We start from the raw sequence: 72,089 nt of genomic DNA, 5'->3' as shown, positions 1-72,089 counted from the left end.
CATGTAGTAGAATATGACAAGAGGATTTTGCTAATATAGAAACCATGTTTTTTTCAGAAAAGATCTCAAGTCTTCAATGTTTTTTCCATGAAGACTAAATTCTAGGAAATGTGCTTTGCCATTGACCTGAGCAGAAGAGATGCTATACAATTATTTCTGGAAGTGTACTGGAAGTGTACCATGAGTTTGTATGCCAGTCTGGATCACACAAACATCACTTTTGCAGTGAATGCAACCACAATTCTTTTTGGAGCTACCATCTTCAGGCAGATTGAGAGCCATGTGGGAACTGGAGAAGGTGGTTCATAAATACTGGTTGGCTGACTATAATCCTCAAAAAGCTATGGTTCTTTGGATGGCTTTGTGCAATGATCACATGAATGAGGAGTCCTCATAGACTCATGGCTCCTGCTCGAAGAGCAGGTGGCAGCCGTGGCTAGGAGGGCCTTTGCACACCTTTGGGTTGTGTGCTAGCTGTGCCCATTCTTAGACCGAGAGGCTTTGCTCACAGTCGCTCATGCCCTCATGACCTCCCGTCTGGACTACTGTAATGTGCTTTACATGGGGCTGCCCTTGAAGAGCATTTGGAAGCTTTAACTGGTGCAGAATGCAGCTGCACGGTTAGTAAATGGTGTCAGCTCAACACATGTAACACCGCTGCTACGTGAGCTGCATTGGTTGCTGGTGTGCTTCCAGGTGCAATTCAAGGTGCTGGTTGTCACCTTTAAAGCCCTTCATGGCTTGGGACCAGGTTACCTAAGGGACCGCCTTCTCCCAGTTGTTTCTGCCCATCCAAATCGATCTAGTAGGTTGGGTATGCTGCGGATCCCGTCAGCCAGGGAGTGTTGGCTGGCGGGAACTAGAAGGCGTGCCTTCTCTTCCGTAGTGCCTGCCCTCTGGAACATCCTCCCTCCAGAAATTAGGAGGTCCCTGACCCTGTTGGCCTTTCGTAAGGCTTTGTGCCCGGGCCTGGGGCCTCAAGCGTGTGGATGGTCCCGTCTCTTGGCTGTATTAATATCCATACATTGCTCACTTGGCAGCCACGTATATTTATTTTGTATTTATTTTATATTTTAACTGTTTTAATTGTAATTGTTTTAATTGTTTCATAGTTTTATTGTTGTAAGCCGCCCAGAGTCTCTTGCTGAGATGGGCGGCTATAGAAATCAAATAAATAAATAAACAAACAAACAAACAAATAAAACAAAGACTCTGGATATTATAATACCATTCTTATCAACTGGCTCCCTTAGTCAGAATTGGACTAAGCTTTTCCCTAATTTTATAACCTTGCTCCCTCCTTGATATCACCATAGTAATCTGATGATCTGTGCCCAGACCTTCTAGATATAGGACATTTCTGAATGTTGTTGTTGTTAGTACTTCTCAAAATCCAGCAAATCATGCATTTCAGGTGAATAGCTTTTTTTCCCCTTGGCTTGGCACATTGATACGCCTTCACACTTGGCCGGGCCTGAGGTGCATTTGTGCAAAGCCAGATTGTTTTAGTTAACATAATAAGTGAACCTGCTGTTCTACCTGCATGTCTGGGAGAATTGCCAGGAGACTTCCCAACATTTCAATCAGAGGGATAGGGTTATAAAGCTGTCAGTTTCCTTGTAGGCTAATTTGCCTCTCCTTTGGACCTACTGTAACATTCAGTTCATTTACCGGAAAACCAACCCAGGTTCTGGAGATATTTTAGGCTAGGATCAGTCTGAAGACAATCCCCCTGACTTCTTTGGAACTTCCCTTTCTATTTGGATGAGTGTAACTGTGGAACTAAACATTGATTTAAATAGGGATTTGCAATTTCATCATGATTGTGCCTAGTACTGATGCCATTCTTATATGGTGTTTTTCCTCAATCCTGTGGAACCCTGATGTCACAAGGAGTATGATTTTAATCAAATCACCTAAAAAAATCTTATGGCATGTATTCAATAATTGCACAAACAGGAGAGATCTCATAATGTTTTTTCTTCTTATTCTGATCCAATGCATTTCCATGTTAGATTGTGAATATCCTTGTCCCCACTGGAGATTCACCTCCTTCAAGGAAGAAGCTCTTTCTCTCTAGAAGACACTAGATTTACAAACAGATCTGGAGAAGCAAGCAACTGAAGCAGCAGGCTTTCACACAAAGGCAGGCTGTTCTCTTGCCACCAAATTTGCTGCCCCATTGCCAGGCAAATATCTGGACATCCTCCTCCCACAAAATACAGTTTGGTCCACACATCATGCTTAATTATGGTTTTTGAAGGAAGCACATCTTACTGGGATCACACAGCATAATCAGTGATGGATTACAAATTATAATGACTGGATTCATAATACATGCTGAATTACAAACATAGCCTTGTTTGATGGGTGAACCCTGCCTCTGTTTCGCCAAGTTGGTGTCCACCAGATGTGGGGCCTATTATTTGCATCTTCCCCCAGACAAACAGTTGCAGTGTAGCTGCAGCTATAGTAAGTAAATCTTTTCATAAATGAATCAATCAACTGTATCAGATCAACTGTTCAGAAAAGTGTTGATCCAAGTAGTAATTACAAATCAGTTAAATTATCTATTTTCCTTGTGAAACACACCCAGAGTGTGCCATTGCCTCACACTCAGTTTCCACCTTCTACAATAAATTCTGATGAAAAATCTACTATAGAACATGCAATTGGATTGTAACTCCCTCACACCTCCACTCTTTTCATAAAGCTGCTACAAACATTAGGAAGCCTCCTTCATACAGAAATACAGAACTCCCATGCCTTTTGTTACTTTTAAATTTTTGAGTTTAAAATTCAGTGTCCTTTACTTAGCTGTTTTCTTCATTCTGGTACATTATGTCTTTGCTATGTGCTTTCTCTTAAGAACTGGTCATTATTTTTAAAAAGGAAATAGTTCAGTGCATTGTTCAGCAATCTTCTAGATTTCACTGAACAGATGACTTGAGTGATAGAAATTGAGGGAGTGCAGTGTATGAAAGCTGGCTCATAGAAAGGTAAGCACAGCTATCAAACACACTTTATAAAAGTGCTTCTCTGGCTGGAATGATGTCTGAAATGTTTTAAGCCTACAGGTTAACATCCCAGGAACGTGTTGATGTGTCTGAGAGGTGAGACCACAGACCTAGAAGCTAAAGAAAGACAGGTTGTGTTGGAACTGGAGATGAAACTACGGATGTTAAGAGGTTTGCCTGTCATAGAAGAAATATCTTCACAAAAAGTCAGATGCTGGACAGAGATAGGTTCCATGGGCAAACTCTTTGAAATCTGCTGAGTTAACAAAAGAGTTGGTGGTAGTAAGAGACAGAGGGAAGAATAGTATGGTTTGTAACTCAAGTGGAAAATATTCACCATAAATAGCTGTCCCCTTGTCTTGTAGTAAGACTTTATGAAGGCTTGACAAATTCACCTGTCCAGGGCCTCAGGCCTAGTTGATTTATGTGACTAGACACCAGAGGAAAACTGCTGAGCCCGAAAATGCAATAGTTACCAAAGCAGTCCAGAACATGGGCCATCTCTGAGGTTTGGACTGGTGGCTGGAAAGTTTCTACAAATAATTCTAACGATCTCTTAATGCAAAAAACTTATCCTCCAGCTTACTTACACAATACAGGTCTGGTGGATTAATGTTGTTCAGGACAGGAATGAGCAACACATTGGTGGCCAAAGGTCAAACTTAGTATTGTATTTTTCTGAGAGTGCAAGGGCTACAATTGGTGAGAGAGTGATGCAAAATGGGCAAGTCCACATCATGCACAAGGATAGGGCCAGACTTCCTTTAGCTTGGGGGAAAATGTGAGGACTTTCTCTCTTTTTAATGGCTTAAGCATATCTTAGGGTTTATACCGTGGTGTGCTGGAAATGTATAATAAGTGGCTCTGCCAGCTCCATTGCCACTGCTGCGCTGCTAGTCACCAAACAGCTGATTGGCATGCTAGGTGTAGTGGCTCAGCTTGGCTCTCAACTGGCTTGCAAAATTCCAGAGAATTTAACAACTGGCTCCTATGAGCTGGTACAGGTATACCACTGGGCTTATACCATAATAGTTATGCATTTTCTTGTCTAAATGCTGGGGAAATTGCCACTGCTCTTCAGCAGTTGTGGTTGGAAGAAGCTTTGGGGGCCACCAGGTTGCCCATCCCTGACTTAGGGTATTATTGTTCTCAACCATTATTTTTTAATCATTTATCTTTATTACAGAGATGATTGAATGGGCCCTGAATTAATAATAATACTGTGATGCTGAGGACATACCTTTCCTCCTTTTCTTTCTCTCTCATTTATTCTGCAATGGGCCACCAGGACCCCACTGCAAATGAAAAGTTATGTCCCATGTTCTAAAAATCTGACAAAGAACTGTGAATAGACAAAGTGGAAAGGACGAGTGTGCATAAAGGATCTCTTTTTCTCCTCCTTGCTTGGCCTTCCTAACACTCTCATGAACTTCCTGAAGGGAAGATAACAAGAGAGTTTCACAGCAAAGCCCTCACATTTCTAAGGGAACACAAAGATGAGACATCTATCCCTCCATCCATTACTCATTCTTAATAAGGTAACGCCTGTCTGGAGTTAGAGTCATTGGACTGGACCACATGCTGACTTCCCAGGTTGAACTGAATGACTTGAATTGTACTTTAGAATTTCCTCCTGGCTGTTGTTTGATGAGGAAGACCAGGATGTTTTATTTCTAATGCAGTCCTTGTTACCTGTAAGCGAAATGGCCAATGATATGAACAAAGGGACTGACTTGTGCCCAAACAGAACAATTCCTTTGCTGGTATATGAGATCAATACAGTGATAGATTATCAGCTTTAGTTAAGATCATCTGGTCTTGTAGATCTGATCAATCTGAAAAACTTGTGATGAGTTTTGTTTTTAAAAAAAGCAAACCAAAACTATTCTGAAACAAAATGCCAATAAAGCAGAATATAAGGTTTCATTAATATATTAAAATCTCCATTGCTAACATTTTTATTCTCCTTTAATTCATGTTTCTATGTAATTAATGTTTTAACTGGATCAGAATATAGGCTGCCCTCTTCAAATATCCAAATAAAAGCCCCAACGGAGGGAAGAAAGTTTTTTTTTTAAAGTATATTGCTGTAGGAGTGAAGGGGACTGGGGTTGTAAAGGGTTAATCTTAATCACTTTGCAGTCTTAGCCAAGCACACTTATGTTCTAGCAGCTCCTATTATCATCAACCCCCCATCATTATACCATCTCCTGAGCTGGGAGATACTGGAAACTCAATTTGCCAGTCTCTTTGAAGGCAATGGACATTCTGTCCTCCAATGAAAATTAGTGCCCCTGTTTTATCCCATCATAAAATCCCATCCTGCCACTCTCCATCTTTACAATAATAAGGTTTGTTGGTTTTACAAAAGGGACGATAGGGAAGGACCCTCAAACTCAGTGTTTCCAAATTTTCTCCGAAAGTCCTTGAGCTCAGAAACTAATTATGAAGTGATTGAAGAAAATTTGCTCCTCCCTGGACAGGATTTCCTATTTTCAGTTCTGAAGCCCATACAGACAGACCTTGAGTACAAAGCCTTGGACTCTGATGAATTTTCAGTATAAAATATTTCATAATTTTTTCGTGTATGTTTTATAGATAGCACCATTGACAGAAGCTATGACTTGAACTTGAGCTATTAAATAAGCAATAGTAACTATTCAAATACTGGATAGTAGACAGATAGAATGGGATTTCACCAAGTTCTTTTGGTGTTCTATCCCAAAAGATATGGAGGGTCCTATAACCAGTGAAAGGAGATCTCACTATTTCATGGTACCCTGATGTCCAATTTAGTCCTTTCTCGTTTTTTGCTGGTGGCCTAACTGTAGCTGAGTGACTTTGCACAGTCAGTCACCCGTCATCTTATTTATCAGAATCACTCAACAGCATTAAAAAGCTGAAGGCATTTGGCTGGCTGTCACAAAAACTATTTTGGCTATGTTGCTTTTATTATGGCCAGCCTTTGTTATCCTGTTTGCTGCAAGTCCCATGGTGGATTGTTTACAGGGCCAGTTTTGAGGAGAATTTACTTTACAAGTGAAAGATGTCTGCTGCAGACAGACTCTGTAATTAAACCAGATTTGTTTCTTGCTCAGTTCCATTACAGATTACATTAGTTGGTTCTGGAAAAAGAAACAATTGCAGTGTAAATATCACAAACTTTTCAAAAGTGACTTCAGTTTTTGCAGCAACCATGACAAAAGGAGGTTTCAAGGTACTGCAAGGAATACATTCCCTAGACCTGTTTTTGTTCATGAGAGCAAAGGATGAATGGTTGTGCCAAGAGGTCTGTAAATATAAAACTAGAATTAGACTGTTAACAATTTACAAAGAGTCAAAGCTACCTGAGCAGGATACTGTATTTGAAACAGAAGAATTCTGCTGTGTTGTTTAGCTATCTGTGGTCTTCAAACAACATGGGCATTTAACTGCCTCTGAAAAAATGCAGGGAGGTTTTCTCACTGTACAAAATAGATATATTCTTAAGTATTACAGTTATCTATGTAGCAAGAGCTTACATATGATTCTGGTTTTGGGGAAAATCTAGTGAAAGTTTGGCATGCTGAAGCACCATTTAAATGAATGGGATTTAAATGGTTCACAAGTGCTAGGTTCCATTGATTTTAATGAGTCTTTTGTTTTGCTTTCTCCAGATTGCACTCACTGATGGATAGGAAATTCAAACCGTTTAAATAATCATGAGCATATCTTTATCTTTCAGTGTTCTATGCAGATTGGGAAAAAGAACCAGGAAGTTCAAAATGGTGACAAGATCATCTGTTATGTATCTAAGAGAAAGCAAAGAGAAAAAATTGACATAACTTCTGTATGATAAACCAGACATTGTCTCTTTTTTCTTTGGAGGGCTTTATTCTCTCTCCTGGGGGCCAAATGACAATTGGTGGGTAGGGCCGAAGTAAGCAATACGTAGGGCCAGAGCCAGAAATAGTGGTGTTATCCATTCTTTTTCATTTGAACATGCTTTTGTTCCTCTTTTCTTTTGGAAACCCTCTTCTCTCATTCTCTCTCCCTCCTCCACGGCTGTAAGCCATGGGAAAAGAGTGATTTCTCTTCCAGGAGATCACAACACTTTTCATTTAGGCTGTGTGCCACATGTGAGCTTAGACATGCAAGATGTATCTTTGTGCCTCTGAATTGCAGTGGATGTCTAAGGTAGATTTTCCTGGCCCAGTATGCTAAAACTCTTTTTAGAGGTTGAACCTACGACTTTGCACGCTACGCCTGTCTTCTGTTACTGAGATATGAGTCACACTGTCAGCTCCCTGTTCTGGGGCTACCAGATGTGGGCTGCAAAAGTCAAGATGACAACTTTGCGGCAGTAAAGAAATGCAGAGAAAATTATCTTATTGCTGTTATCTAGGCATCATCCAGATTTTTGCAGCCCAGTATGTAGTCTTATCCTGTCCAGAGGATGGTTTATATTCCAGCTTTCTTCTCCTTGGCAGATTTTGTATGTAGTTCTTCTCTCTGCTCATTATTTCAGACTACCTCTTCTACTTTTCTATTTCTGCTGGACCCCTGTCCCCCACCTAAACAAAACTTACCTTGGCCCACTCTCTGAAGACCCCTGACACTTTCTGTTCTTGGTTACTGTTCTTATCCCTCACATTCATGGCTATTTTAATTCCTTCCAACATGGCTGATTTTTTTGGCTCAGCACAATCCAGTCAGCAGCCAAATATCCAAACATCTAAACAGGAGAATGGCTACAGAGCCTTCTAAATGCCTTATTTCGCTGGCAATGTATCAACCAAGATGGAGTTTTCTTAACAAGATTTTTGTGTGTTTCCTTACGTGTGCATGTATTCATACCATCCTAAAAAGAAGAAGAAGAAAAAAGGCAATTGGGTAATTTAAAAAGAGAAGGAGAAATGGTAACAGAACACATAATAATGAATGAAATTCTCAACTACCTAGAATTTGACCCTAATGAGGCTAGAAATGTTTGGCTTAATGCAGTAACCACATTTTATTTATGAAATGCTTGGGACACAGCTGCACAATAAATATATCTTGGGAATGAACAATTAGGCTCTGTATGAATGTGTGTAATATGGGAAGGGAGAAAGGCTAGGTATGGGGGCGGGTGGCCTTGGGGAACAACGCATACCAAGGCAGCCCAGAATGACGTTAACTGTTCAGAGCCATGGATCTCATCCACTGATATTTGCTAATCCTTCACTGGGGATTTTAAAAAGGGGGGGAAAAATCAGAAGAATGACTGGAATGTTGGACCAATTTGACAAATAAAATATGATACATGGATAAAGTTCATTTCGATACAAAATAAGGACTTAACCGCTTTCAGAGGCTCTCCTACCTGGCAGATAGTAGAATATGAAAAGATCCATTATAAGCTTTTAAATCAGCAGTGAAAGTGCAGAAGAATAAACCACATATTGCATTTGGTGTTGGGGGGGAATGTCTCATCGTTTGTACCAATGGAGCTGCATCTGATACTGTAAGTTCTCAGGGTCAGAGCTCTCTATATCTTAGGGGATGGCTGCTCCACAAGGCAGGCACCTTGACAGAGAAGGTGTGCTTCCTAGGACCCACCAAGTGACACTGCTTCACTGATGTAACCTGGAACATGCCCCCTTGCGTCACCTGGTAGAATGGATAGAAACCTTTAAAGGTGACAATCAGCATCCTCAACTGCACCCATAAGCCTACTGGGAACCAGCACAGCTCATGCAGCAGCAGTTTGCATGCTGTGAAGTACCCAATATTGCACGCGCCATTGCATTCTGGACCATCTAAATCTTCCAAATGCTCTTCAAAGGCAGCCCCATGTAGAACACATAGCATTAGTCCAATACAGAGGTGACTAAGGCATAAGTGACCATGAGTAGTGCCTCCTGATTTATGAACTAGTATATAAGATGTAATTGAGAAAAGGCTCTCCTGGCCAAGTCCAGGAGGACCTCCAGACTGTGCACCAACACTGCTTGGGGGAGTACTACCCCATCAATGATCAATGATGGAAAATCACGAGATGCAGGGGGTCCTAAAACCCACAGTCACTCAGTCATGTCAGGGCTTAGCTAAATCTTAGGGAAAAGCACCTCAGTGGCATTATTTGAGCAGCCTGGGGCAGAGATACATACCACAGTAGCATCGATATATGTAACCCAGAATTGGCTGATGAACTTACTCAGTGGTATTGTGTAGGTATTAAATAGGAGTCAAAAAAGAGTTGATCCCTATGGCAGCCCATAAAGCAGGACCCTAGGGCTAGATCTCTCCCCTGTATCAATACTGAGTGGAACCAGCTTTGGGGGAAAACCCACCAAAACCCAGGCCCCCATTCACAACCCCTTCAGCTGGTCCAGAAGGATACCATGACTGATGGTACTGAAAGCTGTTGAGAGATCAAGGAGGCCAGGATGGATACACTTGTGGATGATCTCTAACAGCTCCATCCTGAAGCTGTTAGAGATCATCCACAAGTGCAATTGATCTATCTCAATACTATGTACTGGCCTCAAACCCAACTGCACTGCACTGGTCCAGATAATCTGGTTCTTCCAGAGTTGTTTGGAACTGCAAGCCTACCACCCTCTCAACAACCTTCTCAGAAAGGGATGGTTGGAGATTGGATGAAAATTGTCCAGTAGTGCTGGGCCCAATGATGATCTCTTGAGGATGGGTGGACCACCAGCTCCTTTAAGGCAAGTAGAATGTCCCCTCCTGCAAAGAGGTACTGCTTAGACCCAGCTACGTGTCACCTCCTGGGAGGCCTTGACCACCCAGAAGGGACATTCATCTAATACACAAGTGGCAGAGCTCAGAGTCCCAGGGACTTTATCCCCTTCCTCAGGAGTCATTGAAACAAACTCAGCCTAGGTAACAGGACAAGACTGAGCTCCAGTTATCTCCATAGCACAACTGGAGGCCAACTCTGAGCAAATGCAAGCACTTTATCTGACAGATGTTCAGCATAATCCTCACAGTGGCTTGTAGAAGGGCCTGAATCACCTGAAACAGGGTGGTCAGGCAACTACCCACAGACACAAGAAGAAGTGAGAAATAAGGATGTTTCACTGCCCTTATTGCCACAAGGTAGTCTTTAATGCAACTTGTGCTTGGTTGGACTTGTTCTTCATCTTCCTTCAGCAGTGCTTTGGACATCTCTTATGCAGTTTCAACTCCCCAAGTTCTTCCTGGGACAGTTCAGGATCCATGCACATAGAAAGTCTACATAGGTGCGATCTGACCCAAGGCTGTAAATGAATAAACCTATAATTCTAAAATCTATGTGCCATTATAAAATTTATTGAACTAATCCAATTTAAAATTACATAATCCTAGCTCTAACCTTAGCACTACTGTAAGATAATAATGATGAGAGAGAGAGAGAGCCAGTTTGATGTAGTGGTTCAGGTGCTCGCCTAGAAACCAGGAAACTGTGAGTTCTAGGCCTTTCTTAGACATGAAAGCTGGCTGGGTATCTTTGGGCCAGTCACTCTCTTTCTCAGCCCAGCCCACCTCACAGGGCTGTTGTGTTTAGCCCTGTGCCCATGGGCATCAGTGAGGGTGGACGAATGATAATGTGTGTATGATATAAGCATGCAAGCACTACAACTTACATACTAGGATCAGTTGTTAGGATGCAAATACAAATTGCAGGATGCAAATCGATAGCCATTTTAACATTACCTTGGTATGTTCTAGATGCCACTCCCTGATACTACAGCACCCTTGTCATCTTGCAGCCTGGGACCTGGGAAAGTCTTCTGTTATATCCAACTCAGAAGCTATCTGCTCCCTGCTTAACAACATTGGTGTCTATACAATACATTAGTTGTTGCATCTGCCTCCAGTCTACAGATGTTATCCTGTATATTTTTCTCATCCTTTGTTGTTCCTCTTAATTGGTTTTCAGTGAACAGCTTTTGATTGATAGAAAAGACTCTTAGCCAAATAATTTCCCTCCCTTCTCTAAACATTGCTTATCCTAGCTGAAAAACTTAGATGGTCTATGTTTCTTCTTATGAAGAATTTATAAGAATATATTTTTTATTATATAAGAATTACATATTGTTTTTATTATATAAAATTTGTATTTTATTTTATAATATAATATAATATGAAATATTACTATTTCTTCTATTCTGCAATTATGCATTTCAAAATTTGTTTTGTTCTGTAGGGTTTTTTTTTTTTTTGTATATTTGGCAGATGGAGATTGCCAGCACACTGTGTCTGATTCAGGGACATTTCAGTCCACCATCATGGAAGCCAGGTTGTGAGGTGGCTCCTAGCAATCATATTCTTGGTTTACAACATATGCCATAATGTGGCTGGCTAGTTGGTGGCTCATGGTCTTGAATAAACCCAGACGATTATGTTAATTCAGTCAGTTATGGCTCAATGAACCATGAGTTAGTTTGACCAACAGTGGTCATGGGGGTTGTGTTGAAACTAGTAAGATGGCGGATGGAAGGTTGCAATGCAAGCTCTGTAGGTGCATATACAAAAGGGGCAGCACTTGCATCACACTGGTCTATATGCCATCTTGCCAGTCTTGACATCCCCCCCACAATACCACTGAACATGAGCATAGATCAACCTTTCTCAACTGGAGTTCCATGAGAGATTATCAGGGGTTCTGCAAGAGATCATGATTGAAAAAAATGAACATTGTGTTTTGGACTTGTGCACTATGCCACACTAGCACTCACACTGGTGGGATTTTTTATGCACCACATTTTAGCTTACTGATCACGCCAATGTACCATGAGCTGTAGATATGATAATTTTCATGCAGGGGGTTCCCTGAGACCTGAACATTATTTCAAAGGTTTCTCCAGGGTAAAAAGTTTGAGAGAGGCTGCCATAGAGAACTGCCTAAACCTTCCACTTGAGCATCCTTGTCTATGAAATACTAAAATTAACTTTTTTAATGAACATTTATCTAATAGACCTTTTGGCCACCACTCATGTAAAATTTTACACTTCAGTCAGTTTCTACCTCTTGCTACTTTTCTCTTTTAGGAGTTGGGAAACTTTGGCCCTCCAAATCTTGCTGAACTAAAATTCCCTTTAGGCTCAGAAAACTTGACTATTAATGAAAGCTCCTGAGAGTCACAATATATCATCTAGGGCTCAGTTCTTGTCAGATGTTATTTCTGTACACGAGGCTACAAATCATCTTCCAAAAACACTATCCCACCTCCAAAATTTGGGAAGGGAAAAGTGATGGAGAATGCAGAGGGGGGAAAAGGTAAAATTAGCTTGGTTGCATGAATAACCTTCCATTCACACAACTGTGGATCTTCCTAACGTGTCCAAAGATTCCCATCCCTTAGATATCTAGTTTGGATGCATCGGCTCTGGAAACACATTGTTGTCAAGATGCCTGACATTCATACTGTAGATGCAGGTGCTCTGAAAAATAAAGTTTCCAGGCTTCCTCATGTATGGAGTGGGAGTATGCCTGGTAGCAGCACAGAAGAGTGGCCTTCCCAACAGGTCCCGGGTGAGATCGTCACCTGCTGATGGCTTGCACTTGCTGATATGAAAGTTTGGGGAAATAGGAATGGATTGGGTTTAAGACTCATGGGAAAGAGAGGTTTTCTGAAGACTTACGGTGGAAGTTTGACTTCTAGTAATAATCCCCTGGAGCTTTATGGGTTCTGAATTTGGAATGCTTGGATAAAAATGAGCTATTTCCCCTAATTTCATTTGAGAAATAGCATGGGTTTGCCAAGCCCATTTTCTAATGGAGCCAAAGAAAGTTCAGCCTTCGCTAGTTCTCTTGATTTGCATTTGCCTTGATTTAATCAAAGCATAATCAGCAGGAAAAAATAAATTCAGTCAGAATGCGATTCTTGATGCAGAGTGCATAGTATGGTATACTTAACTCTGCTATTCTTTCCTCCTCTCTGGCATATAGTTCCAATTTCTCATTTCAATTAGCCTAAGGTAACCTGCTATATTGGAGTGGGCAATGGAACAACTGGTTGCTGTACTTGGTAAAACCACTGAGTCAGGGGTTAGCCTTGAGGTACAGTTAACCTTGTTGAATACTATTTTCATTGAATGCAGATTCTCCTGCCCAGGAATGGAACCAGAATCGGTGACTCAGTTCTTCCACCCTTTAAAATGCCAAGCATGACTACATTCCTAGATCGCGGCGATGCTACAATGATTACTGTGCCGCATCATTTATCCAAATAGCCTAGAGGACCATTGGAATAATCAGAAGCTCAGATAAACAGCAGTGCTCTTTACAAGGATTTGCCATGAGTCAGGCATCTACCGGTGTAGAGAAACATAGGAGGGATTGCAGGCGTCCTCCTGCAAAAAATCAAAACAAAGAAAGCGTACAATATGCTCTGTACCCTGCCTTTTAAAATGAGTTGAAATGATTACTTTCTGGGGTGTGTGTGTTTTACATTCCCAACTATGAAATATTTGATATCATAACGAATTAAGAAAGCATGTAAATGATTCCTGGAACAGGTTCATATGTGCATTGTTTCTACCCTCGATGATGGTGGCTGGTTTTTGAAATGTCATTAGACTAACTGGTAGCTTTGCTTATGTTTTTTATCTGTGATTCACCATTCTTACTTTTTTTTAGGACCCCAGGTTAAAAAGCCTGGCTGGTCACAATTATGCTTGACCTGTAATATATAAGGTGGATTAGCACAGCGCATTGCTCTATACGGCTATCCATGAAGGTGTGAATGGAAGTTAGTACAGAATGGACCTGGGAGCTCTGAGATCATATCTTAGGACTGCTTTAAAAGCTGCCCTACCTTTTCCAAAGCTGTTACTTCTCACTGTAACCCTATATGACCCACTGGTTAGGGTATTGGACCCAACCTCCCTCAGATGGTTTTGGTTGTGGGGAAAAAAATAGGAGGAAGTTGCTGTAAGGACACTGCCTTGAACTCCTGAATGAAAGGTGGGATGTAATCCAATGAATAAATAAGTACCTAAAGGAACTGCTGAGAGAAATGGAAGGTGATTGAAAAAGAGGCCGGTTGAAGAGAAGATGAGTAGATACTGCCACTGATGATCCAAGCAAAAGCTTACAAGAACTCAAAGCAGCCATTCCTGACAGAGAATCCCAGTGAAATGAAGTCCATCGGGCCATGAAGCTGCGGTGGCAATTTGCTTGCACTCTGAGGCCAGCGCCCAAGGCTTTTTTTGGTCATTTCAGATAAATAAATGGCAACAGCTTTTTCTACTGTGGCATGTGGTTTGTGAATGCCTGCCCCAGGTTAGTTTGCTTGGAGCCCTCAGTCATTTTTCCAGTATTAGGCAATGATCTTCTAATTTTCTTAACTTCTGTCATGTGATGGGAGATTTGATTCTTGCCTTTATTCAGCTGTTATTCATGTTTATTGAATGTTATCTGTCTGTGAATGAAGTATAAAAATTCAGTCAGGATAGAAATCTAATACAATAAATGATAAGCTTGGGTATGAATCAGGAATGAGAAGGTTGTTTACTCTTCTGTTCCCTAGTATAGACTCATAGACCCCAAATTCTAAGTCTTCTCTGGAGAAGCATCAGCCTTCTGGAGCACAGACAGATGACATGCTGTACAATCAGGACATTCGGCTGCAGTCATGAGGCTACCTACTTGTGAATAGTTTCTTTGGGAGTTTTTGGCCTTTCAAGAGTCAACATGGCTGCCTCCTTGTACTAATAACCTTGTTGTAAACTGAATAATCTAACTGCCGACAAAGCATGGTGTGACCCAGTTGCTAAGCCATCCAAAGAGAAAACCACATATTTTTTTAATGTACTTTTTTCAGTCTGTTGGATTAGCTCACATAGTGATATATGGCATTTGGAAGAAAGCTGTATTTAATCTCCTTGCCTCAGAAGTAAGTACTTCTAAGTTCCAATGCTACTAAGAACAGTATTTAATTGTTGCAATGTGTACCCACTTTTCTGAACTTTAATTATCAGAAACTTCTAGATCGTCTAGATGAATGCAGCTTTACTGTTGATGGAACAACACCAGTCCTTCCGTTCAGACCCATCCATTTCTCCAGTCTGCACAGTACATCTGCCACTCCACCAAAGGGGATACCTGTTGCACAGAGGGAGCAATGAGTGGATTGCTGAGTCAAGTTACATTTCAGTTCAGCTCTTTGAACTCTTGCAGGGTTTCTCAACTTTGGCCACTTGAAGATGTGTGGACTTCAACTCTCAGAATTCCTCAGCCAACTCTGACTTATCAGATGCTAAATTCCTTCTATTAGTTTCCAGCTCAGTGGATTATAGTTTTGGCTGCTCTCTATACTTTAGCAATTTTTTATCGATCCATATTCTGAGAGATACTCAATTCCCTACATAGCCCAAGAAACTTCTCTAGGATTTAGTATGCGATTCCGCTGCGTCCAGGGATGCAGCCTTTGAGTTTCACTATGCTCCTCGTTTATATGGCAAGGCTGCAGTTGCATTATCAACATCAAGTCGTTTTAGGAGCGTCAGCTCTGGTAACTTGGCTTTGGAGCATATGAAAAGTTTTTGGTGTCTTTGGTGAATGATTTCGGTTGCATGATTGTTTATAAGAATGAGCATTGTTAACCTTTGCTCAGGAGTGAGCACTAACAATGACTATTGACACTACTTTGAATTTGTGTAATAAGGGCTCATAATGCACATTTATCTGTGTACTGTAGAATGCATAGTTAAGAAAAATCAAAGTGGGGATCATACAAAGCAGATGCCTCTATAATATCACATCTTGGGCAATTCTTCTATTTTTTTTTCTTCGAGAGAGATCTTGGTGCACATTTAAAAGTAATAGCCTGCCAGAGTTGCTTTAAAAGTATAGGTATGCTTGATGTTCCAGAATCACAGAGAACAACAGAATGCTCTTCTTTTTTTCCCCAATAATTCTTGTACCTTTTAAATACTGTAATAGTTTATTGTTGGATCTGCATAAATATTGTATTTAGAGGTACTCCATCAATTTCTTTAATTTCCAGATAGCAGCTAGCTAAGATTTAGTGGCAAATATGCTGGTTATTTTGTTTCATGTGCTATTTAATTGCTTCGGTTTAACAGGACTTCTTGAGGCTGCTGAGAGCGGACATATTTCCTTCCCACGTTTTGACTCTGTTTCTATTCAAATAGCTGTTTAACCGTGCTCTTTAAGCACTGTGTGGCAATATTTTGTCACAGAAAGTAATATAGAAATCATTATTTTCTTCTGCAGTGCAGCATTATAAGATGAAAAGGCCTGAAAGCAGAGTTTGCCCCCCCTGTGCTTTTAATACAATTTTAAGCAACCAGGTAAATAACATTTCATACAGCCACAATACTCCCAACTATTTGCAAGAAAGGTGTACCTTTATTTAATTAAGACTGCAGTTCTGCACATACATACATGGGGAGAAGTCCCAGTGAACTCAGTAAGCCTTAACTCTGAGTAGATCTGCATAGGAGTACGCTGTAATTTGATTAGGAGGAGGGAGAAAGAGATCATTTGAAAATAGCCTCCATACTCATAAGGAAGTACAGTGGAAATTCATTAGAAGAAGTAAATTTGTGTGTGTGTTAGAATGTAAGTTTCTTAGTGTTATTAGGAGAGAGAAAAAGTTAATTAGATCAGCAATTAAAGAAATATTAAAGTGCTTTATACTGAATGGGAAAGAGAATGAGCCAGAACTTTTCTATAATATTTAATAAAGACCACAACAATCCTAGCTGATTACCTTTTAAGTATTATCTAATGTGATGCCTTCCTTCCTTCCTTCCTCCTTCCTTCCTTCCTTCCTTCCTTTTCCTGTGCACTTCAGTGAAATGTATTTTATTTATCCAGCATTCAGCTCCTGGCCTGCTCAACCAATCAGAGAGGCTTTAAGGGCCCAGGACTAGCCATGGTGCTGAGCTCCAAATGTGATTCAGCCCTGACAGGAGGATTATAGGAAACAGATGACTTGCGCTTCTAATTTGTGGCCTTAAATTGCAAACAGAATTTCAGGAGTCGAGCAGAGTAATAAATGGCAATAGAGAAAGCCACACACAGCCAAATCAGTATGTGGTGGTTGTAGGTTAAACTAAATAGGAAGAGACAGGTTATGATGGTTTAGTGTATTACAGAGAAGAAAGTCTTAAATTACTAGTGCTGAGAGGTATTGCATGATGGCAGACAGTATTCCATTGTATACCCTGCAGATAACAGGGGCAAAGCAATAAAAAAATTCAGGTCTAGGATGCAACCTGTTGCTGGACAAATCTTTCTTCCCCCTACATCCCAGCCCTCCCCTGAAAGGAAAATGCTGTGTTTTATGTTTGCTTTGACCTTAAATGTAGGTTGGCCTCACCTCCTTAACATCTGTTTTCTACTGTTGCAACCTTTCATACCAAATTAACTGCCAGGAAGAAGACAGACTATATTATTATAGAATAATAATAATAATAATAATAATAATAATAATAATAATAATAATAATAATAATAATTTCTAGACACCAAAATGCTTTCCATTCCATGCTGGAATTTCACATCTACACCCTCTTCCTCAAAAGGAAAGGAAAAAAAAAAGGACAGTGTATTTTCATTTGAAACCATTTAGCTTTGCTGGGCATGAATTCTGACATAACATCAAAGGAAACTTTAGGATGCAGGAGTTATTCCAATATTCATAGCAGAATTAGAATGATACTTTTCTATAATTATTGTATAAAATGCTTCTGTGTCTTATTCTGGAAAACTTTAGGAACAATTTTGATATCAAGCACTTGCACTCAATGAAGGGGGCATATCATTCTATGTTTTAATATATACATTGCTCCTTCAGTGCCAATTAGTGGGCTGAGAAAGACAAGGAAAAACAAAGAAGAAAAGGAACATTAAAAAAACTAAACTAATTATAATGCAGAAGCAGGAAGAGGAAAAATGCACAGGGATCAATCTGATGCATATTTACTCAGAAATGAGTCTTGCTGAATAGGATGGTATTCTTCCTCAGCTTAGATTTTTTATTCCATGTTAATGCAATTTTACCCAAGCTTTGTCCAGTACTAAAAAGAGTTAGTAACAGTGAAGCCACCCTTAGCTTCTCAATTTAGAGGTGTGATAACTTATTTTTTCCCTGAGTATGACAATCATACATTTGTGTATGGAATCTCTTTGGAGGGAGGGAGAAACACCCAATCCCACACTAATCAGCTGCTGAGTGTCTAGTTAATGATTGCTAATACAGAGAAATCATGTTGAAAAGCACAGTTGTTGAATATAAGGTGTACAGAATATTTTCTAAAAGAAAGGGAGCTAGCAACCGTGTGCAGCCCTGTGATTCTTGAATGTATTGTGGTATATAAGAACTGAAGGTGATATATTTAATCCCGGAGCCATGTAATGGCATTTTCTTGGTCAGATAATTCATCATGTTAAAAACTTCAGTCACTTGGAAGCACTGTGTTTTATTTCAAGCATCAAAGCCCACTTACATCAGAATGAACAGTGTTGTCATTGCCAAATGGTTATTGTTTTAAGCAGGTCTGTTGATTATCATTGGAAATGACTTGCTAAATACATTTTGATTAATTGCTTGCAAAAAATTATGCTTGTTAGAACTGCTTTATATTCTGTTCCCAATGTGGGTTATAGCTTCCTTCATTCTAACTTGGGTGAACAAGCCACTCTTCCACTGCCCTTCAAAGATACCTGATGAGAAGGGAAAATAAATTGTAGTCAAAAGCTTTTGTCTCAAATCTGGGTATCCCTTCTCTCTCTCTCTCTCTCTCTCTCTCTCTTTCTCTCCCCTTCCCCTCCTCTCTCTCACACATCCTTAATAAAGTTCAATTATTGTCTATGCTGTATGAGGAATAATGAAACCTCTATATCAGACCTGGCCATTTTCAGATAGGAGATGGCTTTTGTTTTGCACCTCATCAACACCGATCACCTAATTAAATCTGATACCTCTGGCTGCCACAAAATGATTTGTTAATGGTTCTTTGGGAATTTACTTAATGAGTTTAGATGTCTTTTGTATGGTACATGTGGGGGCTTTTGGGGAAAAAAAATAATAAAACACAGCTGAGGGGAAAAATTGGGGCAAGCAAGGAAAATCTCCAGGCAAACAAAACAAACTGAGATCCCCCTCCTGACCATCATACTGAGACAGCCAAGGCCAGCCTGTTGTGCTAGGTAGAGCTTGAGCGCACATTCTGGTGGACTGCAGCCATTCATTAGCAAAGAACAGAAAGCAGATCTGAACTGTAAACCTGGGTATGCACACACACACACTGTCTCTCTCCCATACACACCCCTTATCGCTGTCAAATACAACTGTGGGCATCTGTCAGCGGTTCAGATATTATACCTTGATCACCCTGCAATGGTGGCATTATTCTTTAACAAACACCAGAAGTCTTTCTTGCTCCTGATATTAACAGCTCTCAGGGGTCAGATGGTCCCCTTTCTTCTCTTGCTCTGTGGAAAGTAAAAGGAGCTTGTTAACTGGCTTAGATATTTGGACTGCTGATGCACTTCGGCCACTTCCTTGTGGTAACCATGTCAAAGCCTCATGAGGGATAATTGCTATATTTGCAGACCAAGAAGTGCTTCAACTTGGGGCTGGGGAAGGGGGAGTGACTGAATTAAAAGGGAAAGGAATGGGAAAGTTTTATGAATTTGAGACTTTTCCAGTGGCTGGAAATGTCAAATTAATCCAGACTCTGGCTAGAGAAATAAGAGGGGGTAGTGGGTAGGGTGGGGAAGATATCCAGTCTAAAAATATAGTCTCTTTCTTTCATTGCTATAAGCAGATTCGTTCTGTTGGACCAATCATAACATTTCTGAGTTGCTTCACCTCTCTGGATATCCCTCCACCCTGTATTTGGTGAGGGAAAAGAATTGGGTTAGCAATCCCCTGCCATATCTTAGAATGAGGGCTCCTGTAATTTCCTGTAGGAGAAGACAAGGCCATTTAAATCAGTTTTCAACCTGTGGTAGCGACAGATGCATTGTATGTGCAAGGACTAATCCAATCAAGTCTTTGTAAGAAGGGGAAAAATTTCTGATTCAAACAGCTCAATAAGATCAGTCAGCCCAACACAGAACCTTCCTTCCAGTGGGAATATAATTTCCTAGTCAAGGATTGTGCTCTCTCAGGATATTTATATTGAGCCCCTGCAGAACAAGCTTCATCCAGTCAGTGGGATGTTTTGGATTCAAGATCCCATACCTTTAACAGTAGGAACGTGCTCATCCCATCATCTATTTTTGTTCAGAATGTTCACATTCTTTTATGTAAGAAATCTACTTCTGGTTTTCTCTCAAACTTTCATCATCTCAGCAGAAGTAGAAGCCAAAAGCTTTTTTGGGGGGAGGGGGGCAAAGTTTTAAAACAACGGACTCAGGAACACATTCAATTCCAGTTTACCTTTTGCTCATATCTTGAATATAAGGTAACTTATAACACTGCAACTTGACATTTCTTTGAATTGGGATTTGGATGAATTAAGGTTTGGAAAGTGCCAAGTCTTTGATATTATCATTGCAGTGAAATCATTGAAAAAGCACCTAAGTGATCAGAGGGCTGGCCCAAAGTTATCCATCAGGTTAAATTTTCATTTCAGACTTAGAAGAAATGTTGTAAAACATCTCAATTCCTAATTAAGAAGTTACCGGAGTATTAAAAATATTAGTTACATTGTCAATTGTGTCAAAAGTCATAGATTGCATGTGCCAATTTTTTGATGGCCCTTCATTTAATAAAGATGTGAATTATTTATGGATGCTCATATGACATCCATTTTCCAAATGGAAATTGAGGACATAATGGAATTTAATGTTATTAATATGCAATCATAAATGGCAACTTAAGAAAAGATCAGTTATAAAATATACCTTCATTGCACTTGCTGCTGGTCAATTATAATTTTTTCTTTACCAAGAAAGACAGAATACATTTTTAAAAGAATTCTATTTAAATAGTTCAGTAGTTTAGAGCACTGACTATTTATTAGGCCACTGGACTACAGTGACTTTTGATGTAGTTACATAGCTATAACATGGCCTTTAAATATTGTGTGTAATGGTTTGGAATTAAGAATGTTTCCTTTCATCCCAACCTGAGGAATGGATAATGTTGTTGTTGGCTCTCAAAGATGTGTACAAATAGTTAATCGAATTATGAAGCTGTGGAAATATGGTTTCACTTATTAATTCCAGGTGTTTATATGAAAAGGACCTTTTGAACAAATTGCACATTAATTATTGGTGCTGTCATCACATATATTCATAAAAAAGAAAAAAAAAAGCCTCTTCTGTATGCCACAGTGGCACACTTACAAATAAATCTGAGTACATACTTTGGCCACATAATGAGAAGACAGGACACCCTGGAGAAGGTGCTGATGCTAGGGAGAGTGGAGGGCAAAAGGAAGAGGGGCCGACCACGGGCAAGATGGATGGATGATATTCTAGAGTTGACGGACTCGTCCCTGGGGGAGCTGGGGGTGTTGACGACCGACAGGAAGCTCTGGCGTGGGCTGGTCCATGAAGTCACAAAGAGTCGGAAGCGACTGAATGAATAAACAACAACACATATTATAACTTGGAGGAACTTTATGGTCTGCAGTACAGACATTATAATAGAGAACCGTGTGTGAATTGATTAGGGTTGCAGAAGGCTAGAGCTCTTTTGGGAGCAAAAATGGAGAAAAGAGAGGGCACTAGGAATGGAACTTCCAAGATCAGGGCATGCCTGGCTGATCAGAGGAGAATTCCATATGGCACCATTTTGTTGCAGTGCTCTTCTTCTTCCTTGCCATTTTTGCCTTTGGCCAATCATCATCATCATCATCATCATCATCATCATCATCATCATCTCATAACAGTGGGAAAAAAGTGACGGATCCTTCTGACATTATACAATGTCAGAAGGGTATTATATAATGCCATATATTATATTTCATATATCATTATATAATAATGGAAGCGTGCACCAGAAGATTGTGGTGCCAACAGATGGAGCCTACAGATGCATTTGTTTCTACACATTGATCCACTTGATTGTTACTGCCGCCTTTAGGCAGAGCTCAGGCAGATGAAAGAAAAGATAAATCTCTTTGAAGCATTAAGAATGTTTGTCAAAAAGCAGGAGAAGCCTGGTGGCACCTTATCTGACTAACATGTATTAAAAGGCATAAGCTTTCATGAGCAGGAGATCACTCCTTCAGACGCATAGACGCCTGGAAGTGCTACCAGACCCCTCCTGGTTTTGGACTACCATTGATGAACACAGCTTTCCTACAGTGTCTAAGAATGTCAGCGTCTCTCCTAATGGTGGATTTCCTTTCAGTGTTCATACTGAAATCAGCAGCAGTGAAAAAGTTGCTTTGACCTCCATCCATCTGATACTTTAAATGTGGTACCCTTTGGAGAGGTCAAAAACTAGGGCTTTATATTATTATCCCTTTTCTCCACACAGGGAAAAGAAAAAGAAAAGGAAAGAGGCTGAAGGCGGCTGCAGGCAATGACAAGGCATTAAAATGTAATGGGCCCAATCTTTTGGGGGGTGTAAATCAATGTAGCTCCAATGCTGTCAGTTGTGGATCCAGCTCAGGAGGTCAAATTGAGCATACGAGACCTTCTGACCTCTTCAAATAAATCTCTCCAAAACCCTCTTCACCTTCTCCAAGCAGCTCAGAAACCCTGGGAGGGGGATAGACAGTTTGTAACATATCTCCCCTGGAAGCAAATCCCCATTTCCTGGACAGTAGTCCAATTTTTCTGTCCTCCTGGGTCGTAAAGACAAAGAAGCATAGAATATACCAGCTTCACAGGGCAGGAATAGGAGCCAGGAAAGTGTCCAGGAAATAGATGCATCCTGTATTTTGCAGTGGCTTGTAGTGGAGACTTCAGGGTGTTTGCTAATACAAAGTGAAGTCTAGTTTGCTTTTCTGCCTCCAGATGCCTTGCAAGGACAGCTGATGCAAGATGATGTACATTTCACCTGGCAGTCAGGAGTGTTTATTCAAGGATGGACATGCTTTCTGAATCCTGCAAGATACCAAAGGTGAATGTTCAGCATATTTTGTAAACACCCACCTTATTTAACAAAACTGAAACACTTGAGGACATGTATGGACTTTCTGCATATGACGGAATAGCCCTCAGCCCGTTTTGTTAGTTACTAAGATGATGATGATGACAATAATCTATTGGATTGATAGCATGTTCCATGTTCTAATATGAAATCCACACAATCACAGTGAGATTCTGAATAGCAATGCTTATCTAAAATAGGGCTGGCTGGCTCTACCATTGGGCAGAATAAGATGTGTATCTCAAGTGATGGATGTTGCCACATCTTAATAGTCCTTAGATAGATAGTATACTTTTAATAGCTAAATTTATTTATCTGTTTATTGATTGATTCAATTTCTATAGCTGCCCATCTCAACAAGTGGCTCTAATGCCAAAGAGGGGGTGTCAGTGCAAGGGGTACTGCTCAAACAGCCCAATGGCACTTAATGTAGCCAGATATGGCCAACTGAAGAGAGCAAAAGCCCTATCTTGCTTTTTGCCCCAGGCAGCAAAATATGTTGGGCAGGCAGTGAGTAGTGCAAACTCCTTAATGGCCCTCTTAATTTGCAACAGTGGTGGGAGGGTGCTACTTCTCCCTGACCCATTCCTATACCTTGCTCAAAGCTTTGGAGAGGTGTACAGTATACACAGAGGGAGACTCAAATGTTGTACTCCTACTTCAAGGACATTATTTATTTATTTTGGTGCCTTCAAGTCAGTGTTGACTCCTGGTGACTGCCTGGACCAGTCCCTGCAGTTTTCTTGGTAAGGTTTTATGGAAGTGGTTTGCCCTTGCCTCCTTCCTAGGGCTGAGAGAGAGGGACTGGCCCAAGGTCACCCAGCTGGCTTCGTGCCTAAGGCAGGACTAAAACTCCCGGTCTCTCGGTTTCTAGCCTGGTGCCTTAATTACTACACCAAACTGGCCCTAAACAGACCAATCTGGCTCTCTTAGTTCAAAGACAGGATCATATATAATCATGAAAAAATCCCTGCCAGCTAGGGCATTGTTGCAAATTTGGATATAAGATTCAAGCTATTTTTAATGTGAATAAGAAGAAATTATGATGGTGGTGACAGTGAAGATAGGATGTAGCTTTTCAGGATCTTCAGTATACCATATTTAGTTACAACTTTTCCAGCTAGAATAGTATAATTGTTTTAACCTCCTGCAGGTGGGAGGTTTGAGGCAGAGAGAGTGAGGTGCCTAAGGCCACCTGCAGAGTTGAAGGCAAGCTGGAGAATCTGGGCATGTTCCATTTCCACAAAGGCCCTGAGATCCCTGTCCTCCCTTTCTCCTGCTGGGAACAGCATTTGTTAACCTGGCTATCTGCCCTGGAGATCGGAGTCTAAACTCAGCTCTTGCAAATGTTTTCTTATCTTTCTGAAAGGCTGTACTTTTAAAAGGGGTGATTCTTTCCATTTCCTATCTTACTTGAACTGAGTAAGATAAAGATGTCAACAGGTAAGTTATTAAGAAAAGCTGTTCTTTGGTTGGCTGATGCTCATTAAGTGGATCGGCAAAGCTTGGACTCTTTTATATGATACTATAATTCAAGAGCCATTGTTTAGTAAGTCTACTGTTATTGTCCTTTCTTTTTCTGTTTTCTTCCCTCCCATCCCCCCCCCCCCACCACCGCCCCTTCTGAGCAGGATGTGAATATCTCTGGTGGATGGAGGTTAGCTAAGTAAGTCATGCATAGATGGAATTTATTAAGTTTGCACGGTAGTGACAGCTGTGAGTGGGAACAGTAACTCTTGACTGTGCCAAGGGCTTGAACAGAAAGAATTTTCATATGTGTGTCTTAAAGGAAAACTGTGCTGTAATTATGAAAGCTGTTCTAACCACTGCATCCAATTACAGAGAGAATTTGCTATATGTGATTTTAAAAATGTAATAATTTGACAGAAGGCTGCCATGTTGAGTCTCATGAGGCAGATTAGGACAGAGAAAAGTCAAGTTTCATTATGAACCACTGGATATCACACAATTTAAGGTAACTTCAGTTAATTAGAGATACATGTAACTCTGTTCATATAGAAAAATAACTCATCTAAGAATTCTTTGATATGATGTAACATATTCTATATTTGAATATAGAACATCCTGAATACTTTTGAAAGTGGCTTCCCACAGAAATCACCCATCCCTCTGATTGCACTCTGAGAGACTATTCTAAAAGTCTGCTTTCCTTTAGAAAAAGGGCTATTCCACCCATGACATTTGAGCCAATAAAACTCTTATGCTCATGAGAAATATTAATCTCCTATTTTACAGACAAGAGAAGGAGTCTGTCCTTCATGTTACATGCACAGGTTAGAATATCTATACAATGGTCTCAGAAATCCAAAAGAGGTCAGGTGCTTTATGGCACCCTAATCTGGCCCTGCAACTAAATCCAGTGCTACTACATTGGTAACAGAGTTGAAGCTAACTAAGCCTATTCAGTATAAGGTGACAGAGTTGATTTCAGATCAGCACCTCCCTATTGCATCTGCACAAGATCATGGGGATAAATGAAGCTTGGCCTGCCCCAGAGGAAATGATGTACAGACAACATTTCCATTGAAATATGGATATTTCTCACTGGCAGGACCTCAAGCCTCATTCTGCCTCCCAGGATGTCCCTCCTCTCAGCTGGTGGCAAGATGCCACTGTGCCTTGCATCATGCCATTATCCTTTCCAGTTGTGCCAAGGATGGCTTTGCATTGCCTCTGCACTGTGTCTACTCAAGATTTTACATGTCTTTTTTCTCAGTGTGGGAAAAAGTTGCAGTGAGGGAAGATTGAAGATGGGATTGAAGTCTTGTTGGTAGTTTTTTTTTTAAGGCCTTCCCACTGGCTGTTTGGGGGTAACACAGGCTGGTAATAGGGCAGGACATTGCTCAGAAGTGGGAACAGCCACCTGACATTGTGGAGCTCCTGGAGAGGGTAAAAGGGGCATGGCAGTACAGAAGAGCCCTGGGAGGACAGCAGGGAGGGGTGCTACTGTTGCACCAGTCCCTGAGAGATTTCCCCTTACCTGCCAGAAAGCCTGGTTGAATCAATGAGCTGGTGGTCAAGCGATGGGGATGCCTGTCCAAACATAATGGGAAGACAGGTGGACAGATGATTCCAGGTTTCAGTTCCATTGGACTGTGGCTTTTCCAGAATGGGTCAGCCAAACTGCTGGGCCACTATATTTTTGGTTCTAGTTGGAGATAAAACCATTTTGTAGGTACCCTACCGTACACATAGACTAGATGATATTTCTCCTCATATACTGCACATAGTTCGACTTTCCCAGCCAGTGTATCCTAGCTATATTATGGCGACATTCTTTACACCCTCGCTGGCATTATATGCCACTGTCACGCTAGCCATTTTGGCTGGTAAAACTATCTGAGAAGGCTTTTGGTTTGCTTGATTCTTTCAGATGAAATGAGAGGGGAAGAGACTTTACAGCTAGAATACAAACAAAAGCACCGCCTTCAAGAAGGAACAACAAAGAAGCTGTGCTAGGTCTCAGTATTCATTTAAGAAAATAGGAATATGGTATAATAATTCCGTAAGTATCCTGCAGAAAAAACTGAGAAACTTTATTACAGCCAAACTAAGTACTTTGATAAAAGGTATAAAATCAAGAAATCATTAGAATTTGGTAGGAACAAAGGTCAAAAGATGGAACTTTTGGTCTGAGTAACGTTCTGTCTTAATGGAATATTGTGGCCCAGTAATTTGGAAAAAAAAATCTTATAACCAATGGTAGGTACTTTGACAGCAAGGCAATTCACTGGAAATCAATGGTGATTTAAAAATTATATCTTGTTCCCAGAATTTTAGAGAGTGGGATAAACAGGAGACTCTTGATAGAAAAGAGCTGTGTGCTGCAAGTAAAAAAATCTTGGGTTGCCTTATCTCTAAGGAGTTATAGAAATTACTCAAGTTCTGTCCCAAACCCTGGAGGATCACTACTAGTCTATATGGAATATTGAGCTATATGAACTAATGTTTTGACTTAGAGTGGGACTGCTTCCTATGTTTGACCAAACTACAGTTCACTGGATATTTGGCTGGAAGCAATTACAGTTACTGTGATATAAGACAAAAATAAGTCTACAGTGTAGCTATATCCCAGACCTTCCTTCTTTCAAGTTTTTTTTTTCTTTTAAAGCAAACATATATTGAAATATCAAAGAAATCATGTATTGTGCCTTGTCACCACATTCCCTGCTTCATGTAGTTAAAAATCTAAGTGACAGGGAGGAAATGCAATTCATGAATGAAGTTTAGCAGGTTTGTTTTTCTTCTTTTGTCTGATAATTTCGGACAGACACTGCTGTCTTCTAACTGATCTTCATCCTGTTTTAAAGAGCATTTGAGAAAGATTTAAATGGTTTCAGATTTTACTGAGCTCTTTAGGTGGCATCTTTTAATTTTCACCTTTTCTAGGGCTTTTGTTGTAACCTACGATTTAATGTGCAGCAGGTTAATTCCACAGTTTTTAATGAAGCACTATATTCTCTCTCTTTTGGGTTGTTAGACCACATGGGATACAGTCTCTTGATGTGTAGGGAGTTCTGATTAGATGAAAACATACCTCTGAGGAAGCTCACATTATCACACATGCAACATCAGAAACAGAAAATGCGATGTGCAGAATCATGTAAAAATAATGGTTGTTAATCAAATTTCCCTTCCAATATCACAGTGGTAGTGATGGTGGTTGGAAGGCTTGCCAAGATATTTAGGCTGACAAGAAATGGAACAAATAATAATAAAAGGAGCCTCTGGGGAAGTATACATTATCACACAGACATTACTTCATATACAGAATTCATAATTTGTGATGCTTTGCTAACTCCCAGCTCTGACAAGGTATGTGCCACTGTAAAACATTTCCGGATGGTCTGGATACAATTTCAAAACATGTTAGGGTTTATTATGAGCCACTTTTCTCTTTACACATTCTTCCTGTTATTTGTCTACTAAAGATGGTGGCAACCTCTAGCATACTGCTTCTACAGCTTCATCTCTAAAAGACAGCTAAAGTAACACAAAGCAAGTTGTAGCTAAACCCTGTTATAAATCAGGGGTGTGCAACAAATTAAAAAAAAAAGTTCAAACTTTGCTTATATGCATTAGAAAATGGTCTGAAGTTGTCAGAACCAAGCCTGCCTCTGACTCAGAAAGTGAAACTCTTTCAGAGTCAGGAGGAATTGGAAAGTTATCGGTCTGAAACTGAGAAAATGAAACTCCAGCCTGAGCCAGCAGCACAGGAAGAATCCACAGCGCTGATTGGGCAAGATTCGGAGGAGGATTCAGATAAGCCAATCAGTGTGCACCAACAATGAACTGAAAAGCACGTGCAGGAGAAGGCACCCTGGTTGGCTCCAGGAGACTCCAAGTGCGCCAAAGAATGGGATAAAAGGCAACCGCGCAGAGAGCACGCTGCTGGAGACAATCGATCCTCCCAGCCTGCAGCTTCGGAAGAAGAGTCCTTACCTGCATCGGAGACGGCGTCTGTTACCAGAGAGGAACTAGAGCCTTTGCTCCACTCCAAGGAAGGATTGAAGCCCGCTTCTGCTGCAACCGAGGAATCTGCATCAACCATGCCTAGCAGCCTTTGCCTTGCATCCAGCCTTGAAACTCCATGAATCCCTCCACAGTGTCATCGTGCCTTGAAGCCTCAGCACAGCAGTTTGCCTCCAGTCTTGTGCAACTGCCCCTCTTTCACTCTGTCGAGTTTTGGAATTTCACAACTATCTTGTCCAGGATCTGAGTTCCAAGCTAATCTGGGACTTCCAGCCGGGTCCAGCCTTGCTCCGAGTTCCCAGCCTGGCTCCAAGCCTCCTGTCCAGGGAATCCAGCCTAGTCTGGGGTTTCCAGCTGAGTCCAACCTTGCTCTGAATTCCCAGCCTTGCTTCAAGCTCCAGTCCTACCCCAAGTCACAATCTAGTCCAGAACCCTCAGTCAAGCCCAGTCTTACTCCAAGTTCCAGTTCTGCATCGTCTAACTCTAGTCCATAGTTCCTAGCCAAGACCAGCCTTGTGCCCAGTTCACAGTCCTCTTTCAAGACCAGTGTCATTCCTGTTCAAGATCTGTTGCCTCCAGCACACTGTGTTCCTGTTGCATCCAGCTTGCCTGTCCAGTGTGAAGTCCTGTTTCGCTGCCTGTTGTGCCAGTTGGGCTTGTTGATTCAAGTCTCCACATTTCAAGGACTTAATTATTGTAAATAGTTATTTAATAAAGTGTGTTTTATAAGATCTTGCCTGGCTGCATAGTCTGAACAGGACAGAAGTTTCCTCAACTACCTAGAATGTAATCCAGATCCTTGCTTCAAAAAAAAATTGGGATTTCATATGACTCACCTTTGATTCACATGGAGATATGGACAAACGTCTTTCTGCTGTTGTTGTTTTTTAATACCAGAATTGGATGAAATTTGTAGGCATAAGAGTCTTTTTTTGAATGGATGGAACCCAACCACTTCAACTAAACAGTTGCAGGAATTCTTGTGACAGGCACCTTTACAAACTGTCTTTTTAAAAACAAAACAAAACAAAACAAAACAAAGATGCCATCAGACTTAAGGTTTTTTCTTTTTTTTGAGGGTGGGGAGATTCAGAGGAAGTTTTCATGCATAGCTGCCACCTATCAGCAGGTCATTATCTGCACAGACACTACCGCATGGCAGTTTTCAAAGTCTGGATGGAATTTTGAAAATAAATTTGTTTCCCTCTCTATTATTTTGTGGGAAATTTGTGCAAAGTCTTTAAAAAGTTTTGTTGGAAAGACATTCTCTCTCTCTCATCCCATATTTTGGAGAGGCTAGTTTCAATGAGAATAGCCAACAATGTAAAGATGCCCAAAGGCAAGTGGCCTGTACAGTTTCAAGGGGAGTAGGTAAAAGGGTTAGAGAGTTTGACTGAATTAAAATCAGTCTGACACTTTGTTTTAATTTTCTGCTCAGTTGATCATTGCTGATCAATTCCTTCTCCAAAGGACAGAGATTTCAGACATAAGAGCCCTGGTAATTATTCCCTGACGAAAAGCTACAGCTTTGGGCCACAGTTTTGCCCCCTTCCTCTCTTCTCCCCCTGCTGTTGGCTATTTATGAAGAGCTCAGAAAGAGAATGTCATCATTTTTAAGAGACAAACTCCTAGGCTGTGACTCTCTACCTAATGAGTTTCCAAGGCTTTTAGGCAAGCTTAGTTCACTCTGAGTTACTTTGGGAAAACCTTGCTTCATGTCAGATAAAGCTTGTTTCACTCCAGAGCAGTAGCTAGCTTTAGAGAAGGAGATGGTTCCAGCCTCTGACTCTCATCTACAGTGCAGATTGATAACTGTAGGTTAATTTTCATTGTTATTTTGAAGACAATTAGAAATGCACATGTGTATAGCATCACTCTGAGTTTTCCAAAAGCTTCACATTTCTTTTAACAGACTTCATATAACAATTTCCCTTTTAATGAGCATTCCAGTGGTTTTTCCACTTCAAAGCAATAGCATTACTTAACATTGTATATTTATTTTATTTATTTATTTTTAAAACAGTGACTTTCAGTATGTATGTGCATAGTAGGGCACCTTCACCCTCCAGCTGTAGGTCAATTCATTAGAGAAGAATGCAAAGTACTGTGGTAAATCACAATTTTCTGAAATGGAAAAGCAGACCCCAGCAATCTAAAAGCAGGAGAGGCTGTGAGGTGGCCTGAATTATGGGTTTACTCATGTAAATTTGAACCCTGACACCACATTCTTTTTCAAGATGAGGTGATCCCCCCTGAAGTGAAAGATACATTAGCAGATAGTGATAACTGTCTACCATACGACACCTTGACAAAAAATTAAGTACTGTTTCTTCCTGGTATGTGGAGATATACCAAATGTTCAAATATATAAGACTTAAAACTGCATGATATTTTTGCCATGTTTCATGTATTTGTGAGAGGAATTGCCACTGAAAGTCAGACTAAAGAGGGAGAAGTGATTCACATGCAACATGTCTCATTAAATATTGCATATTAAGGGATAATAAAATGGAAAAACCCCTCTTCATGCTTGGTCAATGAGCAGGCATTTTCTACTGAATGTAAAGTTTAGAAGAATGGTTTGAAGAGTCTTGTGAGGTGCTTAATGGACTTCCTTTTACTTTCTGAGTAATACAGTGCTGACAATCACTTAAAACAATACAGCTGACCAGGCAGTCTTTTGAGTGTGGGGTGTGTGTGCTGAGGTATTTTTGTAGCATGTCCTGATAGTAACACTTTTTTCTAAAGCCAAACTGCCAGCTAGTAAAAGAGATGTGCATTAAGGTGTCTGAACATGACTTCTTAAGTATATTTGATTCATTATATGTAGTTCTAAATTCCCTTCTCTTTCTTCAGTTCATTTTTTAACAGTTCAGTAATGTATCTATAAATATCCAAAAGTTGTCACTTTTCTAAATCCATGATATATATGGCTACTAATTCATGGCTCCAGAAATTGTATCTTTCAACTTGTCATTTTAAATGTTATATGCTTTTATTGTTGCAAGTCACCTGTATTAGAAATTAAATGTTGAACTTTAGCAAGGAAATAAATAAACTGGTTGACACTAAGACTATACCAGAAGGTACCTGGGTGGCATGCTAAGATAAAGTTGCTAACCTTTTCCTATACTGAGGTGACTGGCAGATTTTTTGAGATATGTTACTTGTTGATTGTCCAAATGAGTTCATGAGATTAAAGCATGTAAAGTATAGGAAATTATTAATCGCCAACCATTTATTTATTCAGTTTGGATGGCTGCTCACTTGATATGTGAGATATATGCAGAAGACTGGTTGCTTCTAGGCAAAAGTAAATAGGAATCTTTGCAAACCATCATGAGGAACAAACTGGGGAAAAAAGTAACAGTGTACCAGGAAACTGGTACCATCTGAACATCAAGAAAGGTTCAGGGGGAATGAAAACAAAGCAAAACAAAGGCCACAGAAGAATATGCAAGCACATTCAAGTGGATCCTGAACAGGGACTGTTGGCCAGTCTGCAGGCAGCTTATCTTTTCCTGCTTGCACTGATAGGTAATGCTGGAGCTCTAGAGAGTAAAGCCACTGTAGGAGAGCTGGTTTTTTAAGATAGGAGGCTGAGAAATACTCCTTGGAAACCGTTTCCTTTTAAGTGCATGTGTACCGTAGTACCATTCTGACTTGTTTTCCACAGGACTAAAGTTACCTGATAGGACGACAAATTATTACAATGTGTCAGAGAATGAGAGATGCAAAAGTTGTAGATAATTGTGTTAGCTCCAGCAGTAGTGTCTGATCTGTAACACCAAAGAATGCCCAGTCAAGATTCTGTACATCAGGCAGCATGACTGAGAGGGAGAAAGGCCCTGAAGTCCCAGTGTATTTCATTGGATTGCTATGGGGAAAATTGAGGGAGGAGGCAGGAAATGGCTTGGATTTTAAGGCAATTTAAGTGAAGAGCCAGTTTGGTGTAGTGGTTAAGGTGTCTGGCTAGAAACCAGGAGACTGGGAGTTCTAGTCCCACCTTAGGTTAGGCACAAAGCCAGCTGGGTCACCTTGGGCCAGTCCCTCTCTCTCAGCTGTAGGAAGCAGGCAAGGGAAAACCACATCTGGAATCTTGCCAAGAAAACTGCAGGGACTTGTCCAGGCAGTCTCTGAGTGTTGGACACAACTGAATGGATTAAAAAAAAAGAAAAAAAAGTGAAAGAAAAAGTTTTCCCTCCTCTCCACCCTTTATATTCTATCTCACATTAGTTCAGCAGCTAATTGACACTATGGATAGTAATTTGGGAGTTGAAGGGGAATGCATGAAAGGAGGAAGTATAGGGATTTTTTCTTCCATAAACTTCCTTGAGATAATTGAAGTTAGGATCCAGACCTGTCAGTATAGTCCTGAGCCAAACAGATATTCATTGCTTTGATGAACTGAGTGTGGGACAATGTGTGAAAATCAACTTGAAATAGTATTACATGGTGAGATTGTTCACCATGTAAGCTAAGCTATTAAAATATAATAATTTTTTTTAATAAAAACTGGGGTGGGATGAGATAACAAATAGAATTTTTAATTGGTATCACGTTTCTTCCAATTTGATAATTTTTCAAACATCTCTAAAGAAAGATATTAACATCTTCATCTGTTCTCTAAAAAAAATGTCCTGATTAGGCTTTGATTTTCCTCCATGGACATCATCACATTTTTGACTGGCTGAGCAATCTGATCAGTGTAGGCCACACTGTTCTTATTGTAACTGAAATAAATTTCCTGTAGTGACATCAGTACATGTTGATTATTTATGTGGGACTGAAGTACCATCAGATACTCTACCTCAGTGTTTCTTAACTTTAAGATGTCTGGATTTCAACTCCTAGAATTTCCCCACTAGTTTGCTGGCAGGGGAATTCTGGGAGTTGAAGTCCAGAGATCTTAAAGTTGCCAAGGTTGAGAAACACTGCTCTACCTGATTCCTGACTGGCTGGGATAAATTTAAGTTGGAAAGTAATACCTTAGCAAATGGAAACAATGGCACTGAATGGCAATATGAGCACACTAAAAAATGGAAGTTAGTAGGCTTAATCATTTAGGGGGGAGGGGCTCCAGGACATAGTTTGCCTTCTAGAAAATTGCTTTCAGCTCCTAATTTGAAATGGGTAAATATCTGATGAAGACCTACTCAGCACAAGAACAAAGGAGAATTCATGGCAGGGGGAAGCTACCGTCTCTTTTTTTAGTTGAGGGGCAAAATACTGGAAGAAGTCTAGTTTATTTTTGTCCAACATGGATTTCCTGTAATAAAGTAGGCACCAGGGTTCTTTCCTTATTTAAAAAGAAACCATTATTGAGTTTATGTTAGAGGCTTCAGCAGGATAAGAATTTCTAAGACATGACATCAAAATCTTACATTGTTCTCAGCTGACCAACAAGGAATGTGTGTAGACTTCTCAAGCATTGCCTTGAATTCTGTATGACAGAAAGATGACCTAGATGCTCTAATGTAAATAAAATAAATACATACTGGTATATGAGAGAAAATTAATATGCATGAAACTTTATCGATGCAAAAATGTGAATGGGCTCAAGTGTTGAAAGCTTTTCAAGACGTGCTCTGTCCTAACAACTGTATTCCATTGAAAGCCAAATACCATGCTTTGATATGGGAACATACAGTGAAAGGATTAAAGCCTCATAAGCAAAAAAGACTCAAATTTGACCACATGAAGAACTAGGTGGTTTGAGGGCTTGACAGCAAGGTGCAGTAAGAGTTGGGTGGTGGGTTTCTTGGCAGAAAAGAAAACAGAAGTCATCGTCACTGACCCAGGAGTGGTGGGAAACCACACTGTGTAACTGTCAAAGATGTTTTCAAAACCTTGTAGTGTCTGTGATGGTTAAAAAAGCCAACACTTGGATATGCAGTGGGGACAACAGTTCAAAATCAAAGGATTCCCATGAGTAGGATCCTGAATACCAAGCCACAGCATATTGTTTTCTTCTTTAGGATAGCATTTTGCTATTCCTGTTGCCTGTGAGTTAATTTGTGGAAGACCTTTTTAAACACACACACACACACACACACACACACACACACTTTTTTCATGCCAATGATAGAGTATCAGATTTAACACAGTGTAGCTATTAAAAGTGTGAGCTCATGTACAGTTTTTGTAGTGGCCATTAGGCTCCTCATCCACCCTAATTCTTTTATTTTAAATGTGAAGCTGACATACTGCAAATCAAAGTGCCAGCCTGCAGCATCAGTTTTATTTCCAAGACCACATTTGGGGAGGATTCCATGTTGGTCTCAAAGTATTCTTCAGGAATAATACTGACGGGTGATTGCAGTTCAGTATTTGGAAATGAATTCAATTATTTGGGGAAAAAAAGTGGGTAGGGTCAGGGGCTAGAGGAAATGATGAGCCTTCTTCACCAGTTTGCCTTTTGATAAACAAAACTGGCCATACTCACATGGCAGCTATCTTATGAATGGAAAAGCCATTCCATACAGCAGCTGCTGTTTTTGAGAATGCCCACAGCATGCTTTCAAAATTCCAGATCTGTCTACCAGCTCAAAAAGATTGGGAACACCTCTTGAGCCAGTTATGAACATGCTAGGTGAGGTCAGGAAAATTGTTCAGTCTCTTGAGCTCTTCCAAATGAGACTTTTATTGCATAATCAGGCCACCTTACACATAAGACATTAGAAAGGGTCTGGATTCTAACATCTTCATTATAGAATATAAACAATATAGATGTACTTCCTAGAGTTATTGTAAGACTTACTGAAATACCAAGATCTGGATGGCCCCAACCTTATTTGCATTTTGTAAGGCTCTGAAGATCTGGCTGTTCCAGCCAGGAGATTAGGTTTGTTGTAGATTACTATAGGTTTGGAATGTATTATTTATCTCAAGTGTCATGGGTTGTTTTTAACTGTTGGGTTTTTAATCTTTGTACACCACCCAGTGTCACTGCTGTGAGATGGGTAGCCATGTACATTAATAAAATAAAATAACTAAATAAATTTTGCAGGAAGATCTACAGAGCTAGCTCTTCCATGAAGCAGGACGTGAGATCTTTCCCTTAGATAGCATAATAAGGGCCATGAATTTTGCTCCCATTAACCATCCATTCAGAAAAGCCACATCTGATTGCACCTTTGTGGCCCATTGCTTGATTTTGAGAACATGGGTCTCCAGCACATTAACATGCTGTCCACAAGTCCTTGAGGCAGCAGAAAAATCTTGCTGTCTCCACTGGTGATTCCTATCCAACTGGAGGGATGATGCCAGCAAAGGATACTGTCCTTATTTACAGTGTACAGATTACCATAATACAGAGAGGAATTAATGAATTTCCATGTCATACCAATTGGTTACTGAAGAGCACCAGATTGCACCTATGGCAACACTGTCCTGGATTCTGATCTATTTTTTCCCTCTGAAGAGAAATAGCTAGAGATGTAGTTTTATCATGGCAAAGAGGTAAACGTAGGGTAGAAATGTCCCTTTAGATGAATGGAACCAGACAGAGAAAACATGAGAAGAAGCCCGTCATGGTTCTGTCTGCTGTTTTGCTCACTTAGTGAGGCTGTGCTGGGGAAGAGGAAGTGTCTCAACCTGATACTCTGAGGGTATTTGCCTCTTCTACCTAGTCAGGTAGAGTGGGCATGCTCCAGGTCCTTCCCTTAAAGGTTATCATCTAGCAGGGCTTAGGAAATGTGCCTTCTCAGTCAGTAGCAGTCCTTGCCCTGTGGAGCATTCTTCCTGCTGGGATCCAGCAGGCGTCTCCCCTTCTAGCCTTTGGGAAGGCCTTAAAAATGTGGCTCTTCTCCCAAGCACTGAGGGAACAAACTGATTGTTTGTTATTGGGGATCATTTGTTTGTTTTATTATTTCAATTTATATGGCCACCCATCTCAAATCCATGACTCTAGGCAGCTAATAACGTTAAAAGAAAACATAAAAAAGGCACACACAGAAACAGCAGCCAAGATGTTACTTAAGGATGCCTGTCACTGTTTCTTTTTGGATTTTTCTTTTTAAAAAGAAATTCTTTTTATTGATGTAGCTGTGAGCTGCCCAGAGTTATGGCATATAAGATGGGTGGCCATATACATTTTCTAAATAAAGAAATATTTACTCCACAGGAAGGCTCTTTGAAGCCTAACACCAGATGACACAGGGAAGGAGACAAAGGGATATTGTTTTCCTTCAGGTGTTAACAACAGTTTTCTCAGGAGACCTGCAGATAGTTCTGTAATCATGGCAAATTTGCTCTGGATACCTGTAGACTTTTCCCATTAGGAGCATTCAATATGTTTTTTGGTTCCATGCTCAGATATTGCATTGTTTGCTTAAGAATTATATTACTAAAAGAAAAGCAAAACAAAGCAAAAGAATACATTGACTCTTATTCATGCTCAATTTCCCTGCAGTAGGTGCTCATTCTTGGCTAGAGTCTTCTGACCTGAAGATTCTGCTGTGGGGGCTCATGCAGTACAACTGGAGTAGTGAAGCCCTGCTTAACCATAACTAAAAGATGGCTAACATACAGCTTGTGGCTACTGAACAGCCAACCCTACCTACTCGATTGTCTGCTGGCTGAATCTGCTTGATTATCAGATACTCTTTTTAAAAAAAATTTTTTTTATTAAAGATATTATTTTACATAGTAAAAGCAATACAGATTTAAAGAAAAAAGAAAAGGAAAGGAAAGTGATAAGCAAATAAGTAAGAAATAAAAGTGAAAAGGCAGAAAAGAAACAAACAAAAAAAAAGAGATACAAAGGAGCTGCTTCTTTACAGCAGTTATAAATGTACATATTTTATCCTCTCGCTCTATAGTTATATTGTGGTTCCCTTCTTTCCATATTCTATCCTTTCTAATCATCAAACCCATAAATCACAGGTTCATTTTTTTTTGGTTTTCAGCAAAAAGTTCATAAAGGGCTTCCAGTCACTGACAAATGTAGTTTTTGTCTTTTCCCTAATCAAGCAAGTCAATTTTGCCATCTCTGAAAATTCTGTCATCTTCACCAACCATTCCTCTGTTGTGGGTATTTCAGAGTTTTCCATCTTTGTGCATACAATAATCTCACTGCAGTTACCGTGTACAAAAACAGTCTTCCATAGGTCTTTTCTAGTTGTCTATCCATCAGTCTCCACAAAAACAGTCCTGGTTTCAGTTGAATATTAATCTTTAAAATACTTTGTATTACTGTGTGTATTTGAATCCAAAATTTTCTAGCTTTTTTACAAGTTCAACAGGCATGATAAAATGACCCTTCATGTTTTCCACATTTCCAACGTACGTTTCAGGTACCTTTATTCATTCTAGAAAGTTTTTCTGCTGTCATATACCAACAATACATCATTTTATAAAGATTCTCTTTTAAATTGTAACCTAATGTGAACTTCAGTCCTTTCATTCACATCTTTTCTCATCGATCCATCTGTATATTACAATCAAAGTTCTTAGCCCATTTTATCATGCACTCTTTAACTTGTTTTTCTTCTGTTTGAAATTTCAGTGAAACTTATACATTTTAGCAATTACATGTTCATCATTTGCACATACTTTGGTTTCAAATTCTGTCTTATGTTGTTCAATTTCAAATGTCCTCTTGTCTGCTTTAAATATTTCTCTTAACTGTACGTATGAAAACCATTGGAAACTAAATCCCTCTGTGGTCAATTGCTCTTTTGACTTCATCTTATATTCTCCATGTTCTTGTTCTAACAACTCTTGATAGGTTAACCATCTCTCTTTGCCTGCTGTTTCTTTTCTATAAAATGCTTCTTGTGCTGAGACCCACAAAGGCATTTTCAGGCACAGCCTGGGTTTGTATCTATTCCATATTCTCAATATGGCACTTCTAACATAGTGATTTTTAAAATCTACATTAACCTTATCACACCATAAAAAATCATGCAATATAATCTCAGGTCATGCCCTTCTAATTCTAAAATTCTCTTATTTCTCATTAACACCCATTCTTTCATCCAAACCAAGCAGCAGGCTGCAAAGTACAATTTCAGATCAGGCAGTCCCAGTCCCCCTTTCTCCTTTGCATCTTGAAGAATTTTAAATTTAACTCTTGGTTTTTCCCAATTAGCAGATACTCTCAGTCACATGCCACTCAAGAATTGGGATGAATCCAGGGTTGATTCCAAAGAGTATTCTAGTAACTCAAAATGCAGCGCAAGAGGAGATTTAAGAAATTCCTGCACTGTTCTACTTTGCTTTATTTACTCTATGGTAGAACAGATGTTTTCATGCAAAAACTCCAGGTTTAATCTCTGGTTTATTGTATATTTATTTATTAGCTGGCTTATAAGGAAAAGTTAATAACCAACACATTAAGTTTTAAACAAACAAGGAAGAAATCAGGGCAATCTGCAAGGAAGGGCTGAACCATAATCACTCAATTTCCAGCTTTCATTTTTTAAAAAAAAGCTTTTAGAAGTCTTTAGCTCTTCCTAGCAGATACAAAGTAAAAGGCTAGCAGTAGTTTATCTTCTGCTCATTGTGTAAGAAAAGACTGTTCCTTTTTTTTCTGTGATTTTAGCCATTAAAGGGACAGTCCTAGTACTGATCGACATATGGTCCGGAGAAACATTTTTTATGCATTTGCCTTGGTGAGAAGTGACTGCTGCCTCTTAAAAACATTCAGAGAGCCAGGGTTTTGGTGTAGCTGCAGCTGGACAGCTGTGTATCTACTATTCTACTAAAAAACAAAACAAAAAAAATGGGAGGAAAAGTAGGAGTTTCTACTACTATCAACTCAGATTTTTTTTTAAATGGTGAATTTTCATCACTTTCAAAAAATTTAAAAACGCATGCCAAAAAAGTTTAGAATTTTTTTTAACGTACAAACATTTCTAAATATTGCAAAAAAAAAAGAAAGTTTAATGACGGAGGCACTATGAGATATACCAGCCCTGTAAAATCCTGTTATTTTCATTTGCCAGAGATGCAGGTATGGTATATAAGAACCCTGCAGAGCAGTAGAGTGTTTCTCAGCATTCTGGGCTGGGTTATTTTTTGCGGGGAGGGGGGAGAAATATGGTGGGGAAAAGGTAAAGTTGATTGTAAAAGCAATTCCCTCCAGTAGCCCACATTCAGTTAAGCAGGGATCAGCGCCAGACAAACAATCAGGCAGAAAATAATACAGGTAGTCCTCACTTACTGACCACAATTGAGACTGGTAACTCCGTTGCTAAGTGATGTAGTAATTAAGGGAAATACCATGTGAGTGCATCCAACTTACAACATCAGTTCTGCTGTGGTTGTTAAGCGAATCAGTTCTGCTGTGGGTCACTAAGTGCAACATCACGTGACTGCGACTTGCAACTTCCTGCTGGCTTCCCCATTGACTTTGCTTGTCAGAAGCTGGCTGTGAAAGTCGCAAATAGTGATCATGTGACCACGGGATGCTCCGACCATCGTAAATGTGTGCTGGTTGCCAAGCACCTGAATCACACTGTGACGGCCGTTAAGTTCAAGGACTAGTTGTAAACCTACTTTTTCAGTGCCATTGTAACTTTGAGTGGTCACTGAATGAGGGATTCAGTAAGTGAGGGCTACCTTACTCTGATGAAGAAACCACTAAGGAGGAAACTACACCCCCACCGCTGTCAGGGCAAGCTACTGTATATAAAGAGGCAGCAAACCCCACACTCATTCACACTGATGATGTTACCCAGTCAGGTAATGAAATGTCTGCAAGCAAACCACCAAGCTCAGAGAGCACCAAGGACTCCACAGTTCAACCCTGAGCTACAGATATTCTTTTCTACTGTAAAAGCAATTTAATTTATGATATTTTATAAGGACTTGAGGGGTTTCTAGGGTGTGTTTGTGGGTACATGCACACACACACACACACACAGACTGTTAAGGTAGACTGCAAATTCTCTAACATCTTAACTGGGGTTTTCCCTCTCTCTTAGAAGCAAGCCGCAGTGCTGGGTAAATTGGGAATGTGCCTGCCCTGCTCAGAAATTAGTGTTTTCTCCTGTACTGCAAAAACTCTGTTGTGAAGATACCTAAAATCTTGAGTGCTGTCCACAGAGTCTGGAAAGGGCTGTAAGATAGACTGAAAGACATTACAGGGTTGAAAGAAACAAGGATTATGCATGTATTAGATTTATATTGTTTTTTAAAAGTCCCCCCCCTCACAACCAGGTTTATGTCTTACCTTTTGTTCCAAAAGGCAAGATAGACTGTAATTCCAAAATGGTGATCAAGGGGCATAGCAATTCCCTGATGTACCCTTCCACTGATCAGAAGCCGTTCTCTATAGTCTATATAAAGCAGCAATTTGTTTTTGTCTACCAGTCCATGATTAACTGCTTTAGGATTTGACAATCTCTCTTAAGATTTCAATTGTTGAAGAGTTTAGCCATAGACAGAAAATTTTCACCATGGGGGTGAGGGGAAGATGAAGATCTAGTATACCAATTTCTCAAGACCAGGCCACTCAGTTATTTAAAATGCCAAAAATAAATCACAGTTCTGTTCTCTCCACAAAACCTGAAGTCCCAGGGGCAAACCTACAGTTCCAGAGAACATTTGTGCAGGATAACGTTCAATTAATGCTAAAGTTTTATTAGGTTAAGTGATTAAAAATAACTGGCTGATCAACAATGCAAAAGTACCATGAGCTTCCGGCCTAATTCTCTCTGTATGTACTCCAAAGGACACTCACCACAAACTCTACTGCTAGAGATTTATAGACTGCTCACCAGATGAAGGGAAGGACATTATCTTGGTGGAGAAGCCTCTGCTTTGCATGCGGAAGTCCCAGATTTCCAGGTAGGGCTAGGAAAAGTTCTGAGGAGCTATTTCTAGTCAAGGGTTATGCAAATCTCCAAAGAGGCACTTTGCTTCTGCAAGGGCTCAAGTGAAGTAAACCTCAAATCTGCTTCGCAAAGTAATGTGGGCCCCTTGCTTTTAAAAGTGAACCAAAAAGTGACGCTTGCTTTGCTTTACCTGCTCCAGCTACCTCCTCCACAGATCCAACAGCTGGAAGAGACTTCTCTGCCTCCCTGTAGAAGCTTCTTCCAACGGTTCAAGTTCTGGAGGTGAATTGCGTTACTTCTTCACTTCAGTGACGGTAAAAATAAAAAGTAATAGTAAGCAAACAAATGATCTAGCACAGAACTCCAGAGGCAGAGAATAAACCCATTAGCTAAGTCAGGCTTACAACAAGTTAAAGCAGATGTAAAAGCTCTGGGGAAATCATCTCTTTTTCAGCTCGTGCTGCGGAGATCACCTGAGTATCTGTGAGGGAGAGGCCAAGACATTGCCTGACTGAGAAAGCCTCCCAAGGAGCCCCCCTAGTTTCAAAGGATTCAGTATGGGTGGCTGGACAGCTCCAAGAAGTAGCTTTCAAAGAAGCTTCAAAGCTTTGTACCATTTACGGTTGAGCATCCAGGTGTGCCATCATTTGAGGTACAGCAGAAGCCCCAGCCTCTAAACATTTCTGTGACATTGGCCCACTGTGTATTTTCTAGTTGCAAAGGGATTGAAGCCAGAAGGGGCTGCCCCAGTGGCATTCTCCTGGGAGAAAAGAGACTTGTGCCCTGACTTGTTTGGGGAAATACTGTTCTGAAAGTTCCTCGGTCTATAAAAATTACAATGATGTAATATGAAGCTGTATTTTCAGAGGCAGTTTTATTTCTCGACTCTAATAAAATGGTGGTAGACAACAGGAGATTATGAAATGCCCTTTGAAAACAAGATATTAAGTATAGAAGACACATGTCCGAGAAACTGGTTTTAGAAAATGTGTTCAAATTAGCAGGAGAAGGATGGAGGAAAAGGAAAGAAAAATGTGACAGATTGTAGAGTCCCTCCTCTGCAGAGACTGAAGCTGCAGCTGATCTGTGAGAAAATATGGCTGAGCGAAAATTCTCATTAGCTAGGGAAAAAAGGAAGAAAGTTTTTCTTTGTTGTTTGTACCATGATCTCAAATGCAAGACCAGAAGCAGCAAGATAAATGAGGAAGGGACTGATGCAGGGTGTGGGTTGCATGCTGGAGTTGGAGCACCACAAGATCCCATCAGAAAGAGAGAAAAAACACAAAACATAACTTACTCAGTAAGCATTTTGTGGAATATGCTGTTTCCTTCCCTGTTTCTTCTTCACTGCTGAGGCACGGGTTGCCAACGTTATTACCAGCACTTGCAATATGAAAGTCATCATCCCAGATTTTACTGTGTTCCCTCTCTTTTTCTCAGTGTTAGTTTAAAATTGCAAAAACAAAAGGCACCACACACCAGCTCTTCCAAAATGTGAGACACTCACTGTGGCCTAATATAGATAGAAAAGAGCAGTTGTACAAAAGTGTCAGATTAAGACCTATGTAAACAGAGATGGATTTATGTCTTCCCATTGATTACAAGTGTGAGGAGGAGAACAGGAAGCTGCTTTATACTCAGTCAGATAGCTAGTCAGCCTAATACAGTGTTATCAAGAGCACCCTCTCCAGTCTAAGAATCTGCTGCATCCCATCTTCCATTACCCCTAGGTGGCAAGGGATCCTTAGTACAACACAAACAAAGCATGAAACATTGGTGAAAGCTGGTCTCAGGAGCTGTATGGCACCCAACTCTCAACACTCTGGGCAGCTCACAACAATCAAACAAAGAAATCGCAATCAAATGAATAAAAGATAAATGCTGGGATGGAAGCACTCCAAACTGAATGGTAGTGGCTGCCTAGTTTTTTAGACATTCCCTTGGCAGAAAAGGTTGAGACTGAACCTAAAACCTTCTGCGTAGGACTTCCTCACAGTTACTGAAATATGTTTAAACACTTGAAGATGTAAGGAAATAAGTTCAAACACTTGAACTTGTATGTAAATCCATCAATTTCAAAGCAACCAAGAGGGTGGCAATTTAGAGATAGCTCCTGTTAAGAGCATCAACCTGCCAACTGCACCTCTGTCATTCGTAGCATGTTAAAAATGAAAAAAAACGGTCATAACAAAATAAAAATAAAGGTTTAATCCAGTGTTTAGATGCAAATGTGACATTTTCAGAGCATCACATAGATGAAGCCTCTTATTTGTTGTAAGGAAAAGTCTAGGCCCAAACTGGAGACAGGGAACCATTATTTTAGTCAACAAGACTAAATACTTGCTTTGCAATAGGCACTGAGATTTTATTGCTACCTGTTATTTTTAGCACTACAAGAAAGTTTAAATGTTGGAAACTTTATCACCAGAATCAGTCTGAGATTGGTAACCTCAGTCTGGTGATCCTCTGTGGAATACACTTGTACACTAAGATGCTCCAGCGATACGTAGTTTTGGCATGGCTTAGAACATAAAGGAACTCCTTTCCCATGAAATCGAGGGCTTGGGGCACCTCCTGCTAATTGCAACAAAATCATTCCCTGATACCTTTTTTTTATGTTATGTCCTCACGCCATTACCTTCATCTCATTGCTAGTCCACAGCTGAGATGATTTAAAGTTTTTTTAGCTGTTCCAGTTTGAAAGTAGTCTTTTTCCTCTTCTCCCCAGACAATTAGCACACTTCACTGATGATGACATGTCTCTTGAGAGAACACTAGTCCCATATTGCACAGAAAGTCATTTAAACTGGGAAAGAGAACCAGCTTCTCATTCTGCCACCACTGAGCAGCTTACAGGCTTCCACTGCTTACACCCACAAGTGGGTTTGCATGGCTGTGCTTTTCACTGTTTTTATGTTGCCTACAACATTCCAGCTCCGTGGCCATCTGTGGGCTACTGGTGGGCGCTGCTGCTCTCAAAGACAGAACTGAACTTGCTGCAAATGTGGCCAGCCTCTTGAAGCTCTAGTCTGGGAAGGAGCTTGCTTGTTCTTCATGCTGTGCCCTCCTGGGCTAGATCTCTGCTAGTTCACAAATAGCCTGGCAGACAGGGCACAGAGTTTGCATCCATGACTTGAAAGGCAGTTGGATGAGTGCCCCGCTCTGCCCCCACCCTAGGTTAGGGAGATCTATTGGCAACTGTTTCCCTGACCCCAGGCAACACAAAACTAGGGGAATCCACTGATTGCTTTAAGTTGTCCTGCGTTAAAGTAGTATCTCTGTTACTATGACAGAAGAGGGCTGTTGGGACAACAACTTTTATGCTGACCTGCTGTTCTTCTGGCTCAGGAACTGGGACAGCCCTTTAACACAGCCATTGGGCCGTGCCTGGAATTAATCAGCTGCTTTGTGAATAAAGGGCTGATGTGTGGCAGGGGAGGGGACCTTTTGCTGATCTTTGCCAAAGCAATACACTCTGTGCAAACAAAAACTTTTGAGGACATAATGTCCTGATATTTTGTAAGTGAAACCTACAGAGAATAGTGAAAAGGTGGGGAGAAAATAGTGACTGGTGCAAAGAAGTCAGGGCTAAAGCGGGCCTCAGCCGTTACAGCTTGGCTCCTCCTGGGTGGGGGGAGTGGGAGGCAGCATCAGATTCAGAAAGATGAGGAAGCACTTGGTTATCAGAGTCTAGGTGAACTCAACTTTGCTGGAGAATGTATTATAGTAACATGGTTAATGTGGAAACAGTCTTTCAGAAACTGAGATATGTTCCACCTTTCATGCACTTCTGGATAGATGCAACCAGCTGCCTGTGACTGTTGGATGCAAAGCACCAAAACTCTTGGCAGTTTCTTTGCAAAGGGTACAATACCATTTTTTTTAATCAGTATCTTCTGAGAAGTTATAAGATGTCCTATGGTGAGGGCACTGTGGCTTCCAACTCCCATTATCCTGACTATTAAGTCCCATCTTCTTGACCATCATAGCTAGCTGGGGTTGCTTGCTAGCGGGGTCTGGAAATGTTTAGAGTGTCATGGGCATCATAAAAAAAATGGCACCTGTGGGGAATGCCTTTTCATAAAATGGTCCCAAGATAGGCAAAATCAGTCACAAAATGTCTATTACACAAAATGGGAAGCCAGTGAAGATGACAGCGTGGTAACTGAATGCAAGAAAAAGGTCAGATCTGAATCCTAAAAACACAAGCCCATTCCTTTGGGCTCCTTGTTTTCTACTCCAGCAGAAACCCATTTCAAACCAAGTGAGAGTAAAAGAAAAGTAATTTGCACAAAACCCTGAATACCAGGCCAAGTAGATTCTCTGCTCTAAAGTGCAAACTTGTTCCTTTGAACCCACAGGTTTCTTGCTCACTAAGGATTAAACTGAAGCCTCGTGTGGCGCAGAGTGGTAGGCGGCAGTACTGCAACTGAAACACTCTCCATGACCCGAGTTCAGTCCCAGCGGAAGCTGGATTCTCGGGTAGCCAGCTCAGGTCGACTCAGCCTTCCATCCTTCCAAGGTCGGTAAAATGACTACCCAGCTTGCTGGGGAAGGTGGCAACTGGGGAAGGCAATGGCAAACCACCCTGCTACAGTCTGCCAAGAAAACATTGCGAAAGTGGCATCCCCCCAAAGGGTCAGACATGACTCGATGCTTGCACAGGGGACCTTTCACCATTTTTTTCAAGGATTAAGCTACCTCAGCACTTTCTCTTAGCAGTTTAGAAAATCTACTAACCTCATATTAAGAGGACACAAGATTCATTCATCCCAGTCATTCTCTTTCAGGATTTTCCTCCACCCCCTCTGCCCCAACAGAGCTCTTCACACAGCAGATTTAGTTTGCTTGTCTCCTATACTGAACCAGATTGGAAGTGAAGTGGCTTAAGAAATTGCTGCCTAGATTTTAGTCCATTTCACAGCTTCCTCAACAATGCTGGCCATGGGATCATGGATGGATCCCCCTGCTTCTTCTGCCCTCAAACCTGTGCTAGAAAAGCAGGTGCCAGTCATATTCCTTTCTGTAGGCAGGACTCTGAGGACATGTGGTTTCCATTTGTAGGCTTTTTCCCATGAGTTAGCCCCCCTAGTGTTTGAAACTAATGAACTTGTCTGTCCCAGCTGGTGCTTCCAGCGACCTCCCCAGAAATAAACAGGGATCTGTCAAAAACAAGTCTCATCAGACTAACTGAATCTAATTTTTGATCTGGTAACTTCCTTAGTAGATTATGGGAATGCTATTTACACATGTAGTTTGATTTCAGCCAAGTGTTTGATAGTGTGCCCCATGGTGTTCTAATTAGCAAGCTAATAGCTATAGGTACTGTAGATAGCATGACATCTAAATAGAAATATAGCTGGTTTGAAAACCATGTCAAAAAGTACTAATCCTTTTGAAACTTTAGAGCAGGGTTTCTCAACCTTCGCAACTTTAAGAATTCTGGGAATTGAAGTCCACACATCTTAAAGTTGCTAAGGCTGAGAAACCCTGCTTTAGAGAGATACAAAGTAGGTGCTATGAATCTTGGGCTCTATACTCTTCAGCGCTTTTGTTAGTGACTTGGATGAGAAGATCAATTACAGAAAATTGGGTGGGATAAGTAATACCTAGCAGATAGAAATAAAATGCATAAATTACAGAAATAGGGTAAGAAACGTTTATATACTAGAGATGAAAGAAAAGTTGGTTTGGTAACAATATTTGTGATAAGTATGGTTTCTAAATCATCGGAAGTAATTGTTCCATTTTACTCTGCATTAGTCAGATCCCACCCTGAGCACTGTGTCCATTTCTAGGATGGATTCAGACAATCTGGAACAGATTCAGAAAACAGAGGCAACAAAAAGATCAGGGGACTAGAAACGAATCATATGAAAGTAATGTTTAGTCCTGGGAAAAGAAAACTGAGGGGGAATATTATGGCACAGCACTCTTGAAGTAGGTGAAAGGATTTCACACAAAAGAAGATCAAGCCCTATTCTCTATCATCCTAGAGTGCAGAACACAGAATAATAAATATAAGTTACAGGAGGGCAGAATCCACTGGAATGTGTAAAATAACAGAGCAGTTGAATAGTACATCTGGTGGGCTCCCCCTCACTGAATATGCTCAAGATGAAGCTAGGTAACCATCTGTGAGGGGTACTTTAATTAGATTGCTGTTCTAAGCAAGGGGGTTGAACTTGATTTCTTAAATGTTTTCTTCCAACTCTGCAATTTATGATTTATTTATTTATTTTATAATTTTTCACAGGGATTCAGAATAAAATACTTTATTCTATCTCCAATTCCTATTTTATACTCAGAACAATTTTGTGAGTTAAATAAGAGCAAGAGAAATACTACCTAGAGTGAACTAAAATAGACTGAGAGAGATCACACCTAGTGTGTTGCATGGGTGAGTGGGGGTTTGAAGATCTGCCCCTCCCCATTTTCTCAAACACACTTAGAAACTGGAACCATTTTAGTATCCCTTTTCAGGTTCACAAAGAAAATTGAAGTATGGCATGTGGATGGATGATCATAACTGGGCAGCAAGGACTGAAGCAACATGAAAATTTTGTGCAGAGGCTATGATCTAAACTTATAAGGTTCCATCACACTTCATATTTTGTGCATTTTTTTTTTCATTCCAAGAAGCTCAAGACAATGATCCCATTTCCTTTTTAATCTTTACAAGGTTGTTCAAATCTCAGGTTTTCCTAGTCCCAATCGAACACTATAACCACTAACATAAATATGCAAACATGACAGAAATGGAAAACTAACTATTTGGTAGGTAACTACTAAAAAATCTAGGCTCTGCCATGGAGACCCCAGTAGGTACTTTTGTTAGAAAACTTGAATGTGCAGTAGAGATCATAGGAATCCTCATATATATTATTGTAGGGAGTTCAGTTTTCATCTTATTAGTATCAGTGTTGTGGTATATAACATAAGGAAAAGGTGGAAAAATATTCTTCATAAAAAGGAAGGGAATTGTGTAAAAAAAGTTCAATTTTTTTTTCCTGTAAATATACTGGATTTCTTGTCTCTTAAAGCTAATACTTGAAATTCAGTTGAATGTATTTATTGAAATATGAAGGAAATAGAGGCAAAAGTTATACTTTAATTTACTAGATAAATGGAAGTTTTACTTTCTGATTTTGATTTTTTTTTTAAATCTCTCTGCATACACCACTTATAATATAAATCTCAGGTTAGCAGTTCTAAATTCAGAAATAAGTGTCTAAACATACCAAGTTTGTAAGAGGGGAGAAATCCCCAGTGACAGTGCACCTTTGATAGTTTAATAAAACTTTAAACAGAATGCTGAATGTTTCATTTTTAAAATAGTTTTTTACCACCTGTGCATTTGTATGTATATATGTGGGGGAGGCTATTTGTGTATGTATCTTAGATGGAATGTTGATACATAGATCTTGCAAGCCATATGGCCAAACAATACCAGTTTACATCAGCTAAAGTATATACTCTTATGGATAGGATTTCCTCTTCCCTTACAAAAGGGAAAACATAGCAATATGCCTGAAAAAGTGAACACCTGAGTTGGCTGACTGATTATATAAGGCAAACATATTTTAAGAGCCAAGTTCCTGAAACATCTGCTGGATTTTAAAATCTCTTCATCTTTATCAAATAAAGGTGAGTAGAAAATGTGTTGGGTGATATTACATTGAGCAAATCAGTTGTGATTTGCTGGTTCTTGGTTTTTTTGAGTGGGGAGGGGGTTTTAAAAATCTCCCTTTTGATTTTGGTTTTTAAAGCAGTTTTGTTGCTCTAACAAATACACATATTTAAGCATTACAAAGCCAAGGATGAAGAAACTGTACTTTCCTTACTATTGGTCAGGGGGAAAAAGGGGCAGGGTTTTAATTGTGCCATTGAAGGCCCATCTTGACTTTTTTCACTCACACATGCTCGGATATTGGTCATTCTGGATGGGGCTACTGGGAATCCTAGTCCAGCAAATCTGGATGGTCACAGCCTCCTATTGATTGCCAGAGAGCGAGAGGCTAAATGCAGAGAGACAAAAGGGATTAATGACATATCATATTTTAAAAAATCCCTTTTCCTTCTGAAAAGGATAGCTAAAATAGACTGCCATTGTTGAAGGAAGTTTGTTTTGGTTTGCTTTGTTTTTCTTTTCCAGCAAGAGCTGATTTGTGTGCTTCTATTTATTTTAAGCTTTCTGATGCAATCTAAGCAGGGCTAGTTGTGCAATTAATGTTTGTTTCCTTCCCATCATTCCTGATGACCATTGGATTATATGTACTTCATTGACTTTGTTCTTTAGGAAGACCAAATAGATTGGGCAGTTTGAGGAGCTATACTATACTGTATGATCCAACATAGAAACCTGCTGCCTGAGTTTATGTGCCTCCAAATGTTCCTGAATTTTATCTCCCAGCAGTCCTGTGGTCAGTGCTGAGTCATGGTGGGAGCTGTAGTTTACCATTATCTGGAGGGCCACAAGTTACCAACTCTTCCATATAGATTCATGATTCTTCATTGGTAGGAAGGTAGCAGATGATGTGGCTTGGGCACTGCAGCCAATTGGTATTTAGGAAGTTTGTTTTTCCGCAGCCAGTCTTGGCAGTAAATTCGATGCCGGAGAATGTCTCAAGCGTTTTGGAGGTGGGGGAAGGTTAGGTATGCAAAATAGATTGATTGACTGGATCCTGGGTTCAGGTGTTTCCACAATAAGACCGACCAGGTGGAATTAACTCAACTCTGTGCACAACTGGGTCTGTTTTGATTAAATTTAATCCCTTTTTGATGTTCCCACACATTAATATTAATTGAGCCCAGTGCAATCTGCTTTGCCTGGGAATGTAACCTGCAAACTGGTCTTTTGTTCTGTTCTATGGTTAGAACTGCTGGTAGCGAGAGTTATCTACACATTCTTTAATCTGTATTTAGAAACAAGTCCAATTCTTGTGCATGGAGAGCATCTTTGTAAGCTTCTATTGGATTTGTAGTTGTGGGTTATTCTAAAAGAATAAAACAGGGTGCTGTTAGAATCACAATAAACTGAGGGCATTATTAAAGCCAGAGGCTTGGCTCAAATTGTATCCATTCCAGAAAACACAATTGGATGACTTTAGGTGGGTCACTATCTGGTAGCTTGTCCCTCCTTGCAGGATTGTAATGCAGCTAAAATGGTGGGAAGGCCTAAGTTTGCCCATGGAGACAAACACAGCAGCAAGCCATGTAATTCTGCAGTTGGACTGTAAAATGAGAAAACAAATCTTTCAGAAGCACTTGAGTCATTTTGTCATCCTGTAAAAATAAGCAGAATTCTTCCATGGAATTTGATAATGATAAAACTTCTCTGTTTAAGCTCTGGCAGAGAAAAGCTAGCAAGAGTGGGTGGGATGGAACATGAATAGTCACACTCACACACATATACACACACTCACACCATCATTCACTTGAAACCCACAAACCACTGATCTGTATGTTAAGCTTATTGGCACAAGCAGAACAATTTTCCTGCATGACCTATTGGCTAAAAACAACACAAAATAGAAGTCAAATCACTTAAAGAGCTGCTGTTTAGTGAGTTAGAATGAATGAAGTCTTTCGTGAATCTGTGCTTGCACATTCATTGCTATTTCTGTTCTAGTCATACCCTGATTGCCCCAGGCAGTCCTTTAGAGGACACTTGACCTGTCAGTCATATTTCAGAAACTACTGATATGGTACTTGCTGATTTAGTTTAGATTCCAAAGAGGCTAGCTGCTGGATTACAGACTAATGACCCATCTGATGCTAAAGGCAAAGGCTTAAAGTGCAGAAGTGAATGAAGCCTCTATATTGTCTGTGGGGGGAGAATTTATTATGTCATTAAATTTGATTCAATAAATTTTCTTTCTTTTTGATTCACTGCACCGAGGCAAAAAGAAAGAACAAGGAACAAATTTTATCCTGAACATGACAGTTTGTTTTTATTATTATTTTTTAAATAATTCAGATACATTATTCTGATAATGTAGAGACACACAAACCGTGGATAGGCAAATTTTAGAAATATCTGTAGGAATGAGTGGATAGGAAAACTGTGTGGCTGATTAAATCAGCTTAAATGTCTATAGACTAGGTTCATCTGAATCTATCTTTTGGTTGGCAAATACAGAGGAAAGTATGCTTCCTTTGATGATCCTTTAGGTACAATTTCAAGGGGAATCTACAATGAAATACCTCAGTGGTGTAAAGACATTAGCAATAAGTTATAGACAGCACTCAAGAGCTAATATGAGGTAGGAACCAGATGAGTCAAATGAGGATTCAGGGTTGGATCACAGAAGGAAATGGAAGTACATAAATGTAAAGGCTGCTACAATAATAATGAGTACATCCAACATTTGGTGTTTTATCTGCCTGCATATGTCTCAGGGTTGTTTTACAGCAACAGATAGAGTGTTTATAAATAATAACAAATAGTTTTAAGAAAAATAATTACATGATTTCTTGTTGCTGTGCATATATAGCTAATAAGTATTACTTGGAGAATCAAATTTAAGCATTTCAAGGCCAAGTATGCTATTGAAACTGACATGAACTTGATGTTTCTTATCATATGTCAAGAAGACCACGTGGGTGGTGAACTGTGTACATTGATATCAAATTGTGTATTTCATACCTCTCAGAAGCTAACAAGAACAATGGAACAGAATAAAATGAACACGAACATGCAATGGATGTAGCAGATAAGATTTAGTCATCCAATAAAATCTGTCTAATAAAACAAATATCTAACCAAAACAAGGCAGCTTTTTGCTATCTCATAAAGGCAAGAGAGGGCGCAACAAAAAATTCTGTGGTTTAGGTGTGGTAACCTAGAAGATCCTTTGCCTTATTTCCATCAGCCATGCCTCCACCATGGAAGTCTGAGAAGGGCCTCTCCCTCAGATTGTAGGACGTGGCCTAGTTAGAATGGAAACAATCTGTAGTATTCTGGAGCTTTAAAATCATTATTAGAACTTTGAATTGTGCTCAGAAATGAACTAGTATCCAGTGTAGCTCTTGGAGGACAGATGTAAAATGATTTCCTAGGCAATTGCCCACCAATATTTTCACTGCTGCTCTTTAAATCACCTGCAGTTTGTAAAGGAGCTCTATGTAGAGTGCACTGTAATAATACAGATGTAAATAAGGCAAGCATCACCATGGCCAAGCCTAGCTCTGTCAATAATATATGCAGTTTTCATATCAAGCTAATCTGAACTTCTTAGTTGTAGCTGTCAAGTTCAATGCCTAGTCCAGAAGCACCATCCAACTATGCAGCTGATTGTTCAGTGTTTGTGTGTTTGAATGAAGAGGGTAACTATCCCATCCAAAACAGGTCAGATTCCTGTTTCAGAGTCTCACTGTCTAGATTGAGTCTCTCTCAACTAGTTCTTTTATTTTCTGTAGAGAACAGCTCAGAATATCAACAGTTTTCCTGGTAATGGGTAAAAAGGTGACACAGAGCTGAATATCACCCAACAACAACATACCATTACACAATCCCTGGACAATCTCTTGCTGTTGTATCATACAGTTATTAATTATCATGGGACACTAGGTCAAACCCTGTTGAACACCATAGATCTGTGACCGAGGAGTTGAATAAAAGTTCGCCAGCATCTGATCCTTAAGGAACCATTGTGAAATAATATTTTCTAAGTTCATCCCTACCAGATGGTCAAGAAGAATATCAAGGCCAATGATACTGTGAACTGCTGAGAGGTTCTGCAGAAATATCTAACTCTTGGCAAAGGTAACTTGCCCTGGTGAGCTGCCTCAGTCCCAAAGCCAAATAAAACTTTATCTAGATAATTAATTTTATCCATAAATCTATGGAACTCCAATGCTACCACATTTGCAAATACCTCCCCTCCCCTAACAGCAAATGATTATGCAATGTGTTAGATGTGTTTAAACTCAAAAAATTCAACAGGATTAGATGTGGTAAAACAAGATGGGGTTGGATTGTGGCCACCATATTAAAAAAGATAGAAGATCTGAAATAATGAATTACATTAGAATAGTTTAATGGTATAACCACAGTTAATATAATGCCCCACATAAACATTGTTTCATTATTGACCTCAAATAAGCTTAGTGTAGGATCTGGACTCATTTCCAATCATTGGAGGGCTCATCTTGTTGCTCCTGAGTCAGTTTTCTAATTAATCTCCTAAGGTAATTGTATGTATGGATAAAATGGGGAAACTGAGAACCAGCTATGTCATTTGAGCAGTTTGAAGAAAGTAAGGGACATAAATGTGTTCAATCCATCCATAAATCAAACAAACAGGAATAAGCTTCCTGCTGTATTTGTCTACAGACCAGATACCAGCATCTTTTAATGCATATTTAGAAATGTTTTACAATGAATGTAATGGAGAATCCATTGAAAGGAAGAAAAAAAAATACTGAGTAATCTAATGGAAAAAGGTCTGGTTACGTTAGCTAGATTTCTGCAATCTGTTCTCTAATTGCCCCTGAAATATATAAAGGTTGTTCAGAGCACAGATGCCAAAGGTCTGTTCCCATTTGTTTCTTCTGAGGTGGCAGCCGTTTTCTCTAAATCATAAAGATCACTGTTAAAAATAATTCTGATTTATGGCCATAAATGGCTCAAGCATTCTTTTGAGGCTGGAAAAGACAAAGTTCACTTGGGCTTCTACATAAAACAATTTCTCTATTGTGCTTTGGACTATTAAGGGACATTCCAGACTGCCTGCCAATTACGCCCTATTAGAGTGGTAGCAATTTTGTAGCATTCATGTGACAATCACACTTCATCTCAGACAAACCATCACTACAGTAGCAGTACCACACTTAAAAATAACTGCTTCCACAAGTCTGAACAGAAATATCCAAAATACTGATAACTTAAACTTGCTCATTCATGACTGATCTTGCTATCTAATTCCAGATGAACTTTCTGAGCTTAAAACCTGAACAAACTTTCTAGATTTAAGAACCTCTTTCTTTTCACACTCTTCCACTAGGCAGGTCTCCCAAGAGATTTCTTTTAAAAAAAATTATTTGATTTAAAGAATTTATAAGGGCATCCAACTCACCATTTGTGACTCTGGGTGGCATACACCAATTAAAAAAATAAAATCAAGAATAAATAAAATATTAGTTATATTGATCTAACTAATCACAATAAACCCATAGCTAAGGCAGGGGATAACAACCCCTCACTTGCAGAATAGGCTCATCTAACGTCCACTGTGTGGGACAACAGCCAGGTCTTCATTGGTCTATGAAAGGCTAACAAGATCCAATTGTTTTTCAAAAAGCTAGCCACCAGTATGTGTTTCCTAAAGACTTTAACTCACCTAGGCTTTTTATGTAGACATTCTAAACTGATGTTTGTCAGTACAAGCAGGATAGAACAGGACCAGGGCAGCAGCAGGTTTTATTCCTGACCACCATATTTTTGTTGGATTTTGAGTTATACCAGTCCAGTGAAAATGAACCAGAGGTGGATTGGATTCTCCCTTCCTCTCCTGTGCTTCCTCAAGTATATTCCTAAGAATTGTGAAATCCTCAAGAGCAAAAGCCATACATAAAACAATCAGAACATTCTTTGCTATTAAGTTGAGGATGGAACTATTCAGTTGGTCCACTCCAAGCATCTATGGAATCACTTACTTCCAGAGGGTTCTGGGGAGATGCCTGAGACTCTGTTGAGCAGTTTTGCTGAGATCCAGTCACCAGCTGGAACTTTAGAGCAATGGGAGCCTTGGATGTAATTACATCTGAAAAATCTTTCCCTGTTTGCCAATCAAAGGGAACTCCTTGGTTACTGAGGACCTCCAGGAAATGAAGTGGCAGAACAGATGCCTAGAGTGAAGTTAGTGAAAGACAAAGGGTGAAACATACTGACACAGGTAACCAGTCAGGCTAACCCACAGTGATATGAGTGGTGAAACATCAATATTTCTTCACAGTAATTGCATCTCTGACTCTTGTCCTGTGGCCTTGTTTACAATCTTACTAGGGGAAGATGAACTGGGAAAAAAAACATTTGTTGGGCCACAGTGATAAAGTTTCATGATACCTAGAAAATAAAATTGCTCAAACTTGCTTGGTTTTAGACACCAAAAGGACAAATCTTAATGAGGTGATTGTGCCTACATCTTATGAGGTAATCTGAGATGAGCATGAAGAACTCTTTCCTTCCTGATTTGTGATAACCTCCAGGGAAGGAACTGGAGGCTGAGTCAGGATGAGAATTAATGCATCATTGAGAGACAGGGTGGTCCCACCTGCTTTGAAGGAAACAATAGTACCTCCAATCCCCAAGAAGCCATCACTTAACACAGCAATATTAATTACAATCCTTTCTCCAACCTTTCCTTTTAAGAGAAGATTGTTGAGATGGTGGCAGACTTGCTGGACTTGGAGCAAGACTGGACTTGACTGGAAGCCCTGGACTAGGCTGGATAATCTGTACTAGGAACTCGGAGCAAGGCTGAGAACTCAGAGCAAGGCTGGACTCAGCTGGAAGCCCTGGACTAGGTAGCAATTCAGGTTTGCAACCAGATAGGTGTGAAACTCTGGAACAAAGTCGAGCACCCAAAGTCTGGCTGAACTGGACCGGGAATTCATGGTGAGACTGGAAATCGAAGGCACACTGAAGCCACACGGGAGACCTGGAACTAAGTGGCGAGCTGGAAACGTTGCAAGGCTGCACTGAAGGCGTGAGGCGAGACTGTGGACTGAAGGCACGGCAAGGCTGGACTGGAGACTCTGTAATGACTGGAATCTTGAAATGGGGTGAGAAGTGCACCTGGAACGCGCACAAGGTGTCCACAGAGATCTGAAGCTGGATGCAAGACTGAGGTTGCTGGGTTCAGCGAGGAGAGAATCCTCGGTGGCAGCAGAAGCAAGGTTCAAGTCCTCTTCAGTGGGGAATGCTGGCACTGATTCCTCTTCAGTAGCAGACACTGTCTCTGACACTGGTAGGGACTCTTCTGCAGGCTTGTAGGATTGGTTGTCTCTGGCAGCTTGCTCTTCGCACGTCTGCCTTTTATGCCAATCCTTTGTGCGCTTTTTCCTGTCCACAGCCAATCGGGCTGCCTTCTCCTTCATGTGCTTTTCTGCCCGTCATTGGTGAGCGCTGATTGGAGGATTCAAATCTTCCTCCAAAGATTGGCCAATCAGTGCCTGTGACTCTTCCCACACTGCTGACTCATCCCTGGGTTTCGCTTTCTCGGTTTCAGCCCGGTAAGTTTCTATTTCCTCCTCTGACTCAGAAAGCATTTAGTTTTCTGAGTCAGAGGCAGGCTGGATTCTCACAACAAGGACAGAAATACAGACAAACAGACCTATAGTTCTTCCTCCCTTATGGTTTCTGCCTTCAAAGGAATTTCATTAATTTCATTATGATTTAACTGCTTTACAATTCAAAGATTAACTGTCTCTCTGTTGGCAACAGGACTGTTTGTGCTAAAATGACAGCTACCCTATAAGGTAGCTACTAAATTCCCCAAAGAGTTAATCAAAGGCTTCAGTTGAACATAGCTGGCAAACTCTTGCAGTTAACAAACTTGAGTCTTCTAGAGTCTTCATATCTTCTATGCAGGGTAGGCAGTATTTGAGCTGGATAGATGGTGGTCTTGAGTTACCCTGGAACCTGCATTTATTCAGCAGCCCAAGAAATGTTACCTTTGCTTGTGAAGCACCATATTTTGTTCTTTCTGTCTCCCTTTCTCCGGCTTTAGCTTGACTCTTTTTTGCCAGTTTCTTGTTCATTTCAACTTTCCTTGTTCTGTGAGAGGCTCTCCAGGTCTCTCTTGGTTTTCTCTTAGGTATTTTGCATACTCCAGTTATTAGGCACGAGTGCAGATTGTATGTCTGGGCAGTCATGTGATAGATGGCACCTGATGTTTAATTCTTAATTTGGTCACAATCATCCTAGACCACCTCCAAGGGTTGGGAATGGGAAGCAAGGTTTGGCTGCCAGTCAAGTGTCATCAGTGTGTGAATGATACCCAGTTATATATCTTGACACTGGGCCAAACAGGAAGTATGGCACAGGTCTTATCCCAATGCCTGGAGGCTATGAAGGTCTGCTTGGAGAAGAACATACTCAGGCTTAATCCCAGAAAGATGAGGTGATTGTGGGTATAAACCTCCCAATTCCAAGGATATTCCATCTTTAATTCTTGTACTTCTTTGCATGCATTTGTGTAGAAATGGTTTGTAATTTGGGAGCCTCATTAGACTCACAGCTCTTGCTTGAAAAACAGATGGCAGCTGTGGCAAAGACGGCTTTTGCAGAATTACATCTGGTGCAACAGTTATGACCATTCCTGGACCGGAATGCTTACAGTCACCCACTCCTTAGTCGTCTTCCTTTTGGATTACTGCAATGTGCTCTAAATGGGGCTATCCTTGAAGACCACCTGGAAGCTTCAACTAGTCCAGAATGCAGCTGCATGGGTAGTGTTGATAATGCCAACATTCTCCCATGCAATAACTCTACTTTGAGAGTTGCATTGGTTATCAGTTCATTTCTGAGCACTATTCAAGGTGCTGACTGTTCCCTTTACATTCCTATATGGCTCAGGACCTTGATTTCTATGAGGTCATTTTCCAGTGGTTTCTGCCCATCCACTAAGGTTGTGAAGGATAGCTTTTTTCTGGGCCCCTACACTATGGGACTGTCATCTTCAGGAGTGAGGGCATTGTGCCCTCTCATTTGCAGCCTCTCGTCTTTGGAGGTTGTATTTCCTTAGATTAGCTCCCATCTTGTTAAGTTTTAGGAAAACTGTTGCAACCTGGCTTGGGGCCCTGGGGGTAGATCTGCTATAAGTAGTGAGCTCTCATCATGGTGCTTTGTTTGATGTTTCTTCATTAGATGCTGAAGTTCTTTTAATTGTAAATTGTTAGGTTGTTTATTTTGATTATTTATATTGTAAAAGGAGAATATAGTCCTTTTGGATTGGACAAGCATATAAGCCTTTTGAATAAGTAAAATAAAAGAAGCAATGTTACTGTAGGCAGTATCTTTAAAAAAATCAAACACAGTGTTTTTCAGGGATTCAATTTGTTCACCTTCATCTGCCAGGCATCAAGCATGGAACTGAGAGATGTACATACTAATCTGCTTAACACTTATGTTTTTAATGCTACTGCACCTTATATGGGGCAATAAGATGGTACTAGTTAAGACAAATGAAGTTCACTGGTTAAAAATGTGTATTAGGCCATATCTTCTCTCATCCTCAGATCTGGATGAATATCTCATAATGCATTTTTGAAACTTTATCATATATACAGTATATTCAGGTAGTTTTAGCATAAAAAGCGGACAAAGGAAGCATGGACGGTGCCATTTCTAGAGTTTCAGTGTTTTCAAGTATCTTTTTAACCAAAGAAACCTCATTAAAATGGCACTTCACATTTAAAATGTAGTGGATGATGATAATTGGGATAACGGGTGACAAATGATAACCAGGGTGTGAAAAGCAATAAAGACTTCATTTCCCCAAATTCAGAATTGCTTTTGGTCAAGGTTTTCTCCACTCTTTCTGAGTTACAGGGATCATTCAAACTTTGAGAAACCTTTTCCATAATGAATGCGAAAAGGGCAGCTTCTCATATTTGTCACTACTTCAGAGTTACAAGCAAGCCAGATTCTGGTACATAGCAGCTATTTGTTGAAGTGTCTCTTAGGGCCTTGCCTTTCTGCAGATTCTTAACAGATTTAAACAGACAGCCGGAAGAAAAAGTACTACCAGAAATACCATCCTCTGCAATATCTTGCATTTACATCCTTCAGAAGTTAGTAAAATATTTATTTATTTATATTTCAAATTTCCTTCAGTGCCCATCTCCCCCGAAAAGGGGACTCTGGGCAGTTTACAATCAAAATTAAAACACATAAATTACAATATAAATAACTCTATAAAAATAAAATAAATATAGAATATAAAATATAAAATTCAGCAGCATGGATCTTGTTTGTTGGGGAGAGATCTATAATAGCCATCCCCAAGATGAACTGGTGCCCCTCCCACCCCAAGTGAGGCAGCAGAACCAGGTTTTTAGGTTCTTCCGGAAGTCCAGGAGGTGAATGGGCCTGTCTCACCTCTGGGGGCAGAATATTACAGAGGGCATGTGCCACTGCAGAGAAGGCCCACCTCCTGGATCCTGCCAGGTGGAATTTCTTTACCAGCGGGGTTCGTAGCATGCCCTCTCTGCATGACCTGGTGGGGCAGGTGAATGTTATGGAGATGAGACGGTCCCTCAGGTAACCCGGCCCCATGCCATGTAGGGCTTTAAAGGTAATAACCAACACCTTGAATTGGACCCAGAAGCAAACTGGTACCCAGTGCAGCATGTGCAGCAGTGGTATCACATGTACCGAACTTGGGGCACCAATAACTGCTCGTGTGGCCACATTCTGGACCAGTTGAAGCTTCTGGATACTCTTCAAGGGTAGCCCCATGTAGAGCGCATTGCAATAGTCTATGTGGGAGATGACCAGGGCATGAGTGACTGTTCGGAGGGCCTCTTGATCCAGGGAAGGGCATAACTGGCGCACAACATGAAGTTGCGCAAAGGCCCTTCTGGCTACGGCTGCCACCTGCTCATTGAGCAGGAGTCATGAGTCCAGGAGGACCCCCAGATTACGCACCGAGTCTGTCTGGGGCAGTGCAACCCCATCCAGAACCAAAGATGATAACGTCCTGGATACAGAGGAACCATCAACCCACAGCCACTCTGTCTTACCAGGGTTCAGTTGAAGCCTGTTGTTCCCTATCCAGACCCCCACAGCCCCCAGACACTTGGAGAGGGCAGCTACGGCATCACTTACCTCACCCAGGATGGAGATATATAACTGAGTATCATCAGCATATTGATGATACCTCATCCTGTGGTGACGGATGATCTCGCCCAGCGGTTTCATGTAGACGTTGAATAGGAGAGGAGAGAGAACTGAACCCTGCGGCACCCAGCAATGGAGGGGTTGAAAGGCAGATCTCTCCTCTCCGATCACCACCGATTGGGACCGGCCCTGGAGGAAGGAGGTGAACCAGTGCAGAACTACACCACCCACCCCCAACTCCCTGAGCCGACCCAAAAGGATACCATGGTCGATGGTATCGAAAGCTGCTGGGAGGTCAAGAAGGGCCAGGATGGGTGCACTCCCTCCATCCCGCTCTTGCCAGAGATCATCCATAAGCGTGACCAATGCAGTCTCTGTCCCATATCCTGGCCTGAAACCTGACTGAAAGGGGTCCAGATAATCTGTTTCCTCCAGAATCCTCTGGAGCTGCAATGCAACCTCTTTCTCAACCACCTTTCCCAAAAAGGGAAGGTGGGAGACAGGGCGAAAATTGCCCTGTATAGTAGGGTCCAGGGATGGCTTCTTCAGGATGGGGTGTACCAGCGCCTCCTTGAAGGCAGCCGGAAACTCCCCCTCCCTCAAGGATGCATTAACCATCGCCTGGACCCAACCATAAGTCACCTTCCTGGCCGATTTTACCAGCCAGGAGGGTCAAGGGTCAAGATGGCATGTGGTTGCATTTGCAGTCCGGAGGATCCTGTCCCCTTCCTCAGGCCCAACAGGATCAAACCATTCCCAGATGACAGGGTAAGTACGCCCCCTCGGCATCTCCCCAGACTGTGCCTCATGCTTAGAGTCCAACCTAGAACGAATATGACTGAGAATATTGTTCTCTCAGCATGTGTCATGCTGTGAGTGTACTTGTGCAGCTAAATTCATATCTAATCAACCCTTGCATGTAAAACTGTCACCCCTTTATTGAAAACAGAATTTGAATGGTGAATTAAGAACGTGGGGAGAACAAATATTTAGCTGCAGAAGATGAAATGCAAAATTGAAGCATGATGAATTAAAACAAAAAAAAGGAGTTTAGATGAGGTGAAAAAGCAATGCAAACCCAGGGTTTCCAAACTGCAATTCAGGAAGGTAGAGAAGCAGACCAAAGACAGGTTTCACTTCTACTTAATTTTGTGCTGAAATCTGTTTTTCAGTTTCCTGAAAGTTTTCTTCCTCTACAAAAATGGCTTCTATTTTGCCATGTCATTCATTGCCATTTTTGCTCTGTTCTAACTTACACATTTGCAGGCTCTCTTTGGTTTCTTTTATTCATGAGAAATTCCAGCAGCTGGTTTCACCAGGCTGCAGTTCTAGTTGCTTATGCTTCCTGGCTATCCTATTAACAATTATCCAATGGAATAAGCATCCTCCTGAATCTACCTGAAGTCCAGGAAGTCAAGAAGACTGCAGAACACTTGAGAGATTTGTACAGTGAATGTCCCCGCACACTTCTGGGTCACTTTGTAACCCAGGAAAGTGCAAGAACTGTGTGCCTAGAGGTAATAATTTGATGGTGGCTCTGCAGAGTCTTTTTCTTGGCTTTAAAGAATGACTCAGTCTGCTATGGTCACATCTGGGAAGTCTTTGATTGCCTAACAGAGGAGGAGCAGAGGAAGGGTGGCAGTGTAGAGGTGCTGGTCTGAAAACCGGAGGGAGAAAGAGCAAGAAAAATAAATGTCATGTAGATTTGCCTTACTAATCAGACTCCTCGCTTTTCTGGCTCTTGCAAGACCCTTTTGGGAGTTGTTGTGTTACACAGCCTCCTTTGGCTGAGGGGTCTCAGTATTCTGTTCTCTATAGTAAAGGAAAGATAGAATGCACCTTCTTCTAGAATAGAGGTGCTCCACAATATTATATGATATATATTGGCTAAGAGCTGAATAATGATGGGGGGAGGGGATGATTTTTGAGACCTTATTGTATAGAGGTGATGCTTAATGTATTTCGTTGCTGGCAAACTAAAGGCTGTGGGTCAGCCCCTCAAGGTAGACCAGACTAGGAAACCAAAATCATGAATGCTAATACTACTTTTATTGTAAGGTTCCAGTAACAGAATCTTGCAAGTGTGAATGTGCCTCTCCCCTCCCTGTCTTTGCATTGAAGAGAACTAGGGTGGGTCCTATTTGATATGCTTTCTCAAATTACATTTCTGCCCTGAACTCAGATTTCTTTTATCTGACTGTTGTCTTGCTTGTGGCTCTTCCTCTTGTTCCTCAAGGTTATTTGTTCTTCTCATTACACTCTGTGAATTGCTTCCTGTTTTCCAATTATGCTACATACATCAAAAGGGAAAGTTGTAATTTGTCTTAGGTGAGCAACAACTGTGAGCAACCTGGTGCATTCATGTCTTAAAGACTAGCAAAGTGCATCCATGGACACCAGTTCGCAGCCAGAAGACACAGTGAAAACTCCTTAATCTCACAACACATGGACAGACTCAACCATAGTTTCATCTGGGAAACTGTGAGGATCCTAGACCAAGCTAAAGCCAAACATGCTAGGGAATTTCTGGAAGCTTGGCACTCAGACAAACTAGCTATCAATAGAGATAAACCACATTTATACACCATTCAAAAGAGACAATAAAAAAAGCAAGAAGAAAACAAAAAGACCAGAATAAATCCTCTCCAGCAACCAACACCCAGATAAGCAGGGGTTAACACCAGACAAACAACCAAGCAGAAAACAATACTCTAATCAAGAAACTACCAAGGAGAAAATCACACCCACACCAACACTGGTAGAGCAAGCTACTGTATATAAACAGGGAGCAAACCCCACACTCACTCTCACTGATGATGTTACCTAGTCGGGTAATGAAATGTCTGTAAGCAAACAACTAAGCTCAGAGAGCACCAAGGACTCCACAGTTCAACCCTGAGCTACATGTATTCTCTTCTATTGGAATTATAAAATGTTATCTGTAGAGAATCAGGCCTTTTAATGTTGAGAGGGGTGAGAGAGAGAGACCGGCGAAGTGCCATATTGCTGTCTCCTTCCTTAGATGCCATAATGCTTTTTGGCAGACATGAAACAGGGTTATATACTGTATGGTTGTGCCCAGTAGGTGACTTTGGCAGGATGAAGGAATGTGGATGGAGGTCTAACTTGTTCAGAGATTAGTGATTTTGATCACAAGAAGGTCCAGGAAGAGATGAAGACCCCAGACAAAGAGTTACTCAGGGGAAAACAAAAATGGACAAAAAGTGTTAAGTAATTATGTGGAAAATGAAAATGTCATTTGTATACCACCCAGAGTCCCTCTGATGGGAGGAGATGGGTGGTTGCAAATTTGATTGATTGATTGATAGATAAATAAATAAATAAGAAAGCAAGCAAGCAAGCCACTTAAGACCTGCAGGGATCGTTCAATCCTGCAGGAAATCTATAGCCATTCAAAATGGTCTGGCTTTCGTCATACATTGTTTTTAGCTCATAATTTCTTTAGCCATGGTTTGCTAGACAATTTGTTGAGTTCACACAGAATTCCCCACAACAACCACCCTGTGAGGTGAGTTGGGCTGAGAAAGAGTGACTGGCCCAAAAGTCACCCAGCCGGCTTTCATGCCTAAGGCGGGACTAGAACTCACAGAATCCTGGTGTCTAGCCCGTTGCCTTAACCACTAGGCCAAACTGGCTCTTCTTTCTCTTACGTTTGTAGATATGCAGGGAGTGCCTTGAGAAACAGTAGAAGCATTACTCCGATCTCATTCCTGGGCCACTAGTTTAGTGTTCTATTAATATCTCCTGTGACATTCCCCGAGCTCCCACTGGTTTCACAAGCACTGAGAGTCAATGTAAAAACACTGTATTTAATTGTCAGGTGAGTTATCTTTTCCAGCTTCACTGCACATTGCTGACTTTATTACCTGTCAGGTCCTTTGTGATGAGAAGCAAACTAAACATGCACTGAAGGAAATATGCGTCAGCAACAAATGTGCTCTTCATAGTAGTTGGTTTAAGTTTCAAAGGTGGGAGTCTCTGTTACCTATTCTAAAATGCCTCACTTCACCATAGGTATTTCAGGTAGATTAATGGCTCACTATACAGTACAAAGTCAGTGATGCAGGGATGTTACCTTGGGGGCCATAGGTACAAGGTACAAACTTTAAATCTACAAGCTTCTTTTTTTTCCTTTGTCTTTGCATAACAGCTTAGAACATTGGTAAAATTTAAACAAGCTGAGCAAATCCAACAACGTTGCTAGTGCCATGAAACCCCATGGCTGCTGGTAGACTTCAAGCTTGTGGGAACTAGTTTGCTTTTTACTTAAGTCTTGACATCCACCAACGAGAAACAGATGCAAATAGTGTGCCCTGGGTAATACTACTACTGTTGTTCATTCGTTCAGTCGCTTCCGACTCTTCGTGACTTCGTGGACCAGCTTCCTGTCGGTCGTCAACACCCCCAGCAACCCCAGGGATGAGTCCATCACCTCTAGAATATCAATTATACTACTACTACAATACTACTACTACTACTACTACTACTATTTTTTGAACATCAGAATGGAGCTTACACTTTTTCCGCATATGGAAATCTACTCTTGGTATCTTAAGCTTTAATACAGTTGTGGATGGGAAGAGAGAATCATTTTGGTGCTGCTATGGTTAAATAATTGGGAATCAGAAATACTGGCTAATCTATTGCAAATCTCCACTAGATCCCATCCAGATCTACCTCCGGCCTACCTGTCTTAAAAGAATGCTGCTTCTTAGGGTGTTCAGTCCCTTAGAGCCTTGTCCACGATGCTTTCCTTGATTATGGAAGGGTTTGTAAACTAGCTGCCTACTTGCCAAATAAATAAATACTGACTGCAGGTGCATTGCTTGATCATATGGCTTTGATTTCAAATGGATTGGTTGGAACAGAAATGTAATAAATTAATAAAATAAAATTAGTAAATCTTAGAAATTTGGGTGGATCTTTATTCAGTGATTTTCAGATGCAGAATTTGTGATTCCTGTTGGAGAATTACTGTGGGTAATTTCCAGGTTAATATGTACCCAGCACGTGTCTAGTCTATTCAGATCAGAGCAAGCACACATGCCACTTAGTTCATCTAGCAAAAATTATAGCTTGGTATTTATTTATTAAACATCAACAAAGATTAAAAACACCTACCTGGCAAAAGTAAGACCAAAGGCAGGCAAAAGCAGGCAGGGACATGAAAAACAGGCAAGAATGTACATTATCTATAACTATCTATATAAAAAGTACAGAACTTTCCAGACCCACTGGAAACAATATTATGGGTTATTAGCATGGACATACTCAAAGGGAGGGGCCTTTGCTTATTCCAGCCTTAACTCTTTTATGTACATAACAGTAGCAGGATAGAGGTGGAAAGGAAGACACCAGGTGATCCCTCCTCTATTCTACTCCATGAAAGAAACAATCTGGTGGACAGTGCTAATGCATCCAACAACCACAAAGGGCTTTTCGCAGTTGCAGCTAAGCATAAACATACCCTGGCAAGATCTTTTTTGTACTGTACTCCCAGGATATTGTCTTCATCTCATCCATAACATGTAAGCTGTTCCTACTGGGATGGCTATGAAAACAGTGTTTTCCCACTTATTCCAGCATCATCCAAAGGCAGCCTTAAGTAGGGCTACTAGATCCAGCCTGGAAAATCCAGATTCCCATTAGATGGCAGCAAAGAATATGCAGATTTTTTGCAGTCACCTGGTGGCTGTTTGGATTTTTGCATACCAGATCCAGTGGCCTTCCATCTCAGGGTGCACAAAAGCCATTAGGCTTTGCCACTCATTACCTTGGAGGGAAATCAGGTGAGTGCAGTCGCTGGAACCAAAGAAAGTAGAGGATCACGATCAGCAAGGGGGATGGCACATTTCATGCTGGCATAGGTTTTTTTTTGGGCTCAAGGATGGTTGACTTGCTGTTCAACTCAGCAGTGGGGAAACGCTCTGGGAGAGAGAACTTCCACTAATGAAAAAAATGCTACTCCAAAATGGGTAAAGAGATCTTTTAAAATGACACAGCCCTTAAAAGAATGTGACCGTCCTTCTAGACACAAAACAGCAGCTATCCTGATCTGAAGAGGATAAGTCACCATTCTCTAGTGCTGGGAGGCATCCTGTTTGCGCCTTCTATGCGAATAACACCATGGTGGCCATAAGACTCTGCATCCATCCCTCCTGCTTGAAAGTTTTTTGATCAGGGATGTGCACCCTGCAGCTGGTTGGATGTAGCATCTAGCAGCACGGTGAATGCATTTAACATGCCAATGAGTTTGAATGCTCCTCCCTGAATGGGCCAGATACAATTGACATGCTATGTAGGTGATTCCGTGTGACCTGGGATTAAGAGTTACTAGACAGCAATGGTCTTGATTAGGATTCTAGGATTTCAAACTACTGCCATGTGCAATGTGTGGTTTACCACGGTTCTTAGTTAAAGGAGTTCAGCTTGGTGCTTGTACTACAAGAACAAGTAATAGCAGTCATTATTTATGCTGGCTGTAGATAGATAGATAGATAGATAGATAGATAGATAGATAGATAGATAGATAGATAGATAGATAGATAGATAGATAGATAGTTTGGTCTAGTGGATAAGGCAAGGGGCTAAAAACCAGGTGATGAGTCCTGCCTTAGGCATGAAAGCTGGCTGGGTGACCTTGGGCCAGTCACTCTCTCTCAGCCCAACTCACCTCACAGGGTTGCTGTTGTGGGGAAAATAGGAGGAGGAAGGAGTATTAGGTATGTTTCCCACCTTATTTATAGAAATTATAAAGATGGAATAGAAGATAGATATATAGATATATCTTTGTATCTTGAAGTTGATAATTTTTCTGTCTGTCTGTCTTTATCATCTTCATATCTTGAAATAAAACCCCCCAAACAGTGCCTTTTCTATTGCCCTTTGTCCTTCACCTTTTCACATATTCTGATTAGACACACTCAGAATGACAGGGAGGTTTGGCTAGCTCTATGGAAAATAATCTCTGAACATTCAGAAAGGTAAATAAAAAGTAAGTCAAAGTGCTTTACTCACATGGCTACTTTGCATTTTATGCACAGCTGATCCATTCTTATTTCAACAGAGGCTACTTCCAAATATGCTTGAATCTCACCTTTACACAATGAGGGGTCCCACCACCACCACCGTGTAGACTGGGTCAGATCACTCTTGCTAAACTTTATTAATGTGTATCAACAGAGTGGGTTTCACATGCAACATAATGCCGCCACCAACAACCAAAGGGGACCATGGAAGACATGCTGAACCAGCAAGTTGCAGATCCTCTAGAGTGAAACCAAAGTGAGAAGTGAAACTGACTTCTAAAAAAAAAAGCCTACTTTCCCCATTGATCGAACATTTGTTTCTTTTTGCATCAGAAATTGCTACAGATGAAGTTCAGTTCAATGGAACAGCTATCACACTGCAGTATCCAGAAGAATACTTGGTCAGTTACTTGCCTCTCAGAACATCTTTGATTAATAAATGTACTGACCCGGCTGAAAAGAGTAAAATTTTAGTATATGCATTTAATCAACCAGTCCTCAACCAAACAAAATTTTAAACTATTTATGAAATGGAATAAATTGGAATCATTTTGACAACAATGTAGCAGGCCACAGTGAATTTCACTCTACCTCGCTCCTCCTCTTCTCTTTTTCCCTTTTTTAATTCCTTGCATTTATTTGCGTGGTGGTAGTTCCAATTTAAATAGAATAGAACACTTTTTCCTCTATTACAGAAATAGGTAATGATTTTGGCTGTTAAGGGCAGCTTGCAATGCTGGGAAATGGATTTGGGGCAAGTAGACCCCTTTACAGCATGCATATCACTGGCTACCCGCACAGCCTCCAGAAATCATAACACTGCTGAATTTGCTAGGGAAGCAACATTATATTCTTCCTTGCTCCTCTCTCTGATATTACCATTGCTGTCAATTTCCTGGGAGGCCCTCTCCCTACAAGGCCCATTGACCATAGAGACCTCTCATGCAAACTTAACATGTCAGACACTCTGGCTTTCGCCCTAAGCGGGCTCTGTGCTCATTGGACCTTGCAGAAACAGGGCCTTGGGGGAAATTCATACTGGTGTCAGTGCTGGTAAGTCAGGAGGGACACAGGTGGTCTTGGTCATCTTCAGAGAGTCTAGCGGCCTGAAGCTCACCCCTGCATTACTCCTGTGTTCTTCCATTTCAACCCGATAAATACAGTAAAATAGTTAATTAAAAAGAGAGAGAAACCTTTGTTTCTCACTTGATGTTTAAAGGAGCAGGAAAAGGTAAGATATTTTTGAAATGTGAAAGATTTGCTTTTTTTCCTGCAAATGTTTAAGGCAAGTATTTGTATAAATGCTCTGGATCTGATGTGTCTGAAGCTCCAGCCTTTTATCTGGGTGCCTTTGGAGAATCACTTAACTTGCACAACTGCAGGGTTCAGATTTGATGTTACCTGGTGGCAACTTTGGATTGGATTAAAGCAATTAAATTCTCTCTTTAAAAGCAAGACAGACCATGAGCAAGCTCTAGGAAAATCTGCCATCGGTTCTTTTGCAAACCCTAGCAAGTTCAGTTGTCACATGAATAGTTTTACTAGGTCTGAAGCAGCTGTTGTAAATTTTGAGAAGCCTTGGCAAACCCACACAATTGAGAAGGAGATCTTTTGGACATTTTCATGGCGCTAAACTCCATTGAATATATGTGGAATGACTTCAGAGGACATTCAAGGAATTCTGGGAATTGTAGTCCTAATACATTTGGGGAAAGCTTGTGCAGGCAAATTTGAGGAAGTTTTGCCAGCCATCCTGGAAGGGGTTGGACTCAGATGAATCCATCAGTTCATGGAAGGAGTCCTTCTGTGAACACAAGACTCAGTGAAGACTGCCAGAAAAGGAAGTAATAGCCCAGAGGACACTCAAAACCATCCATTGTGGGTTTCCTCATAGTTTTATATTTTGGACTGATTTACTCAAATTTTAAATCATGGATTATTTATGGTGTGTATTCTCCTTGGCTCATATTATGTTGATACGTGCCAAAGAGGCCCTCTTTCTCCTTTTCTTTCGAATTCCACTTTAAAACCTCTTGTCTGCCTAATTAAAAATTCTGTAAATCTCAGTGGAAGGACAGTAGGAGTGTAGAAAATCAGGTTTTATTATGTGCAGATTATATTTTAATTTTTTATAGATACACTAAAACTTGCTCCTCCTAATTTTATTAATACAAGAGTTTGGTTTTTGCCTAGTTATTCTATAAACTGGAGAAAATCAGACCTGAAGCAGCTGTCACAGGAACAGTACAGAAAATTATAAGGACTGGTGTTTTATGTGCTGTCTCATTTTTCAGTCTTGCCATAAGAACTGCCAGGAGCCCTTCTCAATGGGTTCATTTGAACTTATCCCCTGTTTTGATCAGGGCAAAAGAAGAACTAGATAGAAGGTCTACAATTCCTTATCTGGGATAAGGAAAACATGACTAAGATGCATCATTAACTCCAAAGTTATATAATATTTTGGGGGGATTTTCCTTATTTATTTCATACTATTTTAAACAAATTTACAGGGTATTCTTTATATACCCCCCACGCATACATGTTGCATCTTGAAGGAGAGGAAGAATATAAAAACTAAGGGTATTCATCCATACCTAGCTGGACTAGGTGATCTTTTGCCACTTCATGTTTGTTAGCTGAATACATGAACTGAACCTACAGGTTCTCTGCAAATTCTGCATTCACAACAATATAGCTTGGGACTCTGTGTATACTATTTTCCTCCCTATCAAGCTGCCATGCTAGAAAAACAGTAGTGAATGGGTAAGGTTTCCATTTAAAATTCCTTCAATTTTTTTGCAGGGTTAACAATTTAATCCTTGCCCTTACTTGTGCACATCCTTTGTGTGATAATTTAAATGGGATTTTTTTTTAATGGCACAATACATTTTCTGCCCCCCTGCTTTTCTGCCAACCTTCCCAACCTTCCTATGTAATGGAAAGAAATCTGTCTGTGAATCCCTTTGCAACAGCAGCAACCAGCCTGAAAGGTAGTTTACCAACTTCAGTTGGCTATTGACGAGCTTGTAAACAAATTCATATATTTGTCATGCTGATTATAGTGTTGGCAAACACAATGGCTGATCATGTTATAAATGTTTATCAACACCCGCACTCACCCACCTGCTAAGAGGTGCTACGCTTTAATGAAATTGTTTGACTATCAAGGCCGGTTGCTAAGATACAATGTTCTCGTTACTGGGGATGTGATGCTTACAAATTTCTGTTATCAAATAATGATTAGAAATGTGCTAACCTCAAGGTGTTCTGTGCAGCGAAAGGTTTGCTGAGCCTCAAATTAGTAAACTGTCTGCCTGAGAAGACACTTACAGAAGGAGCACGCAAGCATCAAAGTTACAGAGTTGACATTTTAGAACAAGACAATGTCGGTCAGAGGAAGCATCTTGTGCATATGATGAAAGGCTGTCTCTGGAAATGTTTACATGTTCAGTTGCCAAGTACAATGTCTTTATGACACATTTCCAACTTAAAATATTCTCAAGTTCTTGCATCAAATAATTGCACTTCCTTTTTATTGCATTAAAAGCTCCCTTTTTCATCACTCTTTTTAATAACCAACCACCCTACAGCTTGAAAATAGCTGATTCCTATTGCAGAAAGTAAGCTGCAGGAGATGAAGCCAAATTAGCAGCATCAAACATCTAATATTTAGAGGCCAGATTTCACTTGCTAGACAATGCATAATCAGGGTCAGGAATGTTGTTGATGTAAAAGCATGAAAGAAAAAATGTCAAATATTTGTACCATCTTCTACTCTACCTTGGGTCACACTAATTTATTTAAACGATTTTCAGAAAACACTGTATGGTGCTGCATCTTTTTTTTTTTTTTCATTATTTAACAAACATAGTTCAGTGTTGGTACACAAGGATTAGGCTCACACTGCCAAAGAAGTAAGTAATCTTAAGTATAACTGTTGAACTCATTCCTGAAATAAAAGTTCAAGCAGTAGTTAGTGTCATTAGTGTGATTCTCAGTTGAAAGGTAGTGCACAATGGATCCTAGTCACAAATGGCTAATTCCTGTTTGTTGGGAAATGCTACTCACATTGTCCATTTCAGCACTGGAAATGTTAATCTGCATTTGTCAGAAGCCAATTTGTTTCACTGTACACAAACTCACACCCCACATCTCTTACAATAATCCATGGAGCTGCAGCCAGTTAAATTCAGTGCAGCACCATCTATTAATGAGTAGTTTTATAGAAGGTGGAGTCGCATTTCAGTTGTACTGTTTCTCAACAATCAGGTTTTGAAGATCTGTACAGTATAACACTATAGTGCAAATAATGTGTTTTCTCCCCAGAGTTCACATTTCAAAATGTGTTGCTTCATTTATGCATTTTGACACGAAACTAGGAGGTATTTTTTAGTCTGAGAATAAAAACAATCTATAGAGCAGTACTTCTTGATATAATCCACAAAAGAGAAATAAATTTCAGTGGAGCACTTTGATTGCAAACCATGGCTAATGTGATGTGAATACAACAGTCTATTGAACTTTTACAATATGCAAGAAACCGAACATTAAGGCACATTAATTATAGACAGAAACCTATAGTTGTTTCATGTTAGAAGTACACTAATACATTCTGATGGAGCTGTATTAGTTTATTTCAGGGCTGAAGTCAGGGAAAATTACTTTTGTGGGTTTGCCAAAGCAGCTGAGTAAAAACAGTAGCGATTGGTTAATAGCTGTGGTATTACAATATTCTCTGTCCTTCTAATAATTGGAGCTATTATACACTTTTCAGAGTTAAGTGTGCGTGTGTTTTTTGGTGTCCAAAAGAAATTGCACAAGCATTACATTTAGCAATAA

General features: G+C 40.4%; 2 long non-coding RNA genes across 4 annotated transcripts; one reads left to right on the top strand and one right to left on the bottom strand.

Annotated features, from left to right (window-relative positions):
* Positions 1 to 18,422: 18,422 nt before the first annotated feature.
* LOC134489582 (uncharacterized) lies at positions 18,423 to 67,362 on the bottom strand. 3 transcript variants are annotated; one of them, XR_010067146.1, is made up of 3 exons: positions 67,240 to 67,362; positions 19,348 to 19,457; positions 18,423 to 18,686 (listed from the first exon to the last, which is right to left on the bottom strand). It is a non-coding gene; the product is annotated as an uncharacterized LOC134489582 (long non-coding RNA). The 3 variants fall into 3 exon arrangements; XR_010067147.1 differs by lacking the exon at positions 67,240 to 67,362 and adding an exon at positions 22,806 to 23,031; XR_010067149.1 differs by lacking the exon at positions 67,240 to 67,362 and adding an exon at positions 21,030 to 21,282.
* Positions 22,900 to 29,540, top strand: LOC134489593 (uncharacterized). The gene is made up of 3 exons (XR_010067152.1): positions 22,900 to 23,049; positions 24,967 to 25,054; positions 29,470 to 29,540. It is a non-coding gene; the product is annotated as an uncharacterized LOC134489593 (long non-coding RNA).
* Positions 67,363 to 72,089: the final 4,727 nt, after the last annotated feature.

Source organism: Candoia aspera, chromosome 1, assembly GCF_035149785.1.
Source record: "Candoia aspera isolate rCanAsp1 chromosome 1, rCanAsp1.hap2, whole genome shotgun sequence".
In the NCBI taxonomy this organism is placed as follows: Eukaryota; Metazoa; Chordata; class Lepidosauria; order Squamata; family Boidae; genus Candoia; species Candoia aspera.
The sequence above is the reverse complement of the archived record's forward strand: the minus strand, read 5'-3'. Positions and strand labels throughout refer to the sequence as shown.